Genomic DNA, 72,089 nt, shown 5'->3' on the forward strand with positions numbered 1-72,089 from the left:
AGGACCTTGTGCCAGACCGAAAAATTATAGGATGATCTTTACTATTGCTCCTACCAAGGATAGTACTAGCATCCGACACGTTTTTAGACCATAATCAAATGCATGTCACGGGACATTGCCTTAACAGTTTCTTGTTCATCGCTTTCCTTTACAACCGGACGGTAGTTTACCGAAAGGTAATATACGGAACACGTAAACTGGATGTGTGCTTTCCGATACCGGGATAGCAGTGGATTACACGAGCCTAAAAGTTTTAGCCAAAATATTGATCCACAAATATATTTTGCAAAACCAATGATGGATCAAATCAGAAAACTTGTCTAGGGTAAAATCTAGCTTGAATTTTTAAAAGATCAAATGTTTTCATAAAGATCCAATTTCCTAAAGGATCTACATTTTTATAGTCATGTGGGACTGTAAACCACCTTTCAAATGTGCACTTTGCTTTGGAAACCGAAAGTAAATCGGCTATTTGATTGCAAGTGTCGTTGACCTAAACCCGAGGCAACTGTGGATGACACACCCACCTTTAACCATCATTACTGTCATTGTTTATACCGCTATATCAAAATCACTGATGTACAAAATGTGATGAATAAAAAAGTGATTCATGTATGTTTTTATTTCAAGTTCTGTATTGCTTGAGGACAAGCAACGCTCAAGTGTGGGGATATTTGATAGTGTTCCAAATGAACATATATTTAGTAGCAATATCGTTCCAATATGTAAAGTTTTTAAATGTGATTTCCTTATTTTTAGTTGTAATAGTTAAATAAATAAGTGCGAAGACGAAAGACGCAAATCGCTCGAAAATGAAGATTTAAAGACAAAAACGAAGATTTGAAAGACCAAAACGTCCAAAAAGCTCAAATGTACAAGATACAATTCAAAAGGTTCAATTTATTGATGAAGAACGTCTAAAAATGACAAGAGTACAAGTTACAAAACGCAAAGTACAAGATATAAAATTGTACGAAAGGACGTTCGAAAATCCGGAACTGGGACATGAACCAACTCTCAACGCTCGACGCAACGGTGTAAAAATTACAAGTCAACTATGCACAAGAATAAAATATAATATTTAAATAATTCATAATAAGAATAATATTAAATAATAAAAAGTTGTTAATTGAGCATAGTTCAGGGGTCGTAAATGAAAATTTGAATTCTAATTTCCCTATAAAACGAACGATATGTTCGATGAATTAGGGAGAGACTTTTTCCGATCTTTTTTTTCTTCTTCTATCTTTTTCTTATTTTTCTATCTATCAAATATCAATATCTATATTTATAATTCTCTATCATAATGTTAATGTAATCAGATATAACAATAATCTTAATTTTAATTTTAAATTATGATAATAATAAGATTTATGATAGAGATCGTTTGAGTGTGTAAGTCGAAATTCTGTCCGTGTAACGCTACGCTATTTTTAATCATTGTAAGTTATGTTCAACCTTTTTACATTAATGTCTCGTAGCTAAGTCGTTATTATGCTTATTTAAAATGAAGTACTCATGATGTTGGGCTAATTACTAAAATTGGGTTATTGAACTTTGGACCATAATTAAGGTTTGGGCAAAAGACCGACACTTGTGGAAATTGGATTATTGACTATTAATAGATGGGGGGTATTGTCTAATTGAGTGACAACTCATTGGAGTCTGTCGAACCTATCTTCAAATTAATTAACCTAATAATTAATAATGATTATGGTTGTCCTATTTAGTGACGTTCATATGGAATCTGTTATAATCATTTAATTAATCAATTGGGTTGGGTAATTGATTATTCATTCTGATCAAGTGGATGAATTAATATTCATAAACTAATTAAAACAGGGGTGGATTACATACAGTGATAACTGGTGTAATTGTTGACAGAAGTGATAACTGCGTCACAGTTTAAATCCTTAATCAGTTGGAATATTTGACTTCGGGTATAAGGGTAATTTGACGAGGATACTCGCACTTTATATTTATGACCGATGAACTATTATGGACAAAAACCAGATAGACGTATCAAATAAACCAGGACAAAGGACAATTAACCCATGGTAATAAATTAAAATCAACACGTCAAACATCATGATTACGGAAGTTTAAATAAGCATAATTCTTTTATTATATTTCTCATCGTATCTTTATTTACTGTCATTTTATTACTCGCAATTTTATTTACTGTCATTTTATTTATTGTCATTATTTTACGCACTTTAATTATCGTCATTTATCTTTACGCTTAAAATATAGAATCGACAAACCGGTCATTAAACGGTAAAACCCCCCTTTTATAATAATATTACTACTTATATAATTATATATATTTTGTATAAATATAGTTAAAAATATAGTAAGTTTCACCAGCTCCCTGTGGAACGAACCGGACTTACTAAAAACTACACTACTTTACGATTAGGTACACTGCCTATAGTGTTGTAGCAAGGTTTAGGTATATCCCATCCGTAAATTAATAAAACTTGTGTCATATTTTGTAGTATTTCCTAGTAAAAATAATACTATTTCGTACCCTCACGCTACATCACCAATGGTCAATGGTGTTTCCACCAAGGAAGCAAAGTATTGGGAGGATTACCAATTCTCCGATGAATCGGATCCCGACAAGGATTCCGATGATGTTATAGAAATTACCCCAACACAATTTAATAAGGCAAAAGAGAACAATAAGGGAAAGGGCATAAAAATAGAGAAATTTGATTCCAAACTCGATGAACTTTATATGTATCGTCAACACCCGTATTTCTTAAGTTGTGACAATAACCCGGGAACCTCTAAACCACCAGGTTTTTCTAAACCAATGTGGAAAACGACGGCTCGTATTAGGGGAACATCATATATCCCTAGAAACTTGGCAAAACGAACCAAAACCGAAGAAGAAGAAACGAGCGAGTCGGAATAAGATAGTTGTATTCGTGTGGTGTAATATATGTAATATACTGTGCTTATGCTTTATGATATATGTAAAAATTGCTTGTATTAATAAGTATTTTTTTTTATGAATCTAAGTCTTGTCTATTTTATAGTATAAAAACACAAAATGGATAGACAACCCAATATTTAAAGAGACCTACCCGGAGACATGATTGATGAAATCTTGTCTAGAGTCGGTCAGAATTCCTCGGCACAACTATTTAAGGCGAGATCAGTTTGTAAGACATTCGAAGAATGTTCCAAGAATGCCTTGATTTATAAAAGGCTTTCGTTCGAAAGATGGGGGATATCACATTGGGAAATCCATAAGCTACGATGTGTTTACTTTGACGCATATATTGCGGGGAACCCAAATGCTATTTTATGCAACGGGTTAAGAAATTATTTTGACTCAATATATCCGAATATAGGACTTCGTGATTTAGAAAAAGTGGCTAACATGCAACATAAAGAAGCATGTTATGTTTACAGGTTAGTAATGTTCGCTTCTCACCAAAGTGAGAACAAGAACATCGGGCTACAACTATTAAACAAAACGTTCCCACAAGTGACGGAGTCGGTAATTGGGGTAAGAAATGAGGTTTTTAGGTTATTACGAGACTGTTGGTCATTACGTAACCTTCATCCTTTTGACGACGTTACAACACATTGTCTTACTATCGGTCACAACGGTTATGTTCCACAAAACCAAGGATGGGAAGTGGTATTAGTAAAACCAGAATGCATGACTTGTTTCTGGACGTATGAATTACGTGTCTTTATTGCCTTTGCTGAACGCCTTATTTATTAACTAGAATTATCTTCGCAACTACTTTGTATCAAAGTTTTATGTGCTATATTTCATGCTATATGTAAAAAAAAAGCGGTATTGTAAGTTTGCAAGTTATTGTATAAAGGTTTGAATATGATATTTTTTATTTTGTGATTAGTTTTTCATATAGAATTGTAGTAGTTGAAATGGTATGTTAGCTACTAAGTATGAACTTAACGGGTAGGTACTATCCGAATTAAAGAGTATAAAATGCTAATATGAAGAAAGAGCTTTTATAAATAAGTTCATATTACGCAACGAAATACTATTGACTACTCTTGATATTCTATATGATTAACTCGTTTCATTTGACTATTTTGAAGGAAATGGCACCGACTACTAGACACACCTTGAATATGAGCGAAGAGTAATTTTGTGCCTTTCTTGCTTCAAACATAGCCGCAGTACAGGCTGCGCTACATACCAACAATAACCTTGGATCTAGCAGTACAGGAAATCGTGTAGGATACACCTACAAAGAATTCACTGCCTCCAAACCTTTGGAATTTGATGGAACCGAAGGACCGATCGGATTGAAACGGTGGACCGAGAAGGTCGAATCGATGTTTGCCATAAGTAAGTGTACTGAAGAGGACAAAGTGAAGTACGCTACGCATACCTTCACAGGTTCTGCGTTAACATGGTGGAATACCTATCTAGAGCAAGTGGGACAAGATGATGCTTACGCACTACCGTGGTCAGCATTCAAGCACTTGATGAACGAGAAGTACCGTGCCAGAACCGAGGTCAATAAGCTCAAGACAGAACTTAGAGGGTTACGAACCCAAGGATTTGATATTACCACGTACGAAAGACGATTCACAGAATTATGCCTATTGTGTCCGGGAACGTTCGAAGATGAGGAAGAGAAGATCGACGCGTTTGTGAAAGGATTACCAGAAAGAATCCAAGAAGATATAAGTTCACACGAGCTCGCCTCCATACAACAGGCATGTAGAATGGCTCATAAACTAGTGAACTAGATTGAAGAAATAATTAAAGAACAGACTGCTGAAGAGGCCAATGTGAAGCAAGTCAAAAGAAAGTGGGAGGAAAATGGTGATAAGAATCACCAATACAACAACAACAGCAATTACAACAATAATCGCAACAACTATCCCAACAATCGCAACTACAACAAACGGCCCAACAACAACAACAACAACAACAACAACAACAACAACAACAACAACAACAACAACAGCAACTACAACAATCATCCCAACAACAATAATAACCGCAACAACAACAACAATCAGAAGCAGCTATGCCAAAGGTGTGAAAAGTATCACTCGGGGTTCTGCACCAAATTTTGCAACAAGTGTAAAAGAAATGGTCATAGCGCGGCGAAGTGTGAGGTCTACGGACTAGGGGTTAACAGAACGAAAGGAACAAATGGTGTCGGAACGAGTAATGGCGGAGCAAGTAGTGTCGGAGCAAGTTATGCCAATGTAGTTTGTTATAAATGTGGAAAACCGGGCCACATTATTAGAAATTGCCCGAACCAGGAGAACAAGAATGGACAAGGCCGCGGAAGAGTTTTCAATATTAATGCGGCAGAGGCACAGGAAGACCCAGAGCTTGTTACGGGTACGTTTCTTATTGACAATAAATCTGCTTACGTTTTATTTGATTCGGGTGCGGATAGAAGCTATATGAGTAGAGATTTTTGTGCTAAATTAAGTTGTCCATTGACGCCTTTGGATAGTAAATTTTTACTCGAATTAGCAAATGGTAAATTAATTTCAGCAGATAATATATGTCAGAATCGAGAAATTAAACTGGTTAGCGAAACATTTAAGATTGACTTGATACCAGTAGAGTTAGGGAGTTTTGATGTGATAATCGGTATGGAGTGGTTGAAAGAAGTGAAAGCAGAGATCGTTTGTTACAAAAATGCAATTCGCATTATACGAGAAAAAGGATAACCCTTAATGGTGTACGGAGAAAAGGGCAACACGAAGCTACATCTTATTAGTAATTTGAAGCCACAAAAACTAATAAGAAAAGGTTGCTATGCTGTTCTAGCACACGCCGAGAAAGTACAAACTGAAGAAAAGAGCATCAATGATGTTCCCGTCGCAAAAGAATTTCCCGATGTATTTCCGAAAGAATTACCGGGATTACCCCCACATCGATCCGTCGAATTTCATATAGATCTTGTACCAGGAGCTGCACCAATAGCTCGTACTCCTTACAGACTCGCACCCAACGAGATGAAAGAACTGCAAAGCCAATTACAAGAACTTTTAGAGCGTGGTTTCATTCGACCAAGTACATCACCGTGGGGAGCTCCTGTTTTGTTTGTCAAGAAGAAAGATGGTACATTCAGGTTGTGTATCGACTACTGAGAGTTGAACAAACTTACCATCAAGAACCGCTACCCACTACCGAGAATCAATGACTTATTTGATCAACTACAAGGCTCGTCTGTTTATTCAAAGATTGACTTACGTTCCGGGTATCATCAAATGCGGGTGAAAGAAGATGATATTCCAAAGACTGCTTTCAGAACACGTTACGGTCATTACGAGTTTATGGTCATGCCGCTTGGTTTAACTAATGCACCAGCTGTGTTCATGGACCATATGAACCGAGTGTGTGGACCATACCTTGACAAGTTTGTCATTGTTTTCATTGATGACATACTTATTTACTCAAAGAATGACTAAGAACACGGTGAACATTTGAGAAAGGTGTTAGAAGTATTGAGGAAGGAAGAATTGTACGCTAAGTTTTCAAAGTGTGCATTTTGGTTGGAAGAAGTTCAATTCCTCGGTCACATAGTGAACAAAGAAGGTATTAAGGTGGATCCGGCAAAGATAGAAACTGTTGAAAAGTGGGAAACCCCGAAAACTCCGAAACACATACGCCAGTTTTTAGGACTAGCTGGTTACTACAGAAGGTTCATCCAAGACTTTTCCAGAATAGCAAAACCCTTGACTGTATTAACGCATAAAGGAAAGAAATTTGAATGGAAGGATGAACAAGAGAAAGCGTTTCAGTTATTGAAGAAAAAGCTAACTACGACACCTATATTGTCATTGCCTAAAGGGAATGATGATTTTGTTATTTATTGTGACGCATCAAAGCAAGGTCTCGGTTGTGTATTAATGCAACGAACGAAGGTGATTGCTTATGCGTCTAGAAAATTGAAGATTCACGAATAAAATTATACGACGCATGATTTGGAATTAGGCGCGGTTGTTTTTGCATTAAAGACTTGGAGGCACTACTTATATGGGGTCAAAAGTATTATATATACCGACCACAAAAGTCTTCAACACATATTTAATCAGAAACAACTGAATATGAGGCAGCGTAGGTGGATTGAATTGTTGAATGATTACGACTTTGAGATTCGTTACCACCCGGGGAAGGCAAATGTGGTAGCTGACGCCTTGAGCAGGAAGGACAGAGAACCCATTCGAGTAAAATCTATGAATATAATGATTCACAATAACCTTACTACTCAAATAAAGGAGGCGCAATAAGGAGTTTTAAAAGAAGGAAATTTAAAGGATGAAATACCCAAAGGATCGGAGAAGCATCTTAATATTCGGGAAGACGAAATTCGGTATAGGGCTGAAAGGATTTGGGTACCAAAATTTGGAGATACGAGAGAAATGGTACTTAGAGAAGCTCATAAAACCAGATACTCAATACATCCTGGAACGGGGAAGATGTACAAGGATCTCAAGAAACATTTTTGGTGGTCGGGTATGAAAGCCGATGTTGCTAAATACGTAGGAGAATGTTTGACGTGTTCTAAGGTCAAAGCTGAGCATCAGAAACCATCAGGTCTACTTTAACAATCCGAAATCCCGGAATGGAAATGGAAAAACATTACCATAGATTTCATCACTAAATTGCCAAGGACTGCAAGTGGGTTTGATACTATTTGGGTAATAGTTGATCGTCTCACCAAATCAATACACTTCCTGCCAATAAGAGAAGATGACAAGATGGAGAAGTTAGCACGATTGTATTTGAAGGAAGTCATCTCCAGACATGGAATACCAATCTCTATTATCTCTGATAGGGATGGCAGATTTATTTCAAGATTCTGGCAGACATTACAGCAAGCATTAGGAACTCGTCTAGACATGAGTACTGCCTATCATCCACAAACATATGGGCAGAGCGAAAGGACGATACAAATGCTTGAAGACATGCTACGAGCATGTGTTATTAATTTCGGAAACAGTTGGGATCGACATCTACCGTTAGCAGAATTTTCCTACAACAACAGCTACCATTCAAGCATTGAGATGGCGCCGTTTGAAGCACTTTATGGTTGAAAGTGCAGGTCTTCAATTTGTTGGAGTGAAGTGGGGGATAGACAGATTACGGGTCCGGAGATAATACAAGAAACTACCGAGAAGATCATCCAAATTCAACAACGGTTGAAAACCGCCCAAAGTCGACAAAAGAGCTACGCTGACATTAAAAGAAAAGATATAGAATTTGAAATTGGAGAGATGGTCATGCTTAAAGTTGCACCTTGGAAAGGTGTTGTTCGATTTGGTAAACGAAGGAAATTAAATCCAAGGTATATCGGACCATTCAAGATTATTGATCGTGTCGGACCAGTAGCTTACCGACTTGAGTTACCTCAACAACTCGTGGCTATACATAACACTTTCCACGTCTCGAATTTGAAGAAATGTTTTGCTAAAGAAGATCTCACTATTCCGTTAGATGAAATCCAAATCAACGAAAAACTTCAATTCATCGAAGAACCCGTCGAAATAATGGATCGTGAGGTTAAAAGACTTAAGCAAAACAAGATACCAATTGTTAAGGTTCGACGGAATGCTCGTAGAGGACCCGAGTTTACCTGGGAATGAGAAGATTAGATGAAGAAGAAATACCCGCATTTATTTCCAGAAGATACGTCAACACCTCCAACTGCTTAAAATTTCGGGACGAAATTTATTTAACTGGTAGGTACTGTAGTGACCCGAACTTTTCCATGTTTATATATATATTAAATGAAATTGTTATTTACATGATTAAGTGTTTCCAACATGTTAAGCAATCAAACTTGTTAAGACTTGATTAATTGAAATAGGTTTCATATAGACAATTGACCACCCAAGTTGATCGGTGATTCACGAACGTTAAAACTTGTAAAAACTATATGATGACATATATATGCTTATATATATAGTTATCATGATATTATGATAAGTAAACATATCATTAAGTATATTAATAATGAACTACATATGTAAAAACAAGACTACTAACTTAATGATTTTGAAACGAGACATATATGTAACGATTATCGTTGTAATGACATTTAATGTATATATATCATATTAAGAGATATTCGTACATCATAATATCATGATAATATAATAATTTAAAATCTCATTTGATATTATAAACATTGGGTTAACAACATTTAACAAGAACGTTAACCTAAAGGTTTCAAAAACAACACTTACATGTAACGACTAACGATGACTTAACGACTTAGTTAAAATGTATATACATGCAGTGTTTTAATATGTATTCATACACTTTTGAAAGACTTTAAGACACTTATCAAAATACTTCTACTTAACAAAAATGCTTACAATTACATCCTCGTTCAGTTTCATCAATAATTCTACTCGTATGCACCCTTATTCGTACTCGTACAATACACAGCTTTTAGATGTATGTACTATTGGTATATACACTCTAATGATCAGCTATTAACAGCCCATGTGAGTCACCTAACACATGTGGGAACCATCATTTGGCAACTACCATGAAATATCTCATAAAATTACAAAAATATGAGTAATCATTCATGACTTATTTACATGAAAACAAAATTACATATCCTTTATATCTAATCCATACTCCAACGACCAAAAACACCTGCAAACACTTTCATTCTTCAATTTTATTCATCTAATAGATCTCTCTCAAGTTCTATCTTCAAGTTCTAAGTGTTCTTCATAAATTCTACAAGTTATAGTTTCATAAAATCAAGAATACTTCCAAGTTTGCTAGCTTACTTCCAATCTTGTAGAGTGATCATCCAACCTCGAGAAATCTTTCTTATTTACAGTAAGATATCTTTCTAATACAAGGTAATACTCATATTCAAACTTTGATTCAATTTCTATAACTATAACAATCTTATTTCGAGTGAAAATCTTACTTGAACTGTTTTCGTGTCATGATTCTGCTTCAAGAACTTTCAAGCCATCAAAGGATCCTTTGAAGCTAGATCCATTTTTCCCATTTCCAGTAGCTTTATCCAGAAAACTTGAGGTAGTAATGATGTTCATAACATCATTCGATTCATACATATAATGCTATCTTATTCGAAGGTTTAAACTTGTAATCACTAGAACATAGTTTAGTTAATTCTAAACTTGTTCGCAAACAAAAGATAATCCTTCTAACTTGACTTTTAAAATCAACTAAACACATGTTCTATATCTATATGATATGCTAGCTTAATGATTTAAAACCTGGAAACACGAAAGACACCGTAAAACCGGATTTACGCCGTCGTAGTAACACCGCGGGCTGTTTTGGGTTAGTTAATTAAAAACTATGATAAACTTTGATTTAAAAGTTGTTCTTCTGGGAAAATGATTTTTCTTATGAACATGAAAAAGTATCCAAAAATCATGGTTAAACTCAAAGTGAAAGTATGTTTTCTAAAATGGTCATCTAGACGTCGTTCTTTCGACTGAAATGACTACCTTTACAAAAACGACTTGTAACTTATATTTCCGACTATAAACCTTTACTTTTTCTGTTTAGATTAATAAAATAGAGTTCAATATGAAACCATAGCAATTTGATTCACTCAAAACGGATTTAAAATGAAGAAGTTATGGGTAAAACAAGATTGGATAAATTTTCTTGTTGTAGCAACGTGAAAATTGGTAACAAATCTATATTAATCATATCCTAGCTAACATATATTGTATTATACATGTATTCTAATATATTATGTAATCTTGGGATACCATAGACACGTATGCAAATGTTTTGACATATCATATCGACCCATGTGTATATATTATTTGGAACAACCATAGACACTCTATATGCAGTAATGTGGGAGTTAGCTATACAGGGTTGAGGTTGATTCCAAAAATATATATACTTTGAGTTGTGATCTAGCCTGAGACGTGTATACACTGGGTCGTGGATTGATTCAAGATAATATATATCAATTTTTTTCTGTACATCTAACGTTGGACAACTAGTTGTAGGTTACTAACGAGGACAGCTGACTTAATAAACTTAAAACATCAAAATGTATTAAAAGTGTTTTAAATATATTTTGAATATACTTTGATATATATGTACATATTTGTTATAGGTTCGTGAATCGACCAGTGGCCAAGTCTTACTTCTCGACAAAGTAAAAATCTGTGAAAGTGAGTTATAGTCCCACTTTTAAAATCTAATATTTTTGGGATGAGAATACATGCAGGTTTTATAAATGATTTACAAAATAGACACAAGTACGTGAAACTACTTTCTATGGTTGAATTATCAAAATCGAATATGCCCCTTTTTATTAAGTCTGGTAATCTGAGAATTAGGGAACAGACACCCTAATTGACGCGAATCCTAAAGATAGATCTATTGGGCCTAATAAACCCCATCCAAAGTACCGGATGCTTTAGTACTTCGAAATTTATATCATATCCAAAGGGTGTCCCGGAATGATGGGGATACTCTTATATATGCATCTTGTTAATGTCGGTTACCAGGTGTTCACCATATGAATGATTTTTATCTCTATGTATGGGATGTGTATTGAAATATGAAATCTTGTGGTCTATTGTTACGATTTGATATATATAGGTTAAACCTATAACTCACCAACATTTTTGTTGACGTTTAAAGCATGTTTATTCTCAGGTGAATACTAAGAGCTTCCGCTGTTGCATACTAAAATAAGGACAAGATTTGGAGTCCATGTTTGTATGATATTGTGTAAAAACTGCATTCAAGAAACTGATTTCGATGTAACATATTTCTATTATAAACCATTATGTAATGGTCGTGTGTAAACAGTATATTTTAGATTATCATTATTTGATAATCTACGTAATACTTTTGAAACCTTTATTGATAAAATAAAGGTTATGGTTGTTTTAAAAATGAATGCAGTCTTTGAAAAACGTCTCATATAGAGGTCAAAACCTCGCAACGAAATCAATTAATATGGAACGTTTATAATCAATATGAACGGGACATTTCAGACATTAGATTCAAATCTATATGCATTATACATAATTACATTGTGAGTGAAATAATATGTCTTCAAACAATATGTACCATGCTTAGTCGTGCATACACAAAAGGAATAATATCAATGAAATTCAAAACGGTCAAAATGTAATTATGTATAATGCATATAGATTTGAATCTTCAAACAATGTTAATTTTGACCGTTTTGAATTTCATTGATATTATTCCTTTTGTGTATGCACGACTAAGCATGGTACATATTGTTTGAAGACATATTATTTCACTCGCAATGTAATTATGTATAATGCATATAGATTTGAATCTAATGTCTGAAATGTCCCGTTCTTATTGATTAAAAACGTTCCATATTAATTGATTTCGTTGCGAGGTTTTGACCTCTATATGAGACGTTTTTCAAAGACTGCATTCATTTTTAAAACAAACCATAACCTTTATTTCATAAATAAAGGTTTAAAACGCTTTACGTAGATTATCAAATAATGATAATCTAAAATATCCTGTTTACACACGACCATTACATAATGGTTTACAATACAAATATGTTACATCGAAATCAGTTTCTTGAATGCAGTTTTTACACAATATCATACAAACATGGACTCCAAATCTTGTCCTTATTTTAGTATGCAATAGCGGAAGCTCTTAGTATTCACCTGAGAATAAACATGCTTTAAACGTCAACAAAAATGTTGGTGAGTTATAGGTTTAACCTATATATATCAAATCGTAACAATAGACCACAAGATTTCATATTTCAATACACATCCCATACATAGAGATAAAAATCATTCATATGGTGAACACCTGGTAACCGACATTAACAAGATGCATATATATAAGAATATCCCCATCATTCCGGGACACCCTTCGGATATGATATAAATTTCGAAGTACTAAAGCATTCGGTACTTTGGATGGGGTTTGTTAGGCCCAATAGATCTATCTTTATTATTCGCGTCAATTAGGGTGTCTGTTCCCTAATTCTCAGATTACCAGACTTAATAAAAAGGGGCATATTCGATTTTGATAATTCAACCATAGAAAGTAGTTTCACGTACTTGTGTCTATTTTGTAAATCATTTATAAAACCTGCATGTATTCTCATCCCAAAAATATTAGATTTTAAAAGTGGGACTATAACTCACTTTCACAGATTTTTACTTCGTCGAGAAGTAAGACTTGGCCACTGGTTGATTCACGAACCTATAACAATATATACATATATATCAAAGTATGTTTAAAATATATTTACAACACTTTTAATATATTTTGATGTTTTAAGTTTTTTAAGTCAGCTGTCCTCGTTAGTAACCTACAACTAGTTGTCCACAGTTAGATGTACAGAAATAAATCGATAAATATTATCTTGAATCAATCCACGACCCAGTGTATACATATCTCAGTATTGATCACTACTCAAACTATATATATTTTGGAATCAACCTCAACCCTGTATAGCTAACTCCAACATTCACATATAGAGTGTCTATGGTTGTTCCGAAATATATATAGATGTGTCGACATGATAGGTCAAAACATTGTATACGTGTCTATGGTATCTCAAGTTACATAATATACAATACAAGTTGATTAAGTTATGGTTGGAATAGATTTGTTACCAATTTTCACGTAGCTAAAATGAGAAAAATTATCCAATCTTGTTTTACCCATAACTTCTTCATTTTAAATCCGTTTTGAGTGAATCAAATTGCTATGGTTTCATGTTGAACCCTATTTTATGAATCTAAACAGAAAAAGTATAGGTTTATAGTCGGAAAAATAAGTTACAAGTCGTTTTTGTAAAGGTAGTCATTTCAGTCGAAAGAACGACGTCTAGATGACCATTTTAGAAAACATACTTCCACTTTGAGTTTAACCATAATTTGTGGATATAGTTTCATGTTCATAATAAAAATCATTTTCTCAGAATAACAACTTTTAAATCAAAGTTTATCATAGTTTTTAATTAACTAACCCAAAACAGCCCGCGGTGTTACTACGACGGCGTAAATCCGGTTTTACGGTGTTTTTCGTGTTTCCAGGTTTTAAATCATTAAGTTAGCATATCATATAGATATAGAACATGTGTGTAGTTAATTTTAAAAGTCAAGTTAGAAGGATTAACTTTTGTTTGCGAACAAGTTTAGAATTAACTAAACTATGTTCTAGTGATTACAAGTTTAAACCTTCGAATAAGATAGCTTTATATGTATGAATTGAATGATGTTATGAACATCATTACTACCTCAAGTTTAGTAGGTAAACCTACTGGAAGTGACAAGAAATGATCTAGCTTCAAAGGATCTTGGATGGCTTGAAAGTTCTTGAAGTAGGATCATGACACAAAAACAAGTTCAAGTAAGATTTTTACTCGAATTAAGATAGTTTATAGTTATAGAAATTGAATCAAAGTTTGAATATGAATATTACCTTGAATAAGAAAGATTATCTACTATATATAACAAAGGTTTCTTGATCTTAGATGATTACTTGGAATGGATTAGAAAGCTTGGAAGTAAATTAGTAAACTTGAAGGGATTTTTGAAGTGTTCTTGAAGTGTTCTTCCTATGATGATTATAGCTTGATTCTTGAAGTGATTTTTGATGAAGATGATGATTAACTACTGGAAAAATACGTTCATAATAGTGTGTGTGTGTTGAGAGAGAATTAGAAAGAGAATTGGAAGTGAAATGGAGTGAATGATGAGTGGTAATTGGTGAGTGGTGAGTGGGGTTAAAAGGAGTTCTAGTTAGTTGACTAGCTCATGGTAGAAGTTAAAATTGATTAGTCATACATGACATAATCAAGAGTGGAATCCCATGCTAGTTCCTATTGGTATATACTCATAGTAAGTACGTTTTGAAGCTGTGTATAATACGGGTAAGAATACGACTAGAATTCTTGATGAAAGAAAAGAATGGAAAAGTAACTGTAACCATTTTCATTAAGTATGAGTGTTTTGATATATGTCTTGAAGTCTTCCAAAAGTATTTTAATACATCTAAATACACTACATGTATATACATTTTAACTGAGTCGTTAAGTCATCGTTAGTCGTTACATGTAAGTGTTGTTTTGAAACCTTTAAGTTAACGATCTCAATTAATGTTGTTAACCCATTGTTTATTATATCTAATGAGATGTTAAATTATTATATTATCATGATATTATGATATATTAATATATCTTAATATGATATATATACGTTTAAATGTCGTTACAACGATAATCGTTACATATATGTCTCGTTTCGAAATCCTTAAGTTAGTAGTCTTGTTTATATGTATATAACTCATTGTTAATATACTTATGGAGAAACTTACTTATCATAATCTCATGTTAACCATATGTATATCCATATATATATCGTCATGTCGTTTTTACAAGTTTTAACGTTCGTGAATCGCCGGTCAACTTGGGTGGTCAATTGTCTATATGAAACATATTTCAATTAATCAAGTCTTAAAAAGTTTGATTGCTTAACATGTTGGAAACATTTAATCATGTAAATATCAATCTCAATTAATATATATAAACATGGAAAAATTCGGGTCACTACAGTACCTACCCGTTAAATAAATTTCGTCCCGAAATTTTAAGCTGTTGAAGGTGTTGACGAATCTTCTGGAAATAGATGCGGGTATTTCTTCTTCATCTGATCTTCACACTCCCAGGTGAACTCGGGTCCTCTACGAGCATTCCATTGAACCTTAACAATTGGTATCTTGTTTTGCTTAAGTCTTTTAACCTCACGATCCATTATTTCGACGGGTTCTTCGATGAATTGAAGTTTTTCGTTGATTTGGATTTCATCTAACGGAATAGTGAGATCTTCTTTAGCAAAACATTTCTTCAAATTCGAGACGTGGAAAGTGTTATGTACAGCCGCGAGTTGTTGAGGTAACTCAAGTCGGTAAGCTACTGGTCCGACACGATCAATAATCTTGAATTGTCCAATATACCTTGGATTTAATTTCCCTCGTTTACCAAATCGAACAAAGCCTTTCCAAGGTGCAACTTTAAGCATGACCATCTCTCCAATTTCAAATTCTATATCTTTTCTTTTAATGTCAGCGTAGCTCTTTTGTCGACTTTGGGCGGTTTTCAACCGTTGTTCAATTTGGATGATCTTCTCGGTAGTTTCTTGTATAATCTCCGGACCCGTAATCTGTCTATCCCCTACTTCACTCCAACAAATCAGAGACCTGCACTTTCTACCATAAAGTGCTTCAAACGGCGCCATCTCAATGCTTGAATGGTAGCTGTTGTTGTAGGAAAATTCTGCTAACGGTAGATGTCGATCCCAACTGTTTCCGAAATCAATAACACATGCTCGTAGCATGTCTTCAAGCGTTTGTATCGTCCTTTCGCTCTGCCCATCAGTTTGTGGATGATAGGCAGTACTCATGTCTAGACGAGTTCCTAATGCTTGCTGTAATGTCTGCCAGAATCTTGAAATAAATCTGCCATCCCTATCAGAGATAATAGAGATTGGTATTACATGTCTGGAGACGACTTCCTTCAAATACAGTCGTGCTAACTTCTCCATCTTGTCATCTTCTCTTATTGGTAGGAAGTGTGCTGATTTGGTGAGACGATCAACTATTACCCAAATAGTATCAAAACCACTTGCAGTCCTTGGCAATTTAGTGATGAAATCCATGGTAATGTTTTCCCATTTCCATTCCGGGAATTCGGGTTGTTGAAGTAGACCTGATGGTTTCTGATGCTCAGCTTTGACCTTAGAACACGTCAAACATTCTCCTACGTATTTAGCAACATCGGCTTTCATACCCGGCTACCAAAAATGTTTCTTGAGATCCTTGTACATCTTCCCCGTTCCAGGATGTATTGAGTATCTGGTTTTATGAGCTTCTCTAAGTACCATTTCTCTCATATCTCCAAAATTTGGTACCCAAATCCTTTCAGCCCTATACCGGGTTCCGTCTTCCCGAATATTAAGATGCTGCTCCGATCCTTTGGGTATTTCATCCTTTAAATTTCGTTCTTTTAAAACTCCTTGTTGCGCCTCCTTTATTTGAGTAGTAAGGTTATTATGAATCATTATATTCATAGATTTTACTCGAATGGGTTCTCTGTCCTTCCTGCTCAAGGCATCGGCTACCACATTTGCCTTCCCCGGGTGGTAACGAATCTCAAAGTCGTAATCATTCAACAATTCAATCCACCTACGCTGCCTCATATTCAGTTGTTTCTGATTAAATATGTGTTGAAGACTTTTGTGGTCGGTATATATAATACTTTTAACCACATATAAGTAGTGCCTCCAAGTCTTTAATGTAAAAACAACCGCGCCTAATTCCAAATCATGCGTCGTATAATTTTGCTCGTGAATCTTCAATTGTCTAGACGCATAAGCAATCACCTTCGTTCGTTGCATTAATACACAACCGAGACCTTGCTTTGATGCGTCACAATAAATCACAAAATCATCATTCCCTTCAGGCAATGACAATATAGGTGCCGTAGTTAGCTTTTTCTTCAATAACTGAAACGCTTTCTCTTGTTCATCCTTCCATTCAAATTTCTTCCCTTTATGCGTTAATGCAGTCAAGGGTTTTGCTATTCTGGAAAAGTCTTGGATGAACCTTTTGTAGTCAAGGGTTTATGGTAATGTAGTAACCAGCTAGTCCTAAAAACTGGCGTATGTGTTTCGGAGTTTTCGGGGTTTCCCACTTTTCAACAGTTTCTATCTTTTCCGGATCCACCTTAATACCTTTTTTGTTCACTATGTGACCGAGGAATTGAACTTCTTCCAACCAAAATGCACACTTTGAAAACTTAGCGTACAATTCTTCCTTCCTCAATACTTCTAACACCTTTCTCAAATGTTCACCGTGTTCTTGGTCATTCTTTGAGTAAATAAGTATGTCATCAATGAAAACAATGACAAACTTGTATGGTCCACACACTCGGTTCATAAGGTCCATGAACACAGCTGGTGCATTAGTTAAACCAAATGGCATGACCATAAACTCGTAATGACCGTAACGTGTTCTGAAAGCAGTCTTTGGAATATCATCTTCTTTCACCCGCATTTGATGATACCCGAAACGTAAGTCAATCTTTGAATAAACAGACGAGCCTTGTAGTTGATCAAATAAGTCATCGATTCTCGGTAGTGGGTAGCGGTTCTTGATGGTAAGTTTGTTCAACTCTCGGTAGTCGATACACAACCTGAATGTACCATCTTTCTTCTTGACAAACAAAACAGGAGCTCCCCACGGTGATGTGCTTGGTCGAATGAAACCATGCTCTAAAAGTTCTTGTAATTGGCTTTGCAGTTCTTTCATCTCGCTGGGTGCGAGTCTGTAAGGAGCACGAGCTATTGGTGCAGCTCCTGGTACAAGATCTATTTGAAATTCAACGGATCGATGTGGGGGTAATCCCGGTAATTCTTTCGGAAATACATCGGGAAATTCTTTTGCGACGGGAACATCATTGATGCTCTTTTCTTCAGTTTGTACTTTCTCGACGTGTGCTAGAACAGCATAGCAACCTTTTCTTATTAGTTTTTGTGCCTTCAAATTACGAATAAGATGTAGCTTCGTGTTGCCCTTTTCTCCGTACACCATTAAGGGTTTTCCTTTTTCTCGTATAATGCGAATTGCATTTTTGTAACAAACGATCTCTGCTTTCACTTCTTTCAACCAGTCCATACCGATTATCACATCAAAACTCCCTAACTCTACTGGTATCAAATCAATCTTAAATGTTTCGCTAACCAGTTTAATTTCTCGATTCCGACATATATTATCTGCTGAAATTAATTTACCATTTGCTAATTCGAGTAAAAATTTACTATCCAAAGGCGTCAATGGACAACTTAATTTAGCACAAAAATCTCTACTCATATAGCTTCTATCCGCACCCGAATAAATAAAACGTAAGCAGATTTATTGTCAATAAGAAACGTACCCGTAACAAGCTCCGGGTCTTCCTTTGCCTCTGCCGCATTAATATTGAAAACCCTTCCGCGGCCTTGTCCATTCGTGTTCTCCTGGTTCGGGCAATTTCTAATAATGTGGCCCGGTTTTCCACATTTATAACAAACTACATTGGCATAACTTGCTCCGACACTACTTGCTCCGTCATTACGCGTTCCGACACCATTTGTTCCTTTCATTCTATTAACCCCTGGTCCATAGACCTCACACTTCGCCGCGCTATGACCATTTCTTTTACACTTGTTGCAAAATTTGGTGCAGAACCCCGAGTGATACTTTTCACACCTTTGGCATAGCTGCTTCTGATTGTTGTTGTTGTTGCGGTTATTATTGTTGTTGGGATGATTGTTGTAGTTGCTGCTGTTGTTGTTGTTGTTGTTGTTGTTGTTGTTGTTGGGCCGTTTGTTGTAGTTACGATTGATGTTGCGATTGTTGGGATAATTGTTGCGATTATTGTTGTAATTGCTGTTGTTGTTGTATTGGTGATTCTTATCACCGTTTTCCTCCCACTTTCTTTTGACTTGCTTCACATTGGCCTCTTCAGCAGTCTGTTCTTTAATTCTTTCTTCAATCTGGTTCACTAGTTTGTGAGCCATTCTACATGCCTGTTGTATGGAGGCGGGCTCGTGTGAACTTATATCTTCTTGGATTCTTTCCGGTAATCCTTTCACAAACGCGTCGATCTTCTCTTCCTCATCTTCGAATGCTCCCGGACACAATAGGCACAATTCTGTGAATCGTCTTTCTTACGTGGTAATATCAAATCCTTGGGTTCTTAACCCTCTAAGTTCTGTCTTGAGCTTATTGACCTCGGTTCTGGGACGGTACTTCTCGTTCATCAAGTGCTTGAATGCTGACCACGGTAGTGCGTACGCATCGTCTTGTCCCACTTGCTCTAGATAGGTATTCCACCATGTTAACGTAGAACCTGTGAAGGTATGCGTAGCGTACTTCACTTTGTCCTCTTCAGTACACTTACTTATGGCAAACACCGATTCGACCTTCTCGGTCCACCGTTTCAATCCGATCGGTCCTTCGGTTCCAACAAATTCCAAAGGTTTGCAGGCAGTGAATTCTTTGTAGGTGCATCCTACACGATTTCCTGTACTGCTAGATCCAAGGTTATTGTTGGTATGTAGCGCAGCCTGTACTGCGGCTATGTTTGAAGCTAGAAAAGTACAGAATTCCTCTTCATTCATATTCACGGTGTGTCGAGTAGTCGGTGCCATTTCCTTCAAAATAGTCAAATGGAACAAGTTAATCATACAGAATATTAAGAGTAGTTAATAGTATTTCGTAGCATAATATGAACTCATTTATAAAAGCTTTTTCTTCATATTAGCGTTTTATAAGTTTAAATTCGGGTAGTACCTACCCGTTAAGTTCATACTTAGTAGCTAATATACAATTCAACTACTACAATTCTATATGAAAAACTGATTATAATAATATTTCGCGTTCAAACTTTTACACAATATTTTACAAACTTACAATACCGCTTATTTTACATATAGCATGAAATATAGCACACAATAAATTTGATACAAGATGGTTGTGAAGATAATTCTAGCTAGTACACAAGTCGTTCAGCAAAGGCAATAAAGACACGTAATTCATACGTCCAGAAACAAGTCATGCATTCTGGTTTTACTAGGATTACTTCCCATCCTTGGTCTTGTGGAACATAACCGTTATGGCCGTTGATAAGACAGCGTGTTGTAACGTCGTCAAAGGGACGAGGGTTACGTAATGTTCAACAGTCCCGTAACAATCTAAAAACCTCATTTCTTACCCCAATTACCGACTCCGTCACTTGTGGGAATGTTTTGTTAAATAGTTGTAGCCCGATGTTCTTGTTCTCACTTTGGTGAGAAGCGAACATTACTAATCCGTAAGCATAACATGCTTCTTTATGTTGCATGTTAGCCGCTTTTTCTAAATCACGAAGTCCAATATTCGGATATATTGAGTCAAAATAATTTCTTAACCCATTGCGTAAAATAGCATTTGGGTTCCCTGCAATATATGCGTCAAAGTAAACACATCGTAACTTATGGATTTCCCAATGTGATATCCCCCATCTTTCGAACGAAAGCCTTTTATAAACCAAGGCATTCTTGGAACGTTCTTCGAATGTCTTACAAACTGATCTCGCCTTAAATAGTTGTGCCGAAGAATTCTGACCGACTCTAGACAAGATTTCATCAATCATGTCTCTGGGTAGGTCTCTTAAAATATTGGGTTGTCTATTGATGATGTAGCGTGGGGGTACGTGATAGTACTATATTTTACTATGAAATACGTTACAAATTATACAAGTTTTAATTATTTATTTACAAATGGGATATACCTAAACCTTGCTACAACACTATAGGCAGTGTACCTAATCGTAGAGTAGTATAGTTTTTAGTAAGTCCGGTTCGTTCCACAGGGAGCGGGCTTATTGCACACTATATTTTTAAACAACTATATTTGTACAAAATATATATAATAATATATAAAAGGGGGTTTACCGTTTAATGACCGGTTTGTCGATTTATATTTTAAGCGAAGCGTATAGTAAATGACGATATTTAAATAACAATATAAAATAAATAACAATAATTAAAATGATAATAAATAAAAGTACGAGGAAAAATGAAATAAAATATATTATGCTTATTTAAACTTCTGTAATCATGATGTTTGACCTGTTGATTTTTAGTTTATTCCCATGGGTTAATTGTCCTTTGTCCTAGATTATTTAATATGTCCGTCTGGTTTTTGTCCATAACAGTCCATCGGTCATAAATTTAAATTGCGAGTGTCCTCGTCAAATTATTCTTATACCCGAAGTCAAATATTCTAACTAATTGGGGACTTAAACTGTAACAAGGTTTTAATACTTTGTTTAATAATTACACCAGGATATCGACTGCGTGTAACCCAAGGTTTTAATACTTTGTTATCAATTATGCCAAGTGTCCTTGTACATAATTTCACCCCTGTTTTAATAATTCCATAGACTATTAATCCATTCCCGTGTCCGGTTAAATGAACGATTATTCGTACATATAAATACCCCGCCCATCGTGTCCGATCAAGTGTATATGGTTATTTATAGGTACATCCAATTGTAAATCTTTATATTAAAATTAACAAACTATCATTTAGTTACATCCAATTGTAAATCTTTATATTAAAATTAACAAACTATCATTTAGTTAAACAAATATAAAGCCCATTAATAGTCCATAGTCTAATTTCCACAAGTGTCGTTCTTTTGTCCAAACCCCAATTATGGTACAAAGCCCAATTACCCAATTTTAATATTTTTAGCCCAACATCATGATTACTTCGTCTTAAATAAACATAATAATAACTTAAGTATGAGACATTAATTTAAAAAGGAGAACATAGCTTACATTGATTATTTATCGCGTAGTGTTACACGGACAGAGCTCCGACTTTAAAACCCGTAAAAATAACTTTTACATAACCCAAACTAATCTAATATAACACTAATCTATACTATATATATATATATATATATATATATATATATATATATATATATATATATATTATATATATTTATTTATCTTATACTACGGAGTATTATTATTAATATTTATTATTTTTTACCGAACGAATGCATGGCCTTTTATAGGTGTTTTGATTTCTGACAGCTCCGCGAGTCGTGGAGTTTTTGGCCTTCAAACTCCGCGAGTCGTGGAGTTTGAAAATCCAGCTCAGGATCCTTTGTCTCATAGCTTGTCGACATGATTATATATATATTTATAATATATAAATAATTTATTTAATTATTTATATATTATATTTTATTCTTGTGCATAGTTGACTCATAATTTTTGGTCCATTGCGTCGGGCGTTGATAGTTGACTCATGTCCCGGTTCCGGATTTTCGAACGTCCTTGCGTACAATTTAATATCTTGTACTTTGCGTTTTGTAACTTGTACTCTTGTCATTTTTAGACGTTTTTCATCAATAAATTGAACCTTTTGAATTGTATCTTGAACATTTGAGCTTTTTGGACGTTTGTGTCTTCAAATCTTCGTTTTCGCCTTTTGTCTTCGCACTTATTTATTTAAACAATTACAATGAAAATATAATACAATTACATATGAAAACCTATTATTTAGGAGGGATATTGCTATGAAATATATGTTCCTTTTTAGCCTTATCAAACATCCCCACACTTGAGCATTGCTTGTCCTCAAGCAATACAGAACTTGAAATAAAAACATACATGAATCACTTTTTTTATTCATCACACTTTATACATTAGTGATTTTGAGATGGCGGTATGAACAATGGTAGTAACGATAGAACCATGGTTAAAGGTGGGTGTGTCATCCACAGTTGCCTCGGGTTTAGGTCAACGACACTTGCAATCAAATAGCCGATTTACTTTCTGTTTCCAAAGCAAAGTGCACATTTGAAAGGCGGTTTACAGTCCCACATGACTATGAAAATGTAGATCCTTAAGGAAATTGGATCTTTATGAAAACATTTGATCTTTTGAAAATTCAATCTAGCTTTTACCCTAGATAAGTTTTCCGGAATAACCCTTCACCGGTGTTTGCAAAATATTTTTGTGGGTTGTGTGGGTTTCAGATTTGAAAATTTTAGCTCAACACTTGTGGTTTTGTGTTACCCACTTGCTAACCTTGTATTAGGAAAGCAACACGTCCAGTTCACTTGTTCCGTATATTACCTTTCGGTAAACTACCGTCCGGTTGTAAAGGAAAGCGTTGAACAAGCAACTGTTAAGGCAATGTCCCCTGACATGCTTTTAATTATGGTCTATAATGTGTCGGACGCAATTACTATCCTTTGTAGGAGCAATAGTAAAGCTCACCCTTATAATTTTTCGGTCTGGCACAAGGTCCTGTCTTCGACCATGCTATGCAACCACCGTTCTTACGGTTGACACCCGATTTGGTTCAGGTGACCTAATGAATTCCAGGTGAATTCCTAGGATTTTACGTTCAATGGTAATGAACGCATTGAAAATGGGTTTTCAGAAAACAAATCGGTTTATAATTTGATCAAAATATTTTCTCATTCAAGCTCGAGTTTAGATATCATTGAATTCCATGAGTTTGAATTCTCAATCTTTAAGGTCAATCACAAGGATTGAGTAATATCAGGCTTAAAAGCTGATTTTTGATCTTTTAAGGAGATTATCCTTTCTGGGGATCTGATTCATTAGTCTTATCAAGCTAATTTGCATGGCGCCCTCCCCATTTTACGAGACAGATCCTCTCATGGTTAGGATAAGTCTGACCACATGGCGACCCTGTTTGATGCTGAGGTCCGTGGATTTCCTGCTGATTTTAGAGATGACTTTTTTAGATTTTTCGTCAACCTACAGCTGGTCTGGACGACAACTTCTTGACCTAAATCAAGAAGCGCGTGTCTTTTTCGGAAGACTTTACTTCCTTTTAATGATGGAATTGATTCATCGTGTAGATCCATCTTTTCTTTCAAATATATTACAGTAAATCGGGTAAAACTAATTAAAATCGTCCAAAACAAAAGTACCTGCAATAACTTTACAGAAACATGTGATAGATAGTTTTTAATTGAATAACTTGATACATTCTCCCCACACTTAGTTTCTTTCTTTGCCTTTTTATTCTCCTTTATTCCATTTTAAATGAATTCAATCGTTTTAGGGTGTTTCTCAATTTATGTCCTTTCCGAGGTAACGATAATTTCGGTATTAACACCTAGTTTTCATCGGTCATAAATATGTATAAACATGATTTTGACTTCATTTAGTTGAAAAATTTTCAAATTTTCACAAAATTTGGCAAATAAACCAAGTGTAAACCCGAGAGAATTTATAACCCTTCCCCACACTTGAGATCATGCAATGCCCTCATTTGCATGAAATTAGACTATAATTATAAATTCACGAGGGTGATAAGTGTAGAAAAGTGATTAAAAATACCCAGTTTGTAATTACAAATCTCGTCGAATGATAGATGGCGCGCCTCATCGTTCATTCCTTCTTGTTTTATCACACATGCTTTTTTTTTTAAAAACGGCTGCTTTTCTGAACTGTTTACTAATATTTGAAAAAGCGTCTTTTACCCTAATTGTGCATTTTTATTAACGTGTTATGCACTAACCCGAACCCCTAATTTAACGTTAAGTGGGGTTAGACTTCCCCACACTTAGCTGACGACATGTGAAATCGGTAGAATGAGTTCCACGAATTAGAGTAGTGAGCCAGTTATTTACATTTCGGGTGGTGTATAATATATCAATGGGTTTAAAGTTTAGACTCACCGGATCGTCACTACTTAATTCTTTTTTAAGTGTAGCTTTTAGTAAATGAATATGTCTCTTTTCTGGTTCTTGGTCAAATGGATCGATATACACCGACATACTTATTTCTATAGGGTGGACAATTCCTAATATTTCCTTCCTTTTATTCTAAGGATCAAAGTTTTCACCTCTATTACCCAATTGGGTGAAATTCGAGGTGTCATTATCTATTACAGCTCGTAGTTCATTTTCGGTGGATGATTCGTCTATTGAGAATATTGGGTTGGAAGGTTGTGGAATGGTGAAGTTCGGTTTGGCCTCGGGGGTAAAATTTTCAACGTTATCGTATTCCCAAGAGTACCAATTTGTCACCCTTACTTCTTCTTTATCCATTGATGGATCGATGATTTCGTCGGTAGAGGCTAATGTGTCGATATGTTGTGAAATTTGTAAGACTGAATAAAAAGTATCATCGGGATAATTGGTGATTTCGGAGCTCTCGAATTCATCAAAATTCGATGATATGAGATTTTCTTGCACAATACTCCTCAGATCAACAGGTGTGTAGTCTGATAGAGTTTCAGCTTGCCGGTTTACAAACTCTCTCATTTGTTCATTTTGAGCATTGAGTTCTTCGAGTTTGATTTTCATATTGTCTAATAAATTTTCAGACACGTAATTTTCCTCGTCTACTGGTTGTTGAGTTTGGAAATATTCTTGGGAATAATCCCAATTTGAATTGTATTCTTCATAATCATTCCATTCAGGTTCCGTGGGTGCGTAATATTCCATAGGAACGTAATAATAACATTCCCATGTTGAGTGATAATCTCCACAGATTTCACAACCAGTTATTGTTTCGTCATTCGTGATCCAAGATTGACCGAACGAATTGTCATCAACACCCGTTTGAGAGTATTGATTTAATTGATTTTGGATATCAAAAAGAGTTTCCAAAGCCTTGTTTTCAAAATTTTCCATTTTATTGCGACGGCCAAATTTTAGCTACAATGTGGTGCATTTACTAATTATCCTATTAGTTATAAAAATAGAAAAACTTATATAAGTTGTCCAATTAATAGACTTTTCTGCTTTTGCCCACGTTTCGAATAGCCAAAAGATGCAGCAGGGAGCCAGAACCCTTTAAATCGGAAGCTCACAACTCAGCCACTAACAAATCCAACTATTACTACGAAGCAGAAAATTGTCAACGTCCATTAATTTAACCACTTAAATAATTTTTCTTTCCGTTTGAGATAGTAGATAAGAAATAGAGAAAATTTCTAAGTCCTAAAAACTAAAGCGTCGAGAAATAAGAAAGAAAAAGAATGCGCGTCGAAAAACGTCGAAAAATAAAAATAAGAAAGTAGCGAGTCGTGACTTAAAAGGCACTAAAATTTTAAAATCGTCGCAAAATTCTAAAGCACCTAAATCTTAGTCTAAAGAAATAGCACTTAAGGGATTTTACGGCAAAGCCTAAGAATCTATACATATAAAATAACTACGGAAAAACTAATTTTAAAACTAATTGCGAACGAAAAATATATAAAATATTACGATTACACTAAATAAAAGGATACAAATTATAAAAAGTGATAAAATTACTTATTTTTAAAAAATATTATTTTTATATTTTTATTTTTATATTTTATAAAAGTATTAATTTTTTATATATTAAAACTAAATATAATTAATTATAACTAATTAATTTAAAAACTTAAACTAAATAATAATAATAATAATAAAGTAATTAGGGTTAAATAATAATAATAATTAATAATACCCCGTAATTAATGCGAAATAGGGTTTCTGGTCAGGCTGGTCTGGGCGGCTCCGCGAGTCGTGGAGTTTTAAGCCTGCAAACTCCGCGAGTCGTGGAGTTTAAAAAAACGTTTTTTTTTAATTTTATATTGTTTTTCTAAAAATATATAAAAATATATTTATACAAAAATAAATTAAAAATATAGCATTTCGCCGAGTCCCCGGCAGCGGCGCCAAAAACTTGATGATGTAGCGTGGGGGTACGTGATAGTACTATATTTTACTATGAAATACGTTACAAATTATACAAGTTTTAATTATTTATTTACAAATGGGATATACCTAAACCTTGCTACAACACTATAGGCAGTGTACATAATCGTAGAGTAGTATAGTTTTTAGTAAGTCCGGTTCGTTCCACAGGGAGCGGGCTTATTGCACACTATATTTTTAAACAACTATATTTGTACAAAATATATATAATAATATATAAAAGGGGGTTTACCGTTTAATGACCGGTTTGTCGATTTATATTTTAAGCAAAGCGTATAGTAAATGACGATATTTAAATAACAATATAAAATAAATAACAATAATTAAAATGACAATAAATAAAAGTACGAGGAAAAATGAAATAAAATATATTATGCTTATTTAAACTTCCGTAATCATGATGTTTGACGTGTTGATTTTTAGTTTATTCCCATGGGTTAATTGTCCTTTGTCCTAGATTATTTAATATGTCCGTCTGGTTTTTGTCCATAACAGTCCATCAGTCATAAATTTAAATTGCGAGTGTTCTCGTCAAATTATTCTTATACCCGAAGTCAAATATTCTAACTAATTGGGGACTTAAACTGTAACAAGGTTTTAATACTTTGTTTAATAATTACACCGGGATATCGACTGCGTGTAACCCAAGGTTTTAATACTTTTTTATTAATTATGCCAAGTGTCCTTGTACATAATTTCACCCCTGTTTTAATAATTCCATAGACTATTAATCCATTCCCGTGTCCGGTTAAATGAACGATTATTCGTACATATAAATACCCCGCCCATCGTGTCCGATCGAGTGTATATGGTTATTTATAGGTACATCCAATTGTAAATCTTTATATTAAAATTAACAAACTATCATTTAGTTACATCCAATTGTAAATCTTTATATTAAAATTAACAAACTATCATTTAGTTAAACAAATATAAAGCCCATTAATAGCCCATAGTCTAATTTCTACAAGTGTCGTTCTTTTGTCCAAACCCCAATTATGGTACAAAGCCCAATTACCCAATTTTAATATTTTTAGCCCAACATCATGATTACCTAGTCTTAAATAAACATAATAATAACTTAAGTACGAGACATTAATTTAAAAAGGAGAACATAGCTTACATTGATTATTTATCGCGTAGTGTTACACGGACAGAGCTCCGACTTTAAAACCCGTAAAAATAACTTTTACATAACCCAAACTAATCTAATATAACACTAATCTATACTATATATATATATATTATATATATATTTATTTATCTTATACTACGGAGTATTATTATTAATATTTATTATTTTTTATCGAACGAATGCATGGCCTTTTATAGGCGTTTTGATTTCTGACAGCTCCGCGAGTCGTGGAGTTTTTGGCCTTCAAACTCCACGAGTCGTGGAGTTTGAAAATCCAGCTCAGGATCCTTTGTCTCATAGCTTGTCGACATGATTATATATATATTTATAATATATAAATAATTTATATAATTATTTATATATTATATTTTATTCTTGTGCATAGTTGACTCATAATTTTTGGTCCATTGCGTCGGGCGTTGATAGTTGACTCATGTCCCGGTTCCGGATTTTCGAACGTACTTGCGTACAATTTAATATCTTGTACTTTGCGTTTTGTAACTTGTACTCTTGTCATTTTTAGACGTTTTTCATCAATAAATTGAACCTTTTGAATTGTATCTTGAACATTTGAGCTTTTTGGACGTTTGTGTCTTCAAATCTTCGTTTTCGCCTTTTGTCTTCGCACTTATTTATTTAAACAATTACAATGAAAATATAATACAATTACATATGAAAACCTATTATTTAGGAGGGATATTGCTATGAAATATATGTTCCTTTTTAGCCTTATCATCTATCCATTTTGTGTTTTTATACTGTAAAATAGACAAGAGTTAGATTCATAAAAAAAAATACTTATTAATACAAGCAATTTTTACATATATCATAAAGCATAAACACACTATATTACATATATTACACCACACGAATACAACTATCTTATTCCGACTCGCTTGCTTCTTCTTCTTCAGTTTTGTTTCGTTTTGCCAAGTTTCTAGGGATATATGATGTTCCCCTAATACGAGCCATCGTTTTCCACATTGGTTTAGAAAAACCTGGTGGTTTAGAGGTTCCCGGGTCATTGTTACCACTTAAGGACTTCAGGGGTTGACGATACATATAAAGTTCATCGGGGTTGGAATTAGATTTCTCTATTTTTATGACCTTTCCCTTATTATTTTCTTTTACCTTTTTAAATTCAGTTGGGGTAATTTCTATAACATCATCGGAATTCTCGTCGGAATCCGATTCATCGGAGAATTGGTAATCCTCCCAATATTTTGCTTCCTTGGCGGAAACACCATTGACCATAATTAACCTTGGTCGGTTGGTTGAGGATTTTCTTTTACTTAACCGTTTTATTATTTCTCCCACCGGTTCTATTTCTTCATCCGGTTCCGATTCTTCTTCCGGTTCCGATTCTTCTTCCGGTTCCGACTCTTCTTCCGGTTGCTCTTCGGGAACTTGTGAATCAGTCCACGAATCATTCCAATTTACATTTGACTCTTCATTATTATTAGGTGAGTCAATGGGACTTGTTCTAGAGGTAGACATCTATCACATAATATCAAACGCGTTAAGAGATTAATATATCACATAATATTCACATGTTAAAAATATATAGTTTCCAACAAAATTTGTTAAGCAATTATTTTTCAAGTAAACACGGTCGAAGTCCAGACTCACTAATGCATCCTAACAAACTCGATAAGACACACTAATGCAAATTTCTGGTTCTCTAAGACCAACGCTCGGATACCAAATAAAGGTTTAAAAAGGTTTAAAAACAAACCATAACCTTTATTTCATAAATAAAGGTTTAAAAAGCTTTACGTAGATTATCAAATAATGATAATCTAAAATATCTTGTTTACACACGACCATTACATAATGGTTTACAATACAAATATGTTACATCGAAATCAGTTTCTTGAATGCAGTTTTAACACAATATCATACAAACATGGACTCCAAATCTTGTCCTTATTTTAGTATGCAACAGCGGAAGCTCTTAGTATTCACCTGAGAATAAACATGCTTTAAACGTCAACAAAAATGTTGGTGAGTTATAGGTTTAACCTATATATATCAAATCGTAACAATAGACCACAAGATTTCATATTTCAATACACATCCCATACATAGAGATAAAAATCATTCATATGGTGAACACCTGGTAACCGACATTAACAAGATGCATATATATAAGAATATCCCCATCATTTCGGGACACCCTTCGGATATGATATAAATTTCGAAGTACTAAAGCATCCGGTACTTTGGATGGGGTTTGTTAGGCCCAATAGATCTATCTTTAGGATTCGCGTCAATTAGGGTGTCTGTTCCCTGATTCTTAGATTACTAGACTTAATAAAAAGGGGCATATTCGATTTTGATAATTCAACCATAGAAAGTAGTTTCACGTACTTGTGTCTATTTTGTAAATCATTTATAAAACCTGCATGTATTCTCATCCCAAAAATATTAGATTTTAAAAGTGAGATTATAACTCACTTTCACAGATTTTTACTTCGTCGGGAAGTAAGACTTGGCCACTGGTTGATTCACGAACCTATAACAATATATACATATATATCAAAGTATGTTTAAAATATATTTACAACACTTTTAATATATTTTGATGTTTTAAGTTTATTAAGTCAGCTGTCCTCGTTAGTAACCTACAACTAGTTGTCCACAGTTAGATGTACAGAAATAAATCGATAAATATTATCTTGAATCAATCCACGACCCAGTGTATACGTATCTCAGTATTGATCACAACTCAAACTATATATATTTTGGAATCAACCTCAACCCTGTATAGCTAACTCCAACATTCACATATAGAGTGTCTATGGTTGTTCCGAAATATATATAGATGTGTCGACATGATAGGTTGAAACATTGTATACGTGTCTATGGTATCTCAAGATTACATAATATACAATACAAGTTGATTAAGTTATGGTTGGAATAGATTTGTTACCAATTTTCACGTAGCTAAAATGAGAAAAATTATCCAATCTTGTTTTACCCATAACTTCTTCATTTTAAATCCGTTTTGAGTGAATCAAATTGCTATGGTTTCATATTGAACTCTATTTTATGAATCTAAACAGAAAAAGTATAGGTTTATTGTCAGAAAAATAAGTTACAAGTCATTTTTGTAAAGGTAGTCATTTCAGTCGAAAGAACGACGTCTAGATGACCATTTTAGAAAACATACTTCCACTTTGAGTTTAACCATAATTTTTGGATATAGTTTCATGTTCATAATAAAAATCATTTTCTCAGAATAACAACTTTTAAATCAAAGTTTATCATAGTTTTTAATTAACTAACCCAAAAAAGCCCGCGGTGTTACTACGACGACGTAAATCTGGTTTTACGGTGTTTTTCGTGTTTCCTGGTTTTAAATCATTAAGTTATCATATCATATAGATATAGAACATGTGTGTAGTTAATTTTAAAAGTCAAGTTAGAAGGATTAACTTTTGTTTGCGAACAAGTTTAGAATTAACTAAACTATGTTCTAGTGATTACGAGTTTAAACCTTCGAATAAGATAGTTTTATATATATGAATCGAATGATGTTATGAACATCATTACTACCTCAAGTTTAGTAGGTAAACCTACTTGAAGTGACAAGAAATGATCTAGCTTCAAAGGATCGTGGATGGCTTGAAAGTTCTTGAAGTAGGATCATGACACAAAAACAAGTTCAAGTAAGATTTTTACTCGAATTAAGATAGTTTATAGTTATAGAAATTGAATCAAAGTTTGAATATAAATATTACCTTGAATAAGAAAGATAACCTACTGTATATAACAAAGGTTTCTTGATCTTACATGATTACTTGGAATGGATTAGAAAGCTTGGAAGTAAATTAGTAAACTTGAAGGGATTTTTGAAGTGTTCTTGAAGTGTTCTTCCTATGATGATTATAGCTTGATTCTTGAAGTGATTTTTGATGAAGATGATGATTAACTACTGGAAAAATACGTTCATAATAGTGTGTGTGTGTGTTGAGAGAGAATTAGAAAGAGAATTGGAAGTGAAATGGAGTGAATGATGAGTGGTAATTGGTGAGTGGTGAGTGGGGTTAAAAGGAGTTCTAGTTAGTTGACTAGCTCATGGTAGAAGTTAAAATTGATTAGTCATACATGACATAATCAAGAGTGGAATCCCATGCTAGTTCCTATTGGTATATACTCATAGTAACTACGTTTTGAAGCTGTGTATAATACGGGTAAGAATACGACTAGAATTCTTGATGAAAGAAAAGAATGGAAAAGTAACTGTAACCATTTTCGTTAAGTATGAGTGTTTTGATATATGTCTTGAAGTCTTCCAAAAGTATTTTAATACATCTAAATACACTACATGTATATACATTTTAACTGAGTCGTTAAGTCATCGTTAGTCGTTACATTTAAGTGTTGTTTTGAAACCTTTAAGTTAACGATCTCAATTAATGTTGTTAACCCATTGTTTATTATATCTAATGAGATGTTAAATTATTATATTATTATGATATTATGATATATTAATATATCTTAATATGATATATATACATTTAAATGTCGTTACAACGATAATCGTTACATATATGTCTCGTTTCGAAATCCTTAAGTTAGTAGTCTTGTTTATATGTATATAACTCATTGTTAATATACTTATGGAGATACTTACTTATCATAATCTCATGTTAACCATATGTATATCCATATATATATCCTCATGTCGTTTTTACAAGTTTTAACGTTCGTGAATCGCCGGTCAACTTGGGTGGTCAATTGTCTATATGAAACATATTTCAATTAATCAAGTCTTAACAAGTTTGATTGCTTAACATGTTGGAAACATTTAATCATGTAAATATCAATCTCAATTAATATATATAAACATGGAAAAATTCGGGTCACTACAATCCGAGTTTCGGTCACATTTTGGTGAACAACTTTATATGCTGCTAAGGTGAGTTTCATTGTCCCCTTTTTAATTGCTTTTGCAATATATATTTTTGGGCTGAGAATACATGCAATTTATTTTAAACGCAATGGATACAAGTACATACTTAATTCTACACCAAGTTTGAACCAAAAATCCCTTAGCTTTGGTAACTAGTAGCTGCCAGTACATAGGATATGGACTGGTGGGCGCGAATAACAGTATATGGATCCATAGGGCTTGACATCCCCGTCCGAGCTAGAGCGCTAGCCTTTTAACGGACGTGTGTTATTTGAGTTTAGGACACGTTGGTTTGCGTATATTAAAACGAATGGGGTATTTATCATTATAACGTTAAAGCTTAGTTACCAGGGTGCTCTGTTACGTAGAATCTATTGACAAACTTTTGATAAACGTTTCTGGAAGAAACAACTGAAATCTTGTGATCCACTTTTATATACAGATTATGCGAAACACTAAAACTATGAACTCACCAACCTTTGTGTTGACACTTGTTAGCATGTTTATTGTCAGGTTTCCTAGAAGTCTTCCGATGTTTGCTTATATGTTAGACAAGCTATGTGCATGGAGTCTTACATGGCATATTTTTCAAGGAAACGTTGTATTCACCAAATCATCACCATGTATATTATTTTGACTGCATTGTCAACAGAAGTACTATTGTAAACTATTATTTACGGTGATTGTCTATATGTAGAAATCATCAGATGTCAAAAACCTTTAATTTAAATATTCATTTATGGTGTGCCTTTTCAAAAGAATGCAATGTTTATAAAACGTATCATATAGAGGTCAAATACCTCGCAATGAAATTGATGAATGACGTGTTCGTCCATATGGATTTGGAGCGATCGTCACAGTTGGTATCAGAGCATTGGTCCTAGTGAATCAGGTCTTGCATTAATGTGTCTAACTGATAATTGTTAGGATGCATTCGTAAGTCAGGACTTCGACTGTGTCTGCATGTCAAAAGTTTTTCTTATCATTTCTTGTCGGAAATTACCTGTCTATCATCTTAAGTCTAAACGCATCTTATTGCATTGATTGCATAGATAGAGTATAGACAAAATTCATATCTTAGCATATCTATTACAATAAACTTTGCCTGACAGCTTTCGAAAGTTCCTCCGTAATTTACGGATCCCTTGTATTATATATAGGTATTCTATGTAATTAGAATATCATCCGATATCCAAAAATCATTTCATATCAAAAATCCTTTATCCAAACCGTGTAAGATGAATTCCGCATCTAGTTCGAATTCCTCAGATTCCGACAGCTATTCCGATATGGATTTCCACTCGAGCTCCGAAAGCAGCGTTACCGGAATGAATCAACCAATTAGCCATCATCTATTCTAGATGAATTGGGGATGGGTTCGTAATCTACTTAATCAGTGGAGACAGGAAGAAGGCGATCCCTTCCATCCACCACATTCACCTCTTGGTGAAGAACCTGAAGCATTTACCGGCGAACCCGTTCGTAACACCATTTTCACCCTCATTTCCAGAACAGCTCGCAACGACTACGTAATATCCAATATTGTAAATCTTATTCATCCGCTTGTCCGAACCACCAATCATCCGGGGGTAGTAGAAGAAGTCAACGAGCTTCGTGCTCGGGTAGTGGCTTTGGAGAATATGGTACAAGGGTTACGAACACCAGCAACAGCACCAGCAGCATAACCGGTACCAGCATCATCAACACCAACAGTATCATTACCACCACCAACAATAACATCCCCATCACACACCTCAACATCACAATCTGTACCTCAGATATCAACATCATACTCACCATAGGTACCAAGGAGTACCAACAACAATAAATGATGAAGTATTGATTCATAACTTCATCGGAGAAATATTCTACGGCGATTAGGTAATCTCTAAAATCTTAGAGATTATTTATCCCAGTTCTAACCGTAAATCAGATGAATAGAAACGATAGAAGGAAGAATAGAAACCCTGACAAGAATTGTGCGTAAGGTACAAGCTAGACTTGTTTTACCAACACCATCAATAGTACCCTTAGCCTCACCAGCACAGTCAGTACTGTCAACATCGCCTCTAACATCACAAGCTCTGCCAGTTCAAGAAAGCACCGTGGACATCATTACGAGACAACAACGAGTATATTGTATCAATAGGTTATGAAGTAATAACTCAATTCCTTTAAAGAATTTATATGTATATCTTATATATATATATATATATATATATATATATATATATATATATATATATATATATATATATATATATATATATATATATATATATATATATATATATATATATATATATAAATTTTAAAACCATCATAAATCTTTTCGTACTAAGCTATTATGTATGAATTGAAAAAGGGTAAATATTACTCAGTTAATTCATATTACTAATATGATATAAGGTACATCTTTCGTTAACAACTTAGTCATCGTTAACTACAATCTCTGTTTCAAATTAATAAATTCCATTCCTAACAAACCAAGTGTATTATTCAATTACATAATTGATTTTACATTTTCATTTTCGATGTACTCGAAACTTTCCAGAAAATATCATCTGTACCTTGTAAGGTTCACAAAAATTTCCCGAGCAATCAACATCCTTCACCAAGGAAAAAGAATAAATAATGAAGTATTGATTTCATTAGTGAAATACTCCGCGAAGATTATGTAATCTCTAATATTTTAGAGATTATTCATTTCTAATTCAAGCCAAAAATCAAATGAGCTTACTATGATCCGAATTACATCCGAAGAAAATATACATACATATATTTTCATAAAGACTGTAATGAAAAATTCTTTTGTACAAAATATTACTTGTGAAATCTTTAACGGGTAGGTAATACTCGGGAAATATATAAGTTCACAATTAATATGTTACACTGTACATTCTTCAACTTTGATTCAAAAATTATTAACAATGCTCATAACGATATACAATCGTTTTCATACAAATTCAATTACATATTCTGATATTGACGGATCAGAATCCAAGTCATAACTCTGAACCGGTGAAATCATTCTTAGATCTCTACATCTTTTAAAGCTATACTTTGACTTCAAAACTGTGAAAGATCCTTTGGTATTGTTTTTACCAAAAATAACCTTGCAATTCCTTTTCAAAGTATCCAGTTTTACCACACTTCCAACCAGTCAACTTCAACTTTTCAGATTAAGCCTTGTTGTAATCTTGATATATACGTTCTTGTTACTGGGGAACCTTTCATGTTCCACCACATTAGCAGTAAACTTACCAACAACTTCACTGATCTTTGACTTTCCGAAAAATCATTATATTTATCGAAACCCCATCATTTACTCATCTGCATCTTATAACAAGAATTGTCTTACCAATTACTGGGAATCAACAATCAGTATTTTGAAATCTCGTAGCATGTCTACTCCAACAGTTATATGTGTACATATAACATCTATCTCCTATACTTACATACTTTGATTGTGAAGTTTCCGAAAAACACCTTAAACCGTGAACTAGTTCTCGAAATTTTGAAAAGTACTGATGAAGCATCAAAAACTGTAAACGACCTTAACAGTAAAAAGTTTGATGATAAAGAATAGTGTGTTGGCAAAGCTCAGAAAAAGAAAAGGTTTGGAACTGGAAAACGGATTGAGCAAAGTATGAAGGAGGCTGTGGATAAATCACAAGGACGAAACCTACCTTCCAAGAATCCAAATGATTCAGTATTTACTGAAGCCATTAACGAATACCTTACTTCCGAATCTAAACCCTTGCGGACAATATTCTTCATCATCCTCTGATATTAGAAATTCTAGGATATCATCATATCTTTCATTATAAATATCCTCCATATTTATGGAGATAATTCCATAATCATTCTTATCGGAAATCAATTTTCTCCTTATGATATCTGTGTTACATCATAAAAGAAACTATTTTAGTTTCTAAATTCTAAAACCTTCGAGTTTAAAATATGAGTATTTTTGAAGTGGTGTTGGGAGCTGAAGCATGAGTTAGTATAATATAATGACACTTGATCAACGTGATTATATTACAGTAAGTCATGCTGAGTTTCTAAATGGAACGTGATGATTCACAGATCATAACGTCATCATGTGCTATGTCGTACGACTCTTGTATTCTAGTTAATCTCTAAGAATATCAAGAAAATATTTTCTTGATGATTCGGTCTTTTCCGGATATTCTGGTTATTTGACAAATCAAAATCGTGCTATTACAATTTTCTTCTTAGAACATTAACTATGTTCATTTCAAAATCCATACCTACGAATCCTGGACCATTACAAGCAATGCTTAGTCACAAGAAGAAGAAACGAAGGGACAAAACTCCGAAATAGAAATTGGGGTATAAATCGCAGCAAATAAAAGAAAGCATTAACTGGGGATGATAATAATTATAGAAGACAGAAGCAGGAACTTTGAAATATAAGGGAAAATATAAAGCCTGACAACAACACATATATTACAAACCGTATATATCAATGCGTATAGCAATATAAAGACATGGGAGAATGAAAAATACTATAACCCCAAGGTAATAGTAGAAGAAAATAATTTCCTCTGGTGGCATATGAAAAAGAAGAATGAAGGATACGATAGCCAAGAAAATATCAAGAATCATAACTGGATTAAGCATTTCACAATCTTTAGGAAGTATGAAATAAGGAAGAAGATGTAGGAGTGGTGAAAATAATGAAACGGAAGTGGTTAATTTATAGCAAAATATCACACATAGCAATCGAGGCAGATTACGTATTTAAAGGAAATCTTAATTTCCTTAAATTTCGAAGAATCAAATCTTATTTAGATTATGAAGATTTTCTATTCCTTAAATTACGGAAATCAATCGTTAATACGTCAAGAGCTAAGACGAATGTCTATTCTTCATTTTACTCTTTTACGATAACTTCTCTCATACGCTTCGAATAATCGGATTGTTTTATCCATATTATTCAACGGTGATAAAACTCTATTTATCAACACATATACGTCATGAAAACATTTTTATTGTTAGTCATGACGACCTCACTCAAATTTCAGGACGAAATTTCTTTAACGGGTAGGTACTGTGATGACCCGGAAATTTCTGACCAAATTTAAACTTAATCTTTGTATGATTAACATTTCCGACACGATAAGCAAAGTCTGTAAAACTGAATCTCAAAATTTTTGAACTACTTCCATATGTTCAAATACCTTTCGGTTGTTCTTGACAATTCGCGAACAATTATATGTATATAGATACATATATATATATACTATAACTTGAAAACGTAACAATGTATTAATTTTTTGATACTGTACATTAAACTTATTGGTTTAAATATTTATTTGAATATATATGATAAGTTGGAATATTAATTGTATGAATAATTTGCGACGTATATTTAAAACGTATTTATGAATGTTGAAAATATATATTAACTTGGTCATAAAACGATTTGTTATTATATATATATATATATATATATATATATATATATATATATATATATATATATATATATATATATATATATATATATATATATATATATATATATATATATATATATTAACAAATAGCGAAACAATGATTTATAAAAGTAAATGACTAAAACACTCGAAAGTTTAAGATACACTTTGAATGATATAGTTTATTGATAATTTAAGACTATATTTTGACAAAGGTACGAGTCACAAAACGTAAATTGCGAGTTTTCTAAGCGTACAAAAATGCGTTCGAGAAACCAGAACCGGGACATAAGTCGAGTGACAACGTACGAGTCATCGGAACGAAAATTACAAGTCAACAATGCACATGAATTTAATATAATATATAATTAATTATTTAAATTAAATATATTATATATATTATATTTAAATATGTCGACAAACAAAACAACAAAAAATTGTGAGCTGGATTTTGGGGCCATGCGATCGCATGGAAAATAGGCATAAAACCCATGCGATCGCATGGGGTCAGATTTCAGGAAAAGTCTATAAATTGAATTCGTTTTTGCTCGATTACACACACATATATCCTCAGCTCTCTTTATATATTATTATTATTATTATTATTATTATTATTATTATTATTATTATTATTATTGTTATTATTATTATTATTGTTATTATTAAAATTAATATTATTATTAATCTTATTATTATTAATATTATTAATTAGTATTATACATAAAATACTACGACGAGGTTATGAGCGTGTCACTTTCAAAATGGTTTTCAAGCGGGATAGAGCTAAGGAAATTATGGGTTATTGCCAAGGAGGTTATGGGTAATGTTCGGGGGTATATTTGTGAATCAAACCTAGTGTTTATCATCTCCGTTACGTCTACGTACTTTTCTACAATATTGAATCTCAATACTGATACGTAAGCACTCATATATTATCTTTTATATATTAATTATGTATCCATGTCTAGTGCTCGAGTATATATATTTATATATGCTTGTATATTAAATTTCGTCATTAAACAGTTTATAATGAATCACTAATTAAATACATATATTACTGATAAAAGGTATATGATATACATGTTTTTGGATAGCTGGCGAAAAATCAATAACTTTTAATTTAGATATCGAATAGTTTCGATGAACGGATTAAAAGATATGATCAACTGAATTATGATTGATGTTAATTGAAATTGCTTTTGAATCTGCAATTAAGATTTAAACAATTTGTTTACGAGACTGATAAAGTGAACTTTTAAATATTACCAACCGAGTAAATGAATCCTTATATAAGGCACGTCTCGTTTTGTTGAACTATTGTCAAAATTGACTTTTTGAAACGACTTTGGATAACTATTATATGTCGATCTCGAGCATTAGTATTGTGATACACTATGACCTGACCTAGCTTAATAGACATTTATTGACCAACATATGTTCTCTAGGTTGAGATCTACGATTAATTGGTAATCCGAGTTTCGGTCACATTTTGGTGAACAACTTTATATGCTGCTAAGGTGAGTTTCATTGCCCCCTTTTTAATTGCTTTTGCAATATATATTTTTGGGCTGAGAATACATGCAATTTATTTTAAACGCAATGGATACAAGTACATACTTAATTCTACACTGAGTTTGAACCAAAAATCCCTTAGCTTTGGTAACTAGTAGCTGCCAGTACATAGGATATGGACTGGTGGGCGCGAATAACAGTATATGGATCCATAGGGCTTGACATCCCCGTCCGAGCTAGAGCGCTAGCCTTTTAACGGACGTGTGTTATTTGAGTTTAGGACACGTTGGTTTGTGTGTATTAAAACGAATGGGGTATTTATCATTATAACGTTAAAGCTTAGTTACCAGGGTGCTCTGTTACGTAGAATCTATTGACAAACTTTTGATAAACATTTCTGGAAGAAACAACTGAAATCTTGTGATCCACTTTTATATACAGATTATGCGAAACACTAAAACTATGAACTCACTAACCTTTGTGTTGACACTTGTTAGCATGTTTATTCTCAGGTTTTCTAGAAGTCTTTCACTGTTTGCTTATATGTTAGACAAGCTATGTGCATGGAGTCTTACATGGCATATTTTTCAAGGAAACATTGTATTCACCAAATCATCACCATGTATATTATTTTGTCTGCATTATCAACGGAAGTACTATTGTAAACTATTATTTACGGTGATTGTCTATATGTAGAAATCATCAAATGTCAAAAACCTTTAATTTAAATATTCATTTATGGCGTGCCTTTTCAAAAGAATGCAATGTTTATAAAACGTATCATATAGAGGTCAAATACCTCGCAATGAAATCTATGAATGATGTGTTCATCCATATGGATTTGGAGCGATCATCACAATATACCAATAGTACATACATCTAAAAGCTGTGTATTGTACGAGTACGAATACGGGTGCATACGAGTAGAATTGTTGATGAAACTGAACGAGGATGTAATTGTAAGTATTTTTGTTAAGTAGAAGTATTTTGATAATTGTCTTGAAGTCTTTCAAAAGTGTATGAATACATATTAAAACACTACATGTATATACATTTTAACTGTGTCGTTAAGTCATCGTTAGTCGTTACATGTAAATGTTGATTTGAAACCTTTAAGTTAACGATCATGTTAAATGTTGTTAACCCAATGTTTATTATTTCTAAAGAGATGTTAAATTGTTACATTATCATGATATTATGATATATAATATATCTTAGTATGATATATATACAGTTAAATGTCGTTACAATGATAATCGTTACATATATGTCTCGTTTCGAAATCATTAAGTTAGTAGTCTTATTTTTACATATGTAGTTCATTGTTAATACACTTAATGATATATTTACTTATCATTTAACATAATTAACCAAGTGTATCAATATCTTAATATGATTCATATGTACTTAGTAAGACGTTGATATAACGATAATCGTTATATATATCGTTTTCGAGTTTCTTAAATTCAATAGTCTCATTTTTATGTATATAACTCATTGTTAAAATACCTAATGAGATACTTACTTATCATAATATCATGTTTACTATATATATAATCATATATATATCATCATATAGTTTTTACAAGTTTTAACGTTCGTGAATCACCGGTCAACTTGGGTGGTCAATTGTCTATATGAAACCTATTTAAATTAATCAAGTCTTAACAAATTTGATTGCTTAACATGTTATGTTGGAAACATTTAATCATGCAAATATAGTTTTCATTTAATATATAATCATGGAAAAGTTCGGGTCACTACAGTACCTACCCGTTAAATAAATTTCGTCCCGGAATTTTAAGTTGTAGAAGGTGTTGACGAATCTTCTGGAAATAGGTGCGGGTATTTCTTCTTCATCTGATCTTCACGCTCCCAGGTGAACTCGGGTCCTCTATGAGCATTCCATCGAATCTTAACAATTGGTATCTTGTTTTGCTTAAGTCTTTTAACCTCACGATCCATTATTTCGACGGGTTCTTCAATGAATTGAAGTTTTTCGTTGATTTGAATTTCGTCTAACGGAATAGTGAGATCTTCTTTAGCAAAACATTTCTTCAAATTCGAGACGTGAAAAGTGTTATGTACAGCTGCGAGTTGTTGGGGTAACTCAAGTCGGTAAGCTACTGGTCCGACACGTTCAATAATTTTGAATGGTCCAATATACCTTGGATTTAGTTTCTCTCGTTTACCAAATCGAACAACGCCTTTCCAAGGTGAAACTTTAAGCATGATGTAACGACCCGGAAATTTCCGACCAAATTTAAACTCTAATCTCTATATGGTTCCGACACGATAAGCAAAAACCCTAAAGTTGACCCGCACTTTTTCGATCGTTCTATACTCATAAGATTAATATTTACATAAATTAAACCTTACCAACATGATAAGCAATCCAAATTGTTGAGACTTATGTTTTCGAAAAGAGTTTTACACAACGTTTGACCGTCTAGTTTGACCGATGATATCACGAACTATACAATATATGATAATTATACGTTTGTGTATATATATGTATATATACATATTTAACATGATCTAAGAATGTTTTAATATCTCATTTTGTATTAATAACAATAAGTTATAAGTATATTTTGAAACTACTAACTTAAGTTTTCAAAACAATAACCATACGTAACGTTATTTGACTTAAATACTTATGACCTATAATGTTTATACATATATCGTATAAGTAATGTATTTAATCACTTTTAAAGACTTAAATACATAAAAAAATATAAGTATATTTACAAAAGATAGCTATATTTGAATCCTCGTTCCGTTTTCTCAAAGATTTCTATACGTATACCTAGGGTATATGTACCCGTATCATACGCAGCTTCTAGATGTATTTACTATTGGTATATACCAATAAAAATCTGCTCCTTAGCAGCCTTAAATGATTAAGAAACATGTGGAACCAACCATTTGTCAAGTAGCATGAATTATTTAGCAAGAAAACAAAGTTAGGTATTTTTTTTTTCCTTTATAACCTAAAAACATTTTTATGCATGCACACCATTTCTTCACCCCATTTTCTCATACTTACACTTCCATTTCTCTCTCAAAATACTCTTAACTTCATACTTGATCATCTCCAAGCATTTTCCCCATCATTTAGCTTCAAAAACCTTACTTAAACACCATAAGAAAACCATACAAAAACACTTCAAGAAATCCTTCCAAGAACACAAATTTACTTCCAATCTTTCATCCAATTCCATCACCCTTTTGGTTCTAGCTTTTTACTCCTCTTTTACAGCAACCTTGTCCAAGGAACTTGAGGTAGTATCTATGTTCATAACCTTATTCGATTCATATATATATATAGCTATCATATTTTGTGGTATACAATTTTAACAACAAGAACATAGTTTGAAAGTTTTCAAACTTGTTTGCAAACTAAATAGATCCTTCTAACTTAACTTTTAAAATACTTCAAGACCTGTAATATAACTTAAATATATGCTAACTTAACAAGGTATAACTTGGTTTTTCAAAGAATATCTTAAAAACTGTTTTTACGACGTCGGAGTGCAACCGGGAACTGTTTTGGGTTGGATAATTAAAAACCATTTTAAACTTTGAATTGGAGGTTTATTTTCTGGAAAAATAATTTTTACTATGAATATGATAACACATAAAAATTTCATGATTTAATTCAAAGTATAAGTATTTTTAGAAAAATGGTCATTAAGTGTTATTTTTTTGTAACAAAAATGTTTAACTTCATAAGTTTCACTAAAGTTTCACCTATGCCGTGTGATTTTGAATACAAACCAAGGTATTTTCAGTTCATAGTCTTAAAGAGGGACTCGATCCAAGGAGATGGCAAGTTGAATCAACGAAAACGGATTTGTAACGAAGAAACTATGACCGAAACAAAATTGGTTATCCTAGACTTGTTTAACTTCGGGATTAATTGGGAAAAATTAAATAAATCACATATTTCTAAGATAACATGATATTTTATATATATGTACTTATAATTCAATTTTATATGGTTCAGGATCACCCGTAAACAACACGAGAAGATTAATCATAAGATCCCATGTTTGTACGCAACACGTCATTTGACAACACCGGTACTTTATGTACGCAACACGTCATTTGACAACACCGGTACCGTGGGTCAAGATTAATCTCGACCAATACATATACGATGGGGTTTTATTTATTTCGTTGGGGGTTTTATTTATTTCATTGCGGGTATATTAAACATCTAAAAATGAACCATTAAAATTGAATTACTAACAACGAGCTGCTAACTACGGACTAAGGAATTATTCAAAGTATTAAAAGTATAACAAGTATATATATGTGACGTTTGTTTAAAAAGAAAAGGTATTGATATATTATATATGGATAGGTTCGTGATATCAACCGGAGACCAAGTCAAATTATATATATCTTCAAGACGAAAGTGAGTATATAGTCCCACTTTTAAACTCTAAATATTTCGGGATGAGAATACATGTATTTTATGTTTTACGTTATGGACACAAGTAACTGAAAAATATATTCTACGATGAGTTGTACCACTGGCATACTTCCCTGTAGCTTGGTAACTAATATTTACAGCGGTATTGTAAACGCGAATCCTGTTGATAGATCTATCGGGCCTGACAACCCCAACCGGACTGGACTACCAGTATTCAACGGTTGCACAGTACTTCGTTTCATGACTACACTTGGTACAGTGTAGTAAGATTTCATATTAAAGGGAATATGCGACGTGATTAATTGTTAAGTATGGTTACCAAGTGCTCAACCACTTAGAATATTTTTATTAAAATGTTTATATATGAAATCTTGTGGTCTATATTTATATCGCTGTCGACATTAAACCTATATCTCACCAACTTTATGTTGACATTTTAAAGCATGTTATTCTCAGGTATGAATTAAGTCTTCCGCTGTGCATTATATCGTACTAAGGATACTACTTGAGGCCATTAAGGACTTATATCATAAGGCGTTGCATTCGAGTCATTGAAGTTCATAGAGACTATTATTAAGTAAATGGCGGTTTAGGTCATTTGAATATTATGAAATGTCAGGCGAATATGTCAATTATGGATGTAACTATAGGTTGCCTTTTAAGAATAAATGCAATGTTTGTAAGATGTATCATATAGAGGGCAAGTACCTCGCAATGTTATCAACTATTGTAATTCGTTTGTAATCAATATGGACAACGTCCGGATGATTAGTTTCGGATCCTTTCAGTTGGTATCAGAGCGTTGGTCTTAGCGAACCAGGCCTTGCATTAGTGTGTCTAACTAGTAGTTGTTAGGATACATTAAGTGAGTCTGGACTTTGACCGTGTCTGCCTGTCAAAAGTTTTGCTTATCAATCCTAGTCGGAAATCATCTGCTTATCATCCTTAGGGAACTGCCTGCTTATCATTCTTAAGTCTAGACACGTCTTACTGCATTTAGTGCATCGATAATGTATAGACAAAATTCATATCCTAGCGTATCTATTACTATAGACATTGCCTGACGTATTTCAAAGATTCTCCGTAATTCATGGGATTTTGATATTATATATACATATGTAAATTATGTATTGAAGAGTACCAAACCCAACTCCTATAATCTATTCCAAACCAAAAATTCATTTCTCCGACCATACAAGATGGATTCTTCATCCAGCTCAAATTCCTCTGACTTCGATAGCTTCGCCGATATGGATTTCCATTCGAGCTCCGAGAACAGCGTTACCGGAATGGATCAACCAATTTCCCATCATCTATTCTGGATGAATTGGGGATGGGTTCGTAATATACTAAATTTCTGGAGGCAAGAAGAAGGTGATCCATTCCATCCACCAAATTGTCCTCTTAACGATGAACCTGAAGCACTTACCGGCGAACCTATTCGAAACACCATTTTCTCGCTCATTTCTAGAGTATCTCATCATGATTACATACTATCCCATATTTCAAATCTTGTTCGTTCGCTCGTTCCAACCGTCAATCATCCCGGTATAATAGAAGAAGTCAACGAACTCCGTGCTCGGGTAGTGGTTTTGGAGAATATGGTGCGAAGGTTACAAACACCAACAGCAGCACCAGCAGCATAATCCGTACTACCATCGTCAACACCGACAGTACCTTTATCACCCCAAACACAACCGCGCCTTAAATCTCAACATCACAATCTGTATCTCGAATATCAACATCACACGACTCAATATCTGTACTTCGAGTATGATCTTCGTTCTATATATCGTTCTACATCGATTATCTTCGCTTTACGTATCGTATGACGATTATGTAATTTCTAAAGTCTTAGAGATTATGTAATCTAGAATTAACGATAAATCAAATGAGTTTAATATCTTATTGACTCATTAAATCTATGATTATCTCTGAAGAAAATATATATGCAAGTATATTTTCATAAAGATAGTAATTAAAAATTCCTTCGTACAAACTATTAATGATGAAAATATTTTAACGGGTGGGTAGTACCCGAGGAATATTTAGAATTCACATTAATAAGTTATATTGTACATTCTTGAATCTGATTCAACGGTTATCTATTATCTTACTTACGACCACCGATATTCGTATCCGCTCACCCCAGAATAACCATTTTCAATCAAATTTCATATTCGGATTTTGACCTACCAGAATCCAACAAGTGGCATAAAGAAGAAAACATTGGACAAAATAAAAAAAAATTTGTTAGAAACACACGATTTAACTAATTAAAAATCTATTAAGGATTCCACGCTAACTGTTCCGGCTAACTCTGGACAATTAAAATGAATTAAAATGTTGATTGTAACATATGAATCTAAACAATTCTTCAAGCTTGCCACTTGATTTTATCTTAAACCTCATTCGTAACTTGACGATTACAATTCGCATTCAAATCCTTTCATGATTCCTGAAAACACCTCGACCGAGAAGTTGAACCCGCCGCACCTCGCCTACGGAATGAAGATTTATACATACAGTTATACACCTGAAGAACTCTCGAACCCAAATTCATAATTTAACACATAACGTATTGAATCCTTTGCCATTTATTAGCAAGAACAACCCTACAATTCCTTTTCAAGAAGCTAATTTTGTCACAGCTCCACTTCGACTTTTCAGTGAGATTATTTCTATTATAATCATGATATTTATACCTTGTCCTTTCGCTGTCATTACCGGAAAACCTTTTATATCCCTCGACAACATCAACAGGTGCACCAGCAGATCGTTATCCTTTTGGCGAAATCAACAATCATTATTTTGAAAATCTCGCGGAACTTCTTCCATCATATCTATAATGTCTATCCCTAAGAATTTCATAATCTGAACGTGAAGTTTCTGAAAAACACCCGGGACTATGAAATAGTTCTTGAAATGCTAACAAAGCAGCAAAAACTGTAAACGACTTTAACGGTCAAAAGTTTGATGACAAAGAATAGTAAGGTGGTAAAGCTGAAAAAAAAAAAAGTTTGGAACTAGAAAACGGATGAAGCAAAGTATGAAAGAGGCTGTGGATAAATCACAGGGACTGAACCTGCTCTCAAAGAATACAAACGATTTCGTACCTCCTGAAACCGTCAGTAAGAACCCTACTCTTTATTCAAAACCTTGCCCGGATGATATTTTTCATCATCATCTTATCTTAGATATTATAAGATATCTTCATATCATTCGTTATACATATTTTTCATATTTCTGGAGATATTTTTACAACTATTCCTATCTGCGATCATTTATCTCTCCGTAACATCTGCGTTACAATATAAAAGAAACTGTGTTAATTTCTAAATTCTGAAACCTCCGAGATTAAAATATAAATGATTTGAAATAGTGTTGGGAACTGATGCATGAATTAGTATAATATAATGAAACTTGATCAACTTTATTATATTACAGTAAGTCATGTTAAGTTTCTAATGGAATGTGATGATTCACAGTACCGTCATCATGTGCCATGTTACACGGCTCTTACATTCTATCAAGTCTCCAAACATATTAGAACGTATCACCTTGATAGTTCTATTTTTCTGGAATATTCGAGTAATTTAACGAATCAAGATCGTGTCATTACAATTTCATTCTAAAACCAATAGCTAGGTTCATTCCAAATTTCCTACCTACGAATTTCGGACCATTGTTCGCTTGGCTCGAGGACGGGAAGAAGAAACGAAGGGACAAAACCTCAGAATAGAAATAGGAACATAAACCACAGCAAATAAGAGAGAGCATTAACTGTGGATGACAATGATTTTAAGGGACGGGAGTAGGAACATCGAAATATAAGGGAATGTATAAAACCTAACAACAACCCCGAAACTACAAACCGTGCATATCAATACGTATTGCAACGTAAAGGCACGGGAGAATTAAAAACATTATAATTCCAAGGAAAGGATAAAAGAGAATAGATTCTTCTGGTGATAGATGAAAAAGAAGAATGAAAGATATGAAAGTTAGAAATATAACAAGGATTAGAATGGGATGGAGCATATTAGCGAATGTCTTAAAGTAGGAACTAAAGAGAAAGAATAGAAGATGTGGGAAGAAAGAAAGGGAAGGAGGTAAATTTATAGTGAAATATTCGACAAAGAAATCAAAACAGATTGCCGCGTTAAATCAAAGAAGATCCTGATCGCCGCAAAACTAAATCTTATTACATAAGATTTTCTTTAAAACCCTTAAATCCCGGAAATCGATCATAATCACGTCATCGGTTACAACAATTCTATATTTACTCATTTCACTCTTTTGTGATAGCTTCGCTCGTGCATCTCACATAACCGAATCGTTTTATCTAAATCTTTCAATAATGATAAAATTTAATTATTACCTCATATTCGTCATGAAAACATTCCTATTGTTATTTATGACAACCTCTACCAAATTTCGAGGACGAAATTTCTTTAACGGGTGGGTACTGTAACGACCCGGAAATTTCCGACCAAATTTAAACTCTAATCTCTATATGGTTCCGACACGATAAGCAAAAACCCTAAAGTTGACCCGCACTTTTTCGATCGTTCTATACTCATAAGATTAATATTTACATAAATTAAACCTTACCAACATGATAAGCAATCCAAATTGTTGAGACTTATGTTTTCGAAAAGAGTTTTACACAACGTTTGACCGTCTAGTTTGACCGATGATATCACGAACTATACAATATATGATAATTATACGTTTGTGTATATATATGTATATATACATATTTAACATGATCTAAGAATGTTTTAATATCTCATTTTGTATTAATAACAATAAGTTATAAGTATATTTTGAAACTACTAACTTAAGTTTTCAAAACAATAACCATACGTAACGTTATTTGACTTAAATACTTATGACCTATAATGTTTATACATATATCGTATAAGTAATGTATTTAATCACTTTTAAAGACTTAAATACATAAAAAAATATAAGTATATTTACAAAAGATAGCTATATTTGAAACCTCGTTCCGTTTTCTCAAAGATTTCTATACGTATACCTAGGGTATATGTACCCGTATCATACGCAGCTTCTAGATGTATTTACTATTGGTATATACCAATGAAAATCTGCTCCTTAGCAGCCTTAAATGATTAAGAAACATGTGGAACCAACCATTTGTCAAGTAGCATGAATTATTTAGCAAGAAAACAAAGTTAGGTATTTTTTTTTTCCTTTATAACCTAAAAACATTTTTATGCATGCACACCATTTCTTCACCCCATTTTCTCATACTTACACTTCCATTTCTCTCTCAAAATACTCTTAACTTCATACTTGATCATCTCCAAGCATTTTCCCCATCATTTAGCTTCAAAAACCTTACTTAAACACCATAAGAAAACCATACAAAAACACTTCAAGAAATCCTTCCAAGAACACAAACTTACTTCCAATCTTTCATCCAATTCCATCACCCTTTTGGTTCTAGCTTTTTACTCCTCTTTTACAGCAACCTTGTCCAAGGAACTTGAGGTAGTATCTATGTTCATAACCTTATTCGATTCATATATATATATAGCTATCATATTTTGTGGTATACAATTTTAACAACAAGAACATAGTTTGAAAGTTTTCAAACTTGTTTGCAAACTAAATAGATCCTTCTAACTTAACTTTTAAAATACTTCAAGACCTGTAATATAACTTAAATATATGCTAACTTAACAAGGTATAACTTGGTTTTTCAAAGAATATCTTAAAAACTGTTTTTACGACGTCGGAGTGCAACCGGGGACTGTTTTGGGTTGGATAATTAAAAACCATTTTAAACTTTGAATTGGAGGTTTATTTTCTGGAAAAATAATTTTTACTATGAATATGATAACACATAAAAATTTCATGATTTAATTCAAAGTATAAGTATTTTTAGAAAAATGGTCATTAAGTGTTATTTTTTTGTAACAAAAATGTTTAACTTCATAAGTTTCACTAAAGTTTCACCTATGCCGTGTGATTTTGAATACAAACCAAGGTATTTTCAGTTCATAGTCTTAAAGAGGGACTCGATCCAAGGAGATGGCAAGTTGAATCAACGAAAACGGATTTGTAACGAAGAAACTATGACCGAAACAAAATTGGTTATCCTAGACTTGTTTAACTTCGGGATTAATTGGGAAAAATTAAATAAATCACATATTTCTAAGATAACATGATATTTTATATATATGTACTTATAATTCAATTTTATATGGTTCAGGATCACCCGTAAACAACACGAGAAGATTAATCATAAGATCCCATGTTTGTACGCAACACGTCATTTGACAACACCGGTACTTTATGTACGCAACACGTCATTTGACAACACCGGTACCGTGGGTCAAGATTAATCTCGACCAATACATATACGATGGGGTTTTATTTATTTCGTTGGGGGTTTTATTTATTTCATTGCGGGTATATTAAACATCTAAAAATGAACCATTAAAATTGAATTACTAACAACGAGCTGCTAACTACGGACTAAGGAATTATTCAAAGTATTAAAAGTATAACAAGTATATATATGTGACGTTTGTTTAAAAAGAAAAGGTATTGATATATTATATATGGATAGGTTCGTGATATCAACCGGAGACCAAGTCAAATTATATATATCTTCAAGACGAAAGTGAGTATATAGTCCCACTTTTAAACTCTAAATATTTCGGGATGAGAATACATGTATTTTATGTTTTACGTTATGGACACAAGTAACTGAAAAATATATTCTACGATGAGTTGTACCACTGGCATACTTCCCTGTAGCTTGGTAACTAATATTTACAGCGGTATTGTAAACGCGAATCCTGTTGATAGATCTATCGGGCCTGACAACCCCAACCGGACTGGACTACCAGTATTCAACGGTTGCACAGTACTTCGTTTCGTGACTACACTTGGTACAGTGTAGTAAGATTTCATATTAAAGGGAATATGCGACGTGATTAATTGTTAAGTATGGTTACCAAGTGCTCAACCACTTAGAATATTTTTATTAAAATGTTTATATATGAAATCTTGTGGTCTATATTTATATCGCTGTCGACATTAAACCTATATCTCACCAACTTTATGTTGACATTTTAAAGCATGTTATTCTCAGGTATGAATTAAGTCTTCCGCTGTGCATTATCTCGTACTAAGGATACTACTTGAGGCCATTAAGGACTTATATCATAAGGCGTTGCATTCGAGTCATTGAAGTTCATAGAGACTATTATTAAGTAAATGGCGGTTTAGGTCATTTGAATATTATGAAATGTCAGGCGAATATGTCAATTATGGATGTAACTATAGATTGCCTTTTAAGAATAAATGCAATGTTTGTAAGATGTATCATATAGAGGGCAAGTACCTCGCAATGTTATCAACTATTGTAATTCGTTTGTAATCAATATGGACAACGTCCGGATGATTAGTTTCGGATCCTTTCACATGACCATCTCACCAATTTCAAATTCTATATCTTTTCTTTTAATGTTAGCGTAGCTCTTTTGTCGACTTTGGGCGGTTTTCAATCGTTGTTGAATTTGGATGATCTTCTAGGTAGTTTCTTGTATTATCTCCGGACCCGTAATCTGTCTATCCCCCACTTCACTCCAACAAATCGGAGACCTGCACTTTCTACCATAAAGTGCTTCAAACGGCGCCATTTCGATGCTTAAATGGTAGCTGTTGTTGTAGGAAAATTCTGCTAACGGTAGATGTCGATCCCAACTATTTCCGAAATCAATAACACATGCTCGTAGCATGTCTTCAAGCGTTTGTATCATCCTTTCACTCTGCCCATCAGTTTGTGGATGATAAGTAGTACTCATGTCTAGAAGAGTTCCTAATGCTTGCTGTAATGTCTGCCAGAATCTTGAAATAAATCTGCCATCCCTATCAGAGATAATAGAGATTGGTATTCCATGTCTGGAGACGACTTCCTTCAAATACAGTCGTGCTAACTTCTCCATCTTGTCATCTTCTCTTATTGGTAGGAAGTGTGCTGATTTGGTGAGACGATCAACTATTACCCAAATAGTATCAAAACCACTTGCAGTCCTTGGCAATTAAGTGATGAAATCCATGGTAATGTTTTCCCATTTCCATTCCAGGATTTCGGGTTGTTGAAGTAGACCTGATGGTTTCTGATACTCAGCTTTGGCCTTAGAACACTTCAAACATTCTCCTACATATTTAACAACACCGGATTTCATACCTGACCACCAAAAATATTTCTTGAGATCCTTGTACATCTTCCCCGTTCCAGGATGTATTGTGTATCTGGTTTTATGAGCTTCTCTAAGTACCATTTCTCTCATATCTCCAAATTTTGGTACCCAAATCCTTTCAGCCCTATACCGAGTTCCGTCTTCCCGAATATTAAGATGCTTCTCCGATCCTTTAGGTATTTCATCCTTTAAATTTCCCTCTTTTGAAACTCCTTGTTGCGCCTCCTTTATTTGAGTAGTAAGGTTATTGTGAATCATTATATTCATAGCTTTTACTCGAATGGGTTCTCTGTCCTTTCTACTCAAAGCGTCGGCTACCACATTCGCCTTCCCCGGGTGGTAATGAATCTCAAAGTCGTAATCATTCAATAATTCAATCCACCTGCGCTGCCTCATGTTCAGTTGTTTTTGATTAAATATATGTTGAAGACTTTTGTGGTCGGTATATATAATACTTTTGACCCCATATAAGTAGTGCCTCCAAGTCTTTAATGCAAAAACAACCGTGCCTAATTCTAAATCATGCGTCGTATAATTCTGCTCGTGAATCTTCAATTGTCTAGACGGATAAGCAATTACCTTCATTCGTTGCATTAATATACAACCGAGACCTTGCTTTGAAGCGTCACAATATATCACAAAATCATCATTCCCTTCAGGTAATGACAATATAGGTGCTGTAGTTAACTTTTTCTTTAACAATTGAAACGCTTTCTCTTGTTCATCCTTCCATTCAAATTTCCTCCCTTTATGCGTTAATGCAGTCAAGGGTTTTGCTATTCTGGAAAAATCTTGGATGAACCTTCTGTAATAACCAGCTAGTCCTAAAAATTGGCGTATATGCTTCGGAGTTTTTGGAGTTTCCCATTTTTTTACGGTTTCAATCTTTGCTGGATCCACCTGAATACCTTCTTTGTTAACTATATGACCGAGGAATTGAACTTCTTCCAACCAAAATGCACACTTTGAAAACTTACCGTACAGTTTTTCTTTTCTCAGCAACTCTAGCACTTTTCTTAAATGTTCTTCATGCTCTTGATCATTCTTCGAGTAAATAAGTATGTCATCGATAAAAACAATGACAAACTTGTCAAGATATGGCCCACACACTCGGTTCATGAGTTCCATGAACACAGCTGGTGCGTTCGTCAATCCAAATGGCATAACCATAAACTCGTAATGACCGTAACGCGTCCTAAAAGCAGTCTTTGGAATATCATCCTCCTTCACCAGCATTTGATGATACCCATAACGTAAATCAATCTTCGAATAAATAGATGAGCCTTGTAGTTGATCAAATAAGTCTTCGATTCTTGGTAATGGGTAGCGGTTCTTGATGGTAAGTTTGTTTAACTCTCGGTAGTCGATACACAACCTGAATGTACCATCTTTCTTCTTGACAAACAAAACAGGAGCTCCCCATGGTGATGTGCTTGGTCGAATGAAACCACGCTCTAAAAGTTCCTGTAACTGACTTTGTAATTCTTTTATTTCGCTGGGTGCGAGTCTTTATGGAGCACGAGCTATTGGTGCAGCTCCTGGTACAAGGTCTATTTGAAATTCAACGGATCAATGTGGGGGTAATCCCGGTAATTCTTTCGGAAATACGTCGAGAAATTCTTTTGCAAAGGGAACATCACTGATGTTCTTTTTTTCAGGTTTAACTTCCTCGATGTGTGTTAGAATGACGTAACGACCTTTTCTTATTAGTTTTTACGCCTTCAAACTACTAATAAGATTTAATTTTGCGTTGTTCTTTTCTCCGTACACCATTAAAGGTTTTCCTTTTTCACGCATAATGCGAATCGCGTTTTTGTAACAAACGACCTCTACTCTCACCTTCTTCAACCAGTCCATACCAATTATTACATCAAAACTCCCTAACTCGACTGGTATTAAATCAATCTTAAACGTTTCATCACCCAGTTTAATTTCTCTATCCTGACATATATTATCTGCTGAAATTAATTTACCATTTGCTAATTCGAGTAAAAATTTATTATCCAAAGGCGTCAATGGGCAACTTAATTTAGCACAAAATTCTCTACTCATATAGCTTCTATCCACACCCGAATCAAATAAAACATAAGCAGATTTATCGTCAATAAGAAACGTACCCGTAACAAGCTCCGGGTCTTTCTGTGCTTCTGCCGCATTAATATTGAAAACTCTTCCACGGCCCTACCCATTAGTATTTCCCTGATTCGGGCAATTTCTAATAATGTGGCCCGGTTTTCCACATTTATAACAAACAGGGTTGGTATTACTTGCTCCGACACTATTCGTTTTGGCATTACTTGTTCCGACATTATTTGTTCCTTTGGTTCTATTAAACTTTGGTCCGTAGACCTCACACTTTGTCGCGCTATGACCATTTCTTTTACACCTATTGCAAAATGTCGTGCAAAACCCCTGATGATTTTCTTCACACCTATGACATGGCTGTTTTTGGTTTTTGTTGCCGTTGTTGTTATTGAGGTTGTTGTTGGGATTGTTATTGTTGTTGAAACGGTTGTTGTAGTTGTTGTTGTTGTTGGGATGTTTGTTGTAGTTATTGTTAGGATTGTGGTTATTGTTGCGATTGTTGTTGCGATTGTTGTTGCGGTTGTTGGGATAGTTGTTGCGATTGTGGTTGTAATTGTTGTTGTTGTTGTACTGGTGACTCTTGTCATCGTTTTCCTCCCACTTCCTCTTGAGTTGTTTCGTGTTGGCTTCTTCGGCCACCTGCTCTTTAATTCTTTAATTCTGATTTATGAGTTTATGAGCCATTCGACTTGCCTTCTGTATAGAAGCGGGCTCATGTGAACTCACATCTTGTTGAATCCTTACTGGTAACCCTGTTACAAACATGTCGATCTTCTCTTCTTTATCTTTGAATGCTCCCGGACACAATAGGCACAACTCTGTGAATCGTCATTCATATGTGGTAACGTCGAATCCTTATGTTCGTAACTCTCTAAGTTCTGCCTTGAGTTTATTGACTTCGTTTCTAGGACGGTACTGCTCGTTCATCAATTGCTTGAATGCCGACCACGGTAGTGCGTAAGCAGAATTTTGTCCTACATGTTCAAGATAGGTGTTCCACCACGTTAACGCAGTACCTGTAAAGGTATGCATAGCGTACTTAACTTTGTCCTCTTCAGTACACTTACTTATGGCAAACACCGATTCGACTTTCTAGGTCCACCATTTCAATCTAATTGGTCCTTCGGTTCCATCAAATTCCAAAGGTTTGCAGGCAGTGAATTCTTTGTAGGAGCATCCTACACGATTTCTCGCACCGTTAGCTGCATTGCTAGATTCAGAGTTATTGTTGGTATGTAGCGCAGCCTGTACTATGGCTATGTTTGCAGCAAGAAAGGTACGAAATTTCTCTTCGCTCATATTCATGGTGTGTCGAGTAGTCGGTGCCATTTCCTTCAAAATAGTCAATTGAATCGAGTTAATCATACAGAATATTAAGAGCAGTCAATTGTATTTCGTAGCATAATATGAACTCATTTATAAAAGCTTTTTCTTCATATTAGCGTTTTATAAGTTTAAATTCGGGTACGACCTACCTGTTAAGTTCATACTTAGTAGCTAATATACAATTCAACTACTACAATTCCATATGAAAAACTGATTATAATAATATATCATATACAAATATTCTTCAAACTTACAACTTCGCTATATTACATATAACATGAAATATAGTACACTTTGATACAGGACAGTTTTTAAGATAAACCTAGTTAATAAGCAAGTTGTTCAGCAAAGGAAATAAAAACACGTAATTCATAAGTCCATAAACAAGTCATGTATTTTGGTTTTACTAAGACGACTTCCCATCCTTGGTCTTGTGGAAAATAACCGTTATGACCATTGGCTAGGCAGCATGTTGTAATGTCATCAAAAGGACGAGGGTTTCGTAATGTCCAACAGCCCTGTAATAATCTAAAAACCTTGTTTCTCACCCCAACTACTGAATCCGTCACTTGTGAGAAGGTCTTATTTAAAAGCTGCAGTCCGATGTTCTTTTTCTCACTTCGGTAAGAAGCGAGCATCACTAACCCGTAAGCATAACATGCTTCTTTATGTTGCATGTTAGAAGCTCTTTCTAATTCACGAAATCCTTTGTTGGGATATGTTGAGTCAAAATAGGTTCTTAACCCGTAGCGTAAAATTGCATTTGGGTTCTCCGCATTTAATGCTTTAAAGAAAACACGGCGTAACTTACGGTCTCCCCAATGTGATATACCCCACCTATCAAAGGAAAGCCTTTTATAAACTAAGGCACTTCTGGAAAGTCTCTCAAATGTTTGACAAGTTAATTTCGCCATAACTAAATGTGCTGATGAATTCTGACCGACTCTAGACAAGATTTCCTCAATCATATCCTCTGGTAGTTCTTCTAAAATATTCGGTTGTCTACCCTTTACGTCCATTTTGTTTTTATATTGTAAAATAGACAAGGATTAGATTCGTAAAATATAATTAACAAACAATACAAGCAATTTTTTACATAGAACATAAAAGTACAAGCACACTACAATACATATAATATACAACATGATTACAACCCTCTAATCTGAATCGCATGTTTCTTCTTCTTCGGACTTGGTTCGTTTCCCTAATTTTCTAGGAATATATGGTGTTCCTCTAATACGAGCCGTCGTTTTCCACAATGGTTTAGAGAAACCTGGTAGTTTAGTGGTTCCCGGGTTATTGTTACATTTTAGGAAATAATGATGTTGTCGATACATATAAAGTTCATCGAGGTTGGAATCGGGTTTCTCTATTTTTATACCTTTTCCCTTATTATTTTCTTTCGCTTTATTAAACTAGGTCGAGGTAATTTCTATAACAACATCGGAATCCTCATCGGGATCTGATTCATCAGAAAATTGGTAATCTTCCCAATATTTTGCTTCTTCGGCGGAAATACCATTTGGTTCGTTGGTTGAGGATTTTCTTTTATTTAATCGATTTACTATAGGTATCAATATTTCTTCCTCCGGATCCTCTTCTCCTGGTTCCTCCTCTTACGATTCCTCCTCTTCTGGTTCCTCTTCTTCCGGTTCCTCCTCTTCCGATTCCTCATCTTCCGGTTCCTCTTCGGGAATTTGTGAATCTTCCCAAAATATATTTGACTCTTCATTATTATTAGGTGAATCAATGGGATTTGTACTAGAGGTAGACATCTATCACACAATATCAAACACGTTAAGAGATTAATATATCACATAATATTTACATGTTAATAATATATAGTTTCCAACAAAAAATGTTAAGCAATCGTTTTTGAAGAAAAACACGGTCGAAGTCCAGACTCACTAATGCATCCTAACAAACTCGGTAAGACACACTAATGCAATTTTCTAGTTCTCTAAGACCAACGCTCGGATACCAACTGAAATGTCCCGTTCATATTGATTATAAACGTTCCATATTAATTGATTTCGTCGCGAGGTTTTGACCTCTATATGAGACGTTTTTCAAAGACTGCATTCATTTTTAAAATAACCATAACCTTTATTTTATCTATAAAGGTTTAAAAAGGATTACGTAGATTATCAAATAATGATAATCTAAAATATAACGTTTACACACGACCATTACATAATGGTTTACAATAAGAATATATTACATCAAAAATAAGTTTCTTGAATGCAGTTTTTACATAATATCATACAAGCATGGACTCCAAATCTTGTCCTTATTTTAGTATGCAACAGCGGAAGCTCTTAATAATCACCTGAGAATAAACATGCTTAAAACGTCAACAAAAATGTTGGTGAGTTATAGGTTTAACCTATATATTATCAAATCATAATAATAGACCACAAGATTTCATATTTCAATATACATCCCATACATAGAGATAAAAATCATTCATATGGTGAACAGCTGATAATCGACATTAACAAGATGCATATAAGAATATCCCCTATCATTCCAAGAAATCCTTCGGACATGATAAAAAAAATCAAAGTACTAAAGCATCCGGTACTTTGGATGGGGTTCGTTAGGCCCAATAGATCTATCTTTAGGATTCGCGTCAATTAGTAGATCGGTTTACTAATTCTTAGGTTTCCAAGCAAAAAGGGGCATATTCGGCTTCGATCATTTACCCATATAATATAGTTTCATTTACTTGTGTCTATTTCGTAAAACATTTATAAAACTGCATGTATTCTCATCCCAAAATATTTGATTTTAAAAGTGGGACTATAACTCACTTTCACAAATTTTTACTTCATCGGGAAGTAAGACTTGGCCACTGGTCGATTCACGAACATCAAGTTTTGTCGATAAACCTACTGGAAAAGAGACAAATGGATCTAGCTTCAAAAGATCCTTGGATGGCTTGAAAGTTCTTGAAGCAGAATCATGACACGAAAACAAGTTCAAGTAAGATTTTCACTCGAAATAAGATTGTTATAGTTATAGAAATTGAATCAAAGTTTGAATATGAGTATTACCTTGTATTAGAAAGATATCTTACTGTAAATAAGAAAGATTTCTTGAGGTTGGATAATCACTTTACAAGATTGGAAGTAAGCTAGCAAACTTGAAAGTATTCTTGATTTTATGAAACTAGAACTTATAGAATTTATGAAGAACACTTAGAACTTGAAGGTAGAACTTGAGAGAGATCAATTAGATGAAGAAAATTGAAGAATGAAAGTGTTTGTAGGTGTTTTTGGTCGTTGGTATATGGATTAGATATAAAGGATGTGTAATTTTGTTTACATGTAAATAAGTCATGAATGATTACTAATATTTTTGTAATTTTATGAGATATTTCATGCTAGTTTCCAAATGATGGTTCCCACATGTGTTAGGTGACTCACATGGGCTGCTAAGAGCTGATCATTGGAGTGTATATACCAATAGTACATACATCTAAAAGCTGTGTATTGTACGAGTACGAATACGGGTGCATACGAGTAGAATTGTTGATGAAACTGAACGAGGATGTAATTGTAAGCATTTTTGTTAAGTAGAAGTATTTTGATAAGTGTCTTGAAGTCTTTCAAAAGTGTATGAATACATATAAAAACACTACATGTATATACATTTTAACTGAGTCGTTAAGTCATTGTTAGTCGTTACATGTAAATGTTGATTTGAAACCTTTAAGTTAACGATCATGTTAAATGTTGTTAACCCAATGTTTATAATATCTAAAGAGATGTTAAATTGTTACATTATCATGATATTATGATATATAATATATCTTAGTATGATATATATACAGTTAAATGTCGTTACAACGATAATCGTTACATATATGTCTCGTTTCGAAATCATTAAGTTAGTAGTCTTATTTTTACATATGTAGTTCATTGTTAATACAATTAATGATATATTTACTTATCATTTAACATAATTAACCAAGTGTATCAATATCTTAATATGATTCATATGTACTTAGTAAGACGTTGATATAACGATAATCGTTATATATATCGTTTTCGAGTTTCTTAAATTTAATAGTCTCTTTTTATGTATATAACTCATTGTTAAAATACCTAATGAGATACTTACTTATCATAATATCATGTTAACTATATATATAATCATATATATGTCATCATATAGTTTTTACAAGTTTTAACGTTCGTGAATCACCGGTCAACTTGGGTGGTCAATTGTCTATATGAAACCTATTTAAATTAATCAAGTCTTAACAAGTTTGATTGCTTAACATGTTAGAAATATTTAATCATGCAAATATAGTTTTCATTTAATATATAATCATGGAAAAGTTCGGGTCACTACATTCTCATCCCAAAAAATAGTAGAAGTGGGACTGTAGACTCACCTTTGAATAGCTCTTGAATGAACGTAAGCAAATAACTTGTATAGTTTATATCCGAGTAATGCAACCTAAGTATACGTACATAGGTTGGTCATTATTTTATGTCTTATAACATGGTGGTTCATAGAGTAAGTTGTATTATTGCTCGACTCGAATCGTTTCAAAGTAAAAGTCAACACACAGTCAACTAAATCATGCAAGTCAACAAAAGTCAACCAAAGTCAAACCTAGTTAAGGTGGTCAACTAAAGTCAACATCAGTAGGTTCATGTAAAATGTTGGTCAACATGTCAAACCTAAGTCAACTAACACGTTTCAGATAAAAGTTTGTCAAATACGCGATCACAGTTTATCGTCTAGCATAACGTTCATGTATAAGTTATAAACAATGCACAATATCTCATAGCACATAATACATGGTAGTATGAGAAGCCCCAGATCTTAAATATACATATAAACATTTCTAAAAAGCAATATCAGGGTCTCATAAGCTATCTACCAGTCGGGTTTCAGAATGGACGCATTTATGGTTCACTAAATCAGTTTCTGACTGCGCACCAATCTCGTATTGGATATAAGCGGAGCTAGGGGCATGAAAATAAAGCTATGTCAGTGGCTATGATTCAAGGAAAAAATCAAATTACGACATATCCAAAATTCATCCATTTTTGTTTAGCCAATATGTACAGTTAATTCAATCAAGTTGGACATTCTGTTTCAGCTCAAATCAGAAGTCACCAAAACTATAGCCTTAGTGTGCACAATGGATCAGTTTTCACAACTTAACATAAACTAGATTTAAGTCACAAAACTTGCAAAGTTTCATTATCCTGAAGTTCAAGGTCTGAAAAGGTCCACAACTCATGCTACAACGCTATAGGTGCATATGTTACAGACTTGGACTAAATTCAGGTTATCGTTTTGATTCGCCTATTACTCAAGTTTCACATATCCAAATGATGTAAGGCCTAGATGAAAAGTTAACTATAACATATAAATTTTCCAGAAATGCAAAGCCCTAACTCCTAAATCATCATCTCAATGCAAATGAATTAAAACGTCAATTTCAAGATAATGATCAAATCAGTTTTTCGTGTTCATTCAATTAAGCATAACGGAAGCTATACAAATCTAAATTGCATGATATCCTATTCTAAATTGAGTGTTTTTAAGTCATATATACAATGATTAACATTTTATAACATAATTAACATAGAAAACAACTCAGAAAATTCGGATTCATGACAAGATCACAACAAAACTTTGATTTAACATATCTAGAGCATACGATAATGAAATCGATTGATTCTTGAGCCTAACATTATTAATTTTTCAACCTCTTTCCATCTAGTTAATAATCATTTACATAAAAAAGTCCATCATATCAGTATTTTAACGACCCAACTTTTTCAACTTATATTTATACTTATTACTTTCACGAAACTGCGTATTTGTGCGTACTGAGCTATATTATATTCTAGGATTATTATTCATGTTAATTAATTTCATTAATACCTTACAATGTATTATTAAGTGCTTAATCACTTATCTCGATCCTCGAATGCTTTTATGACCGTTAGTATCACTTGTCATTTAAAACGAGCTACATACTTTGTACACGTTAAAATTTTGTCATAATTGGAATATTATGACTACTTAAAACTAATTTTTATTTTCTAATGACAATTACTTGGCTTATTGGTTGCTTAATTACTCTTAGTGTTTTACTAATGCACACTAGTTAGTCTTAATGGACTTTTTACCTTAATGGACTTAGGCCCACCCTACTCTAGCTAATGAACTTTTAAGTTAGCCCAATTTTAATGGACTTATGACCCATTAATATGTAGGACAAAAACCCATTAATATAAGCCAACATACTAGCATCTTTGTTTGCCATTACTACACCATGTTGCATGGGATCCCAACATACAAGCACCACCTTTGTACCACCACCATGCAAAAGCAAAATTGTCCCCCCTTGTCCCCCATGATGCCATCAGTTTTGGAGACACCCACCACCACCACTATAAATTCAAGCTTGATTTCTCCATTTCACACTTCATTTCATTCTCATTTCACACACACTTTCTCTCTAATTTTCTCTCTAGGCTTTCTCACACTAAAAGCTTAAGAAATTGTAAGTTCTTGAATTTTCTTTCTTATTTTTTTTCTTTCTTTAATTCGACAGCATCATCATCATTAAAAGATTAAGCTTTTTAGCCTTTTGATCTTGTTATATCTTGTAGATTCAAACCTTGATTGAGAATCTTCAAGAACATGAAGGATTCAAGCTTTCTAGCTTTGAATATTCTTTACTTTATTGGATCTAAGTTTTATAGCTTAAGATCTCTTTACTTTTATTAAAGATCAAAACTTGTGTTTATGATCTTCATGAAACTTGAAGATCTAGCTTTTTGCTTTAAGGATCTTCAAAAACATAAAAGATTCAAGCTTTCTAGCTTTGAATCTTCATTACCTTGTTGGATCTAAGTTTTGTAGCTTAAGATCTCATTATTTTGTTAAAAGATCAAAACTTGTGTTTATGATCTTCATGAAACTTGAAGATCTAGCTTTTTGCTTTAAGGATCTTCAAGAACATAAAAGATTCAAGCTTTCTAGCTTTGAATCTTCATTATTTTGTTTGATCTATGTTATGTAACTTATGGTCTTGCTTGTTTGATTTGAATCAAAGGTTGTAGCTTTAACTTTTGAATAGAACTTGTATTTGTGTTGAAACTAAGAACATGATGTAACCTTGGTTCATCATCCTTCTAAAACTCTTAAGTGAGTTGTATTCCTTCTTAGTCTTGACATTGTGTGTTGATGGTTGAAACTTATTGAAAGTGATGCTAAAACATCAAAGAGTTGTACACTTGAGGCTTATACGCATCAAGGATGAGAACCGTGATGAGAATCAAACACCAAGAAACCCACTAGAACACTCATTTCTGCTTTTCAGGGTCTGATCTGACTCCTGGAGCTTCTGGAAAGTTAATTTCTAGAAATTTCGGGATGTGTAGATGACTTTTCGTTTAAGACTCGCCTAAATCCGATGTACGGTTTAGGATTTATAGCCTTCTAAAGTTCACTACGTCTTTGTAACGACGTGTTGAAATTTCTGACCTACTCGCGCTTTAACGGTCGCCACGGTCAAACGACATTGAGTTAGGATCTGAATTTCGGAGAGCGGTAAGAGGACTCACAAACGGAGTGTTGGCCACTAACTGCGCATCATTTCAGTTTGTATAGAGGTCGTAACGGCTGTACGAATTCAGCTAATCGTTTCGATCTCTAATCTTATTGAAAACTTACTTTACCTTTTATGGATGATGATAATGATGATACTTAAGACTTAACTTATTTACTTTTAAACTTTTTGGAACGATTTACTGACTTAGTAACCTTTGACTTAGGTTGAGGACCTTTGGACCAACTTACTACTTGCATACTTTTTCATATCGACTTTACTGCACATTCACTTTGAGTTATAGCTCCCTTTTTACTTTAACTATTTTTGGGACTGAGAATACATGCGCTTTTTATGTTTTACATACTAGACATGAGTACTTAAACTTTATATATGTGTAGGTGATATAACGGCAAAAACTTTCCCATTAGTTTGGTAACGTTTAACTATTGGTTGTGAACCAGTAGACGTGAATCTTAGATATGGATTCATAGGGTTTGACACCCCCACTCGGGCTAGTCACGCTAGCATTTAACGGGTGTTTAATACTTCGTCTATTTTAACACACTCGCCAAGTGTACTTTTAGGGGGTGACATATTATTTTACGTTAAGTTAGTTACCAAGTGCCCACGGTTAAGCATATACTTTTCATACTGTTTTAAATACGAAATCTCGTGGTCTACATTACATTATTGTTTACAATCAAACAATAGCTCACCAACATTTGTGTTGACTTTTAAGCATGTTTTATTCTCAGGTAACTAAGACGCTTATTGCTTCCGCTGTATTAGACTTGCTGTGTTAGACTTCCGCTGCATTGTTTAGAGATGTCTCAAGCATGGAACTTTTTACTTTGCATTCATTACTTATGTTACATTTGAACTATGGTTTTGTAATAACCTTTGTGTCACGTACTATTTTTAAATGCTTTCTATTCGTAGAAGCATGCTACTCTTGTTAAACATTTGTCTTTGGGAAAACGTTATCATTTTATGAATGCAAACTTTGTTTTAAAACAACATATAGTGTTATACCGTGTAATGGACATGTTGTTGATGATCCGTACCATTGATTTTTGGGATAGGGCATCACATTTGGTATCAGAGCATTGGTTGTAGGGAATGAGTCTGCATTAGTGTGTCTTGACAGAGTCGATTAGGATTCGCTAATAGGACTAATCTACAACTTGATCGTTTACCTAATCCTGCAAAAACTGCTTATTGTAACTGTTTACTGTTATATGTTACTGCTTTATGGTACTGCTTTACGCTACTGCTACATGCTACTGTTGTATATTACTGCATGTTACTGCTTAATACTACTGCATGCTACTACTATCTGCTTTTGATTGCATAATACTGCTATATACTACTGCTTACTACAACTACTAAATACCACTGTCCTCTGTGACTGCTATAGGCAACAACTGTATACTACTGTCACATGTTACCACTATATGTAACTATTGTATGCCACTATCATCTGTTACTGCTACTTATAACCATTGCATGCTACTGTTATCTGCTACGGGTTACATGAGACTATTGTATAACACTATATATGACACTACTATTATTACTCTATTATGTACTGCCTTAGACTACTGTTGTAGGTTACTATTGTGTTCCACTATGATATACTATGTGCTAACGTTTCTAATTAATCGAGCCAAGTGTTAACTCACATGTATCCGAACAAACTTTGAAATTTCTTGCACCATAATATATTTTCTTAATCCATCCCACTCATCCGACTTTGGAGACTTATATCCTGATCCATCAGTTACCACCATCCACCCGATCCCGAGAACGAAGTGATTCATTGCGCAATCAAAGAAGAATTCCCCTCGGTGCATGCACACACCAAAGTAGATCCCTTGAAAGAGGAACAATCCGTGGAATGGACGGAGCAACCACACCTTGTCACACTTACCATGCTCACCGTGATGGGCCACACATGATGTACAAACTCTCAGAATAATGTTCAAATCTCACAACCTGGTATACTATTTACCTTTATCCTACACCATCCGTTCGAGATCTAACAACATAGTTGGACTTAGGTCCCTTACACTCTTATACATTAAGGTGTCATAAAGGCATTTAAATTCCCCCCAGGTTGGAGTATCTTCGGTTGATGCTCATGTATACTCAATGACTTCAGAGTCGCCTCACATCGCCCTAAATCATTCCTTATCCAACATGAGGACACGATTGAAGCTCTTTAAAGGAACCTGGAAGCATTGCACAAACCCGAGCATTTTGAAGACGTGCACCGACACATTTAAACATCAATGCGTACCCTACGGAACCTATGCACCTACATCGACAAGCCGTGGGATAAAGTATGCATATTTCCCGTTGGGATAGCAAGGATGGAGCATCACTTAGATAGAGTTGAGTAGAAACTCGAAGTTGATCACGTTATCTTGAACTTGTGAAGTGATGACAGAATGGAAGTATGAATTAGTTTAATATAATGACGACTGGTCGACGTGATTATATTGCGATAGTTCATACAGAAGTTTCGATCTTGTTACATGAGGAATATGAAGTGATTAAAGAGAATTTTGGAAGACACAGTGGTGTATTTAATAGGCAGACTACTAGAACTGGAGCAAGAATGGCCACATGGCCAAGGAGGTCAAAGGGGACTCACATGGATCTGGAGTATAGTGGAGACTACGTTTCTCCTCAACAATATTATTTTTTCGGAGTTGTTTACTACTGGAGCGGTTGATACCCTATGATAATGCTAAAAATGAACATATATTTCATAGCATTATCCCTCAAGAAAGACAAGCTTTTAGTTGCAATTGTTCTATTTACAAGTGATATTCGTTTAAATAATAAAAGGTGAAGACAAAAGACAGATTCGACGAATTGAAGAGGCAAATGACCAAAAAGCTAAAAAGTACAAAGTACAATCCAAGTAGTTCAAATTATTGATGAGAAACATCTAAAAATTACAAGAGTACAAGCCGTGAAACACAAAGTACAAGATATTAAATCGTACGAAAAGGCGTTAAAAAATCCGGAACCGAGACATGAACCAACTTTCAGCGCGCGACGCAATGGACCAAAAATTACAAGTCAACTATGCACAAGAATATAATATAATATATAATTAATTATATATATTATTATATATTATAATTATACGCAGCCCATGTTTTGGATTTAATCTATGAGCTGGATTCCAGAACTCCGCACTCGCGGAGCTTTGATGAAGAAAATCTCCGCACTCGCGGAGCTCAACAGTGAAACGTGGGCCTATAAAAGGCCGCACATTCTGATCGATTCATTAACCTTTTTCTTTCTTTTCTATATACGTAAAAATATATTTATATTTTATAATTTTAATTTTAATTTAAGTTTAATAATAATAAAGTTATAGTGGCGAATGTTGTAAGTGTGTAAGTCGAAATTCTGTCCGTGTAACGCTACGCTATTATTAATCATTGTAAGTTATGTTCAACCTTTTTAAATTAATATCTCGTAGCTAAGTTATTATTATGCTTATTTAAATCGAAGTAATCGTGATGTTGGGCTAAATATTAAGACTGGGTAATTGGGCTTTGTACCATAATTGGGGTTTGAACAAAAGAACGACACTTGTGGAAATTAGACTATGGGCTATTAATGGGCTTTATATTAACTAAACGATACCTCGTTAATTTAATATAAAGATTACAATTTGACATATTTATATATAACCACATACGCTTAATCGGGTACGGTGGGCGGGATATCTATAAATATGAATTATTGTTCATTTGACCGGATACGAGAATGGATTAATAGTTAATGGACTCATTAAACCAGGGTGGATTACATTCAAGGGTAATTGGTGTAATTGTTAACAAAGTAGTAAAACCTTGGACTACACACAGTCGATAACCTGGTGTATTCATTAAACAAAGTATTAAGACCTTGTTACAGTTCGAATCGAAAATTAGTTAGAATATTTGACTTGGGGTATAAGGATAATTTGAGAAGACTCTCGCACTTTATACGTATGAATGATGGACTATTATGGAGAAAATTGTATGGACATATCGAATAACCCAGGACAATAGACAATTAACCCAAGGTAATAAACTAAAATCAACACGTCGAACATCATGATTACGGAAGTTTAAATAAGCATAATTCCTTTATTTTATATCTTATCGCATTTTTAATTATCGTAATTTTATTTATCATCATTTTATTTATCGCACTTTAAATTATCGCACTTATATAATCGTTATTTACTTTACGCTTTAAATTAAGTTATTTGTATATTTAATATTTTACATTAGGTTTTAATTGTGACTTAAGACATAAAAATGACACACCGGTCATTAAACTGTAAAAACTGCCTTTTATAATAATAATAATAATACTTATATATATATATATATATATATATATATATATATATATATATATATATATTCAAATATAGCGTTAAACTTGGCTAGTTCCTTGTGGACGAACCGGACTTACTAAAAACTACACTACTGTACGATTAGGTACACTGCCTATAAGTGTTGTAGCAAGGTTTAGGTATATCCACTCTATAAATAAATAAATAACTTGTGTAAAATTGTATCGTATTTAATAGTATTTCGTAGTAAAAATGCAACTATTTCGTACCCCTCTACTTTAACATCAAGTATTTTTGGCGCCGCTGCCGGGGAAAATTCAACGCCGAAGCGAAACGCTATAAAAAAATATATTTAGTTTTTAATCTATTTTTGTAAAAATATAAAAAGTTTTAAACAAAAATATAAAAATATAAAAACATAAAATAAAAAAAAATATATATCTATTTAGGTGTTTTAATTAAAAAGTTTAAATTTTTTTTCTTAGAATTATAAAAATCTAATAAGTAATTGTTAAAATATAAGTTTTATTTAAGTTATATTTTATAAAAACTAAAAACATAAAAAAAGTAAAAGTAAAAAAGTAAAAAAAAATATTAAACGTTGAAACTGCACGAATTTGAGCCTGCTACTCGTTTGAATCTGCATCCTCCGCACTCGCGGAGATATTGGGCAGCAGACATCCGCACTCGCGGAGCCTGCTCTGTCAGCAAAACTAGTACGTAATTAATGCTAATTAGGGTTTTTAATTAATTATTATTATTATTATTAACCTAATTAGGGTTAATTATTTTATTAATTAGTTTTAGTTTATTTTATTTTGTATTTTTAAGTTTCAATTAGTTTTATTATATATAAAATTGATACTTTTATAAAATAAGTAATATAAAAATAATATTTTTATAAAAATTGTATTTTTATAACTTTAAGTTTTATCTTTATATTTTGTATCTTTTTATTCGTAATTGTATAGTTATCGTTCGTAATTAGTTTTAAGACTAGTATTTTGCCGTAGTTATTTTTATTTCTAGATTTTTAGGCTTTGCCGTAAAATCCCTTAAGTACTTTTTCTTTAGACTAAGATTTAGGTGCTTTAGAATTTTGCGACACCGTTTTAAGATTTTTGTATTTTTTTAAGTTATTGCCGTTTTGGATATAGAATTCTTTTTAAGCTTTAATACCTTTAGACCTAAATTTTAATTTTTAGTTTTTAGACTTATAAGTTTCGACGCTACAATTTTCTTATTTTTCGACGATTATTTTTTGACCTTTTATTTTTCGACGTTTTACGACGCGCTCTTTTTCTTTCTTATTTCTCGACGCTCTAGTTTTTAGGACATAGAATTTTCTGTTTCTTCTCTAAAATTTCAAAATGAAAAATTATTATAAGCGGTTAAATTGATAGACATCCAAAATTTTCTGATTCGTAGTAATAGTTGGATTTGTTAGTGGCGAGTTGTGGGCTTCCGATTTAAAGGGTCCTCGCTACCTGCTGCATCTATTGGCTATTCGAAACGTGAGCAAAATCAGAAAAGTCTATTAATTTGATAACTTATATAATTTTTATTTTTATAACTAATAGGATATTCAGTAAATGCACCAAGCAAAACGTTCACCACCTTTCATACGTTCACCACCTGTAACTCGATCAAGACGTCTAGCCAATATTGTTGCCGTTGATTTTTCTTTAGAATCGTCAGCTAGTCGACCAAGTACTCCAATTCAAATTTCTGATAATCCATTTTTTTAACCCGACCTCACAATTGAGAATCTGGAGGATATTCAGGGACAATTCAGAGATCCTGAACCACAAATCACTCATCCAGAGATTGTCGAGGAAGAAACCATTAAGTCAGAATCCTCTAGCGATTCAGATTCAACAAATTTAATCATGGAAAATCTGGAACCTCTAAGTATGGAAGACTGAATGAGAGCTAAACGCACTGGCCAAAGTCATGCAATTACTCAACCAGACATTAATGCGCCAGATTATAAAATCAAAGGACAAGTCCTACACATGGTAACTAATCAATGCCAATTTAGTGGTGCACTGAAGGAAGATCCAAACGAACATCTTCGTACCTTTAATAGGATCTGTACTTTAATTAAGATCAGAGAAGTAGAGGATGAACAGATCTATCTCATGTTATTTCCCTGGACTTTAAAGGGAGAAGCAAAAGATTGGTAAGAATCGTTACCTGAAGGGGCGATTAATACATGGGATGTCTTAGTTGAAAATTTTCTTAAACAATTCTTTCCGGCATCTAAAGCCGTACGACTTAAAGGAGAAATTGTTACATTCACGCAAAAGCCAAATGAAACTTTATATGAGGCGTGGACAATATTTGGAAAGTTATTGGGAGGATGTCCGCAACATGGTTTAGTGATGTCAAAGCTAAGGGGTATAAAATACTATTAAATTTTTGCAGGAAATACTATTAAATACGATACAATTTTACACAAGATATTTATTTATTTAGAGAACGGATATACTTAAACCTTGCTACAACACTTATAGGCAGTGTACCTAATCGTACAGTAGTGTAGTTTTTAGTAAGTCCGGTTCGTTCCACAGGGAATCTTTTTAAACAAAGCTTAACGCTATATTAGTTTACTTTTATAAAAATACAAATATATATATAAGTAATATTATTATTATAAAGGGGGGTTTTTTTACCGTTTAATGACCGGTTTGTCGATTTTAAAACTTTAGTCGCAGTTAAAACCTAATGTAAAATATTAAATAAATAAAAGACTTAATTTAAAGCGTAAAATAAATAACGATAATGAAATTGCAATAAATAAAAGTGCGATAAAATAAAATTGCGATAATTAAAAAGTACGATAATTAAAAGTGAGATTAAATAACAATAAATAAAAGTGCGATAATTAGAAGTGCAATTAAATATAAAATAAAGGAAATTAAATATGAAATAAAAGAATTATGCTTATTTAAACTTCCGAAATCATGATGTTTGACGTGTTGATTTTAGTTTTATGCCCATGGGTTAATTGTCCTTTGTTCTGGATTATTTAATATGTCCGTCTGGTTTTTGTCCATAACAGTCCATCAGTCATAAATATAAAGTGCGAGTGTCCTCGTCAAATTATCCTTATACCCGAAGTTAAATATTCCAATTAATTGGGGACTTAAACTGTAACAAGATTTTAATACTTTGTTTAATAATTACACCAGGATGTCGACTGAGTGTAACCCAAGATTTTAAAATTTTGTTATCAATTATACCAAGTGTCCTTGTACATAATTTCACCCCTGTTTTAATTATTCTAGTGGCTATTAATCCATTCCCGTGTCCCGTTAAATGAACGATTATTCGTACATATAAATACCCCGCCCATCGTGTCCGATTGAGTGTATATGGTAATTTATAGGGACGCTCAATTGTAAATCTTTATATTAACATTAACAAACTATCATTTAGTTAAACAAATATAAAGCCCATTAATAGCCCATAGTCTAATTTCCACAAGTGTCGTTCTTTTGTTCAAACTCCAATTATGGTACAAAGCCCAATTACCCAATTTTAGTAATTAGCCCAACATCATGATTACTTCGGATTAAATAAGCATAATAATAACTTAGCTACGAGACATTAATATAAAAAGGTTGAACATAACTTACAATGATTAAAAATAGCGTAGTGTTACACGGACAGAATTTCGACTTACACCCTTACAACATTCGCTAACAT

Source organism: Rutidosis leptorrhynchoides, chromosome 4 (assembly GCF_046630445.1).
Source record: "Rutidosis leptorrhynchoides isolate AG116_Rl617_1_P2 chromosome 4, CSIRO_AGI_Rlap_v1, whole genome shotgun sequence".
Lineage (NCBI taxonomy): Eukaryota > Viridiplantae > Streptophyta > Magnoliopsida > Asterales > Asteraceae > Rutidosis > Rutidosis leptorrhynchoides.